Source organism: Choristoneura fumiferana, chromosome 10 (assembly GCF_025370935.1).
Source record: "Choristoneura fumiferana chromosome 10, NRCan_CFum_1, whole genome shotgun sequence".
Classification (NCBI taxonomy): Eukaryota; Metazoa; Arthropoda; class Insecta; order Lepidoptera; family Tortricidae; genus Choristoneura; species Choristoneura fumiferana.
In genome coordinates this window covers 14171884-14235137 of record NC_133481.1, presented here as the reverse complement: position 1 = coordinate 14235137, position 63254 = coordinate 14171884, and the positions used below count along the sequence as shown (strand labels likewise).

Genomic DNA, 63254 nt, shown 5'->3' with positions numbered 1-63254 from the left:
GCAGAGTGCGCCCGTCCTGGTTTGTTTTTAAAATTTGCAAACCATTTCTTAACCACTTTCAGGTACGCGATTGATCATAATAATGTTAGTTGGTCCGATGGCAACACAGTAAGTAAACCTGGTAGTGAAATCCTGGTGGTCCAGCCAAGATCGTCTCCGTAAGGCGAAATTCTTCAACCGTTAACCGCACCCACTTGCCATTTTTGATACCTTCGGATAGTTATTGGATAACAATGCATACTAAGGGGCTGTTTCACCATCCATGATTAGTGTAAGTGGCGGTTAGGTGTGATGCCGTCTCTATTTGTTTTGTTCGAATAGACGGAGACGGCATCACATTAACCGTCGGTTAACGCTAATCAATGGATGGTGAAACAGCCCCTAATTGTAGTGCAAGTAGGTAACAATGTTCCTATACGTTATGCAGAAAAATACCGCTAGTATTAATACGAGTACCATCCATCCATCCATCCCAGCCTATATACGTCCCACTGCTGGGCACAGGCCTCCTCTCAGAACAAGAGGGCCCAGTGCGGATCGGGAACTTCACACGCACCATTGAATTGCTTCGCAGGTTTGTACAGGTTTCCTCACAATGTTTTCCTTCACCGCAAAGCTCGTGGTAAATTTCAAATGTAATTCCGTACATGAATTTAGAAAAACACAAAGGTGCGAGCCGGGGTTTGAACCCACGACCCTCTGTTTGAGAGCGATAGGTCAAACCACTAGGCCACCACGGCTTCTATTCGGGAGTATTAATACCACCATCATAAATTTCCATACCGGGGGCCGCACATGAAAATATTTTTTGAGTAAACTCCAAATAGTTATCACCGATATTTCAGCCATCTGCTCAAAAGGTTGACGCCACTTTATATCGCCGATTTACAATCTCTCCCTTAACAGCGATACTAAATTTAACTGCCACTTCGGTATTATTGACGCCATCTGCGAGAATACCATAACCCTCATTTTATATCCACGTCGGTTTATCGCGGAATCATGAACACCCCACTTGTTTATATTAACTCAGCACGGCTGTAAAAATAAAGTCGGCGAGAGTTGTTCAGTAAATTTATCACTTTCATTACGCCCTCTCCTTCGGGACTGAATGTTTCAATTAAAGCCACGAGCAAATCGTAACACACGGGCGCGGGTATTGGCAAATTATTAATTAATTAATTCTTGTTTACTTAGATATATTACCGATTATCTCATATATATACATACATAGCTAATGTATGTCATTAGGTCTTTCATCTTAATTTCAATTTAGTGTAGTTACAATTTAACCCTACTGAATGATGATAATAAAATAATGCAGGAATTTATTATCCCTTATTGATATAAATAAAATACATTAACCTTACCCGCAACTTCGCCCATGTGAGCTATTAAACCCGGCAATTAAATCGTAATTCCAGATTTTGCGAAATTCCCAAAATATTTTCACTGTGATTTTTATGTTACATGCACTAAATACAAATGTGATTTTTAAAAGTCTCAAAAAGTGGCTCCTAGATAATGTTTTGATAACAAATAAAAGAAAAACATTTCATTTTTAATTTTATTTTTCACCGTTGCCAAGTTTTATGTCTTTGGACTTAGCTTTGGGTTTTTATATGCGTAAATCCCGATCACAGGGTATAAAAATAAGTTTTAAGCTTTTTGGCTGACTACATTTCATTGACTGTACTAATATTGTCAACCAAACTACACATAAGAGTTCCGTCCAGCGGAGAAGATTCCATTCGGGCCACCCGAATGTCACTACCAAATTATTGTATTCTCACCGAACTTACATAATTAATGCCTAATTTCATCTCAATCAGATACCAGAGAGAGAGAGAAATTCTAGAAAATACTTACATGCATAAATACGTGTGAAGTTATTATTTTTTTAAATAGGCCATGTGCTAGAGATCCAGCTATCTGCATACCCAATGTCATCCGAATCCATACAACAGTAACAGACACACACACGCAAGCAGACTAACTTTACGCATTTATAATATAAGTAGCATGAAATTAACTCCACGTGAAGAGCTCATGTTTGTCGAAGGAAATAATTGAATCACATTTAATTAACCAAATTACTGTTGAGTCATAGGTATTCTGCTGTAAATTGTGAAACGGCTTCCATATGAAATTACTTTGTTATTGTGGAACGTATACGTTCACAGGTCGTGAATTTGACGAGCCATTTCCAACGGGAGTAGGAGCAGTCAAACGGATCGACAATGTCGCACACGGGAGAAACGTAAAAGATTTTATTCACGACATTTGATTGCTGTGTACGACGAGATATTTCTATTTATCTTACGTCATGTTTCACGCTCTCGCATGGCCATAAATTTGTACATTATACTAAATTGATATATTTGCAAAACATGATAATGCAAAACGTGAAATTCGCATGATGTTTTGAGAAAATCGTTCACCACACAAATATTGTGGGTATTTTGCGAATTTTAAGATCATGCAAAGGAAGGACATTATTGATGACAAGTATGGCAAAACCGGTGTAGACTTATTGCGAGGAATTATTACTTACAACACTTGCAATCCAATACCTAACTCGTGCTTCCTCGACTCTTGACATTCTATGACGACAATGGCTTCTAACTTCTAACGAATGTACGAATTTACAAAATTCAGTACAGTGTGCACATTATAATGGCTGATAAACAGTCGCGTCACGTTTGAAACACGCGGTCGTATATAATTTTCTTCAGTCACATTCCATATTCTATGTAGTTAATAGTCGTATTGCTGCTCCAAATAATTGGAAGTCGGCTCGGGTGCATTTACGAGCTATCGATTTAACGTCAAACTTTTGGCACAGGTGCTATCGGGGGAGCCTAAAATTATCTTGACATTTTACTGGCCGTCTATTAATTAAAGGCTTGTAAGGATTTTATTCCTCCCCATTTAGTACAAGTGGTCGTGGATGGAATAGATTAGATTGTGATAAATCAGGCTGAGTTTGTTTCTCGGAATACTAATCGATGTTGCCAGTCGATAGAATTTCCTTCATTGTGATATCGAATGTTGTAAGACTTTTTTCTTTTGTACAGTCAAGTGCAAAAATAAGTATCTATTCGAACCACTCAAAAATGTTACTACAGCTTTATTGCTTCGGAATAAGAGTCTGTGGTTCATATTTTTGAAACATTGAATAAGTAGGTACATACACTTGACTGTAAGTGTTTAGATACATTGAAAAACCATGAAATGTCGAAGACTTTTTTTTTTCGAGGATATTTCTGAGCACAATTTATTTCTTGGCTCTACAAGCGAAAATTTACGTCGTTCAATTAGGAAAGTGACTTAAGTTTGTGTAAAAATATTTTTCGACGCGGCGCTAATATTATAAGCTAGGATACCCATACTCAACCTTTTTTTGTACTTATGAGCTACAAATTGTGTTGCAGCAATGATACAGGAGACCGGTATCATTGAATGTCAACAGTATTAAATACATAAATAGATTATTAGTTTCATAGAAGCTAAAATGTAGAAAATCAATATAATTTAATTTCTGTACAAGGTGGGCCACGCATAGAAGCTTGGCAGGCTGCATGCGGTCCGCGGCCGAAGGTTGATGTAGCTGGGCTAGGGTTATTGTTAGACTAATGTGTGATATCATAATCCACTTCAGACACCATTTTAATAAATGACAACTTAAGACATCGAGAAACAACGAAGTGCAAAAAACTGAAGTTGAATTCGCCCAATTTCCGTTTCTTATCTTCAAATAAGATTAACATTAATCGACTCTGTGTTACGTTTTTTACTCTATTAAGTACCTACATGTTGGCTGACAAACAGAAATATGGATCTACATACAAAGGAACTCTAACTTATGCCTGTGAAATATTAATAGTGGCAAAGCTTATTAACTTACTCGTGTTGTTAGCTTATCTATTAGATTCCAAAGAGAGACTGGTGCTGGTATTTTTGGCCTAAATAAAGATATTGTCCGCTACCCCCAAGTCGTATCTGCTACAAAACCTGAGGCCGCACATAATTCCCTAACCTACTTGGAATTAAAACTGCCTTCACCAATTTTTCTGTTAAATGGCAATGAATGATTACAGAAAAAGATGGCGAATGCGATTGCGAGCGGCCGCGCGTTATACAATAGGTACCGCTTTTGACGTCGACTTCATAGCCCAAGAATAAAATTTAGTTAAATCGTTTATTGAATCAGGCATTACTTTGCGAAAGTCCATATCAATGAACTAAAACAATAACTTTGCTCACGCGACCTATAAAAATAAAATCTATAGCCTATTCGTAAAAGATATGGCCGTAATGTTGAGGCGAATAAAACGCATCTTTTCAACCTCCTCAAATTCCTGGCATCTTTTCAAGTTTATCTCTCTGTCTAGTCGTTTTCTCATGACTGAGGATCGTGGACATCAACCGGTGATCTATAGGTACTTGGAATGCATCATTTGTGTCCATCGGCTTCTGTCCATCGCGGCTTTGACGATGGACCTAAACCTCGGGAAGCCTGGAGTCCCTTATTTTATCGGTACATCTGGTAAGAGATCTACCTCGGGTTGATTCACAATTCGTATTCCCAACTAAGATAAATTTCATTCATAACCCCTTCGAGATTATAGTCAACTTGTTTAAGTTAAAGTCAAATAAAACTGCAATTTTGATATGACGACACTGCTGTAGTGCACTTTATTAGTTTACATCAATATCGAGAGCCTTAGCACTCGCATAACAATAAATTAAAAACAATATCTCCTCCATAGCTACGTCTTATAAATTGTGTATATATCACATAGTGTAATTTATTCCTGATTTACTGGTGACTTACGTTTTGAAGCTTTTTAAATCTATGTAACTATGAAACGATTTTTATATTTAATTCATTAACATTGTTAAAATCGAAATATTTTTTGTAAACCTTATTAGACCCGTTACCGCCAACCGAATGGTTACACAATGGAGTTACTTAATTCCTTTCAAACTTTATTGGTAAGTTAGTTACAGCAAAAGTCAATAAAGTCTCAGTTGTTGCCATTGTACATCACAATTAAGTTTAGTTTTCAGACCAAATAATTTTTGAACATTTCTCAAAAAATGTGTGGGGTACATATTGCAGGTTTTACATTGTGTGACCATTTGCAAAACATTCAGCCAAGAAACCTGAATGAACCTGAACCTAATAAACAACTAAAATATCCTATTTCACTTCGTCATCATCATCAACATATCAGCCATGTGACGTCTACTCTTGGACATAGGCCTTTCCATATTTCACTTTTATGGAAACTTTTTTTTTGTTACTATAGACCAAATAAAAATTGGTAATGAGTGAAACAGCAAACTATTTGAGAAATGTTCATTTTCATCCCACTAGACGTGAACCGTAATAGTGTACATGAAGTATCCAATCCACACTGGGTCTGCGCCGGATCTAGAGAACAACCATTATTTTGAAAGAACTGTGCCCAGTGGGAGGTAAATATATGCTGAACATAAGTTATTATTAATTTGGTACACATTCAGATACAACAAAGTTGGAGATTTCTTATCCACTTTTGCAATCACTAAGTAATTTCTGCCACGTATTATTAATAGAATTTTCTCTTCAACCTATTGATCTAATCAATAGAACTAAACTAAACGTCTACGTGTTAAATAGAGAATTCCTTTTACTTAACCCAAATGATATGAGAAACTTCGTAATACATGTATTGTCTTTTTATTATTACGTTAAACCTTACATCTTAATTATAGCTTATTGTAAACGGGGTTTGCTAAAATAATCTTTTGTTTGTAAATTTATACTGAAACGAGAACACGCAGAATATAAAGAAAAATAAGGCTCCCGAATTGAACCTATTTTTTTATTCCGTGATTCGTGCCATTTAATATACGCGAAGACTAGTCATTTCATTACTATACTATACACGACATATTTTTTTTCTACCTATTCTCGAATCAGTGATTTCAAATGATTTACAATCATTGAGTACATATGGAAAATCAACGACTCAAAATTATACCTACGCTCAAGCGAAAAAATCCGAAAGCAAAACTGTCCATTGTGGATATCGTCAAAAATGGAATCTAGTCTCAATGTAAAATAGGTAACTGATATGGGCCGTAAAAAAAGGACCATTTCTATTTATGTAGAATCCGAAAAGTTCCTATTTGTAAATTGTCAATTCGATAAACTTTGATTCGTGTAACTTTGATCCGAACACAAAATATGTCAAATTTATGTCAACGATTTTCCATTTGTACTGGATCTTTCAAATAATTTTACGAATTTGGTATCCAGCGCCAACTATGTAGGTACTTAAAAAAACTAACAGGAAACCAGTAAAAACTTAAAAATTCGGAAACTTAAATTCCAATGTTGTAACCAATAGTGGTGGATTGAAATAAATGATCTTATTACTTATTCGCTTTACTGTATTGATGTTACTTTTGACGATATAAAATACTGCTCAGCGGACTCATAAAACTTGCATCAATTTATAAAATAATCACTATCTCAAGATTAAACAGTTTGTTTAAAAATTCAGTGGATCCCTTCACATATTGGCTTAGTAGGCAACGAGGAAGCTGATCGGCTAGCCGCGTCTGCTGTTAGTGAGGAACAGAGATCGTGATTGCTCCTGAATTTTCTGAGGTAATTTTGCGTTATAAGAACAAATGTCATGACCTCTGGAAAGAGCATTTCGACAGCCGGTCTCAGTTCAAGGGTATTTGGTTATAGGACAATGCAGTCTGAGCCTCCTCATGTACCTTGGTTTGATTCTGTTAGTCTCTCCAGAGCAAAAGTTATTTGTGCGCATAGACTTCGATCTGGTCATGTTCCTTAAATAAGTTTGCGCATTTAATGAGAAAGGCAGAGTCTCCAAATTGTGTTGAGTGCGATGTGGTTGAAGATGTTTTCCACCTATTAATGGAGTGTGTAAGGACTCGAGCCAAGAGGAATATGTTTTACTCAATTTGGAATGTCAATGTCTTAAATGTTGGTATTTCCAAGCCATATTGTCGGAGCCTTGGTCGCAGGCTGCTAGATTTGTATACGGATTTTTAGATAAGTAAGTAGACATATTTGTGGTTGACATTGGTTCCGAGTTCTGTGTAAAAGAATCCGTGCGCAGGTTTGCCACCTGTGGCAGGGGATCGGTTGGTATGGTTTGGAGGACATAGCAGTCCTCTTGGCACGAGTTGTTACTCATTTAAATCTTATAGCTGTTGTGGTGTTTTTATAGTTAAGGCCTTTGGGAACTGACATGTTCATTATCGTTTGATCAAAGTTCCATAATAAATAAAGATTAAAAAAAAAAAAAAAAAAAAAAGATTAAACAGTACGTTAGTCAATTTATTGAATCAGGCGTTACTTTGCGGAGGTCCATATCAATGAACTAAATAATTTCCTTGCTCACCCGCGACCTTACAATAGCTAAGCTTATGCAAAATATGCGTGTTCATGCAGTTCCTCCACCTCCACAATGTAAGAACACACACAAATCACACAAACCCATCTATCACCACCACCACACTACACTGACGCGTTTCGAACTCAAACAGAGCTCATCTTCAGAGTGACACAACCGTACACCATGCTACCCCCAGCATACATGTACATGTGTACGGTTGTGTCACTCTGAAGATGAGCTCTGTTTGAGTTCAAAACGCGTCAGTGTAGTGTGGTGGTGGTGATAGATGGGTTTGTGTGATTTGTGTGTGTTCTTACAGTGTGGAGGTGGAGGAACTGCATGAACACGCATATTTTGCATAAGCTTAGCTATTGTAAGGTCGCGGGTGAGCAAGGAAATTATTTTAGTTCATTAGTACGTTAGTCGTTCATGTTAATGAAAATAAGTTGCTGGTTTTACTGTGAAATTATAAGCTGGTTTTCATTGGAAATGTGTATTATCAACATTGTTTTTCGATATCTCATCAATCAAATACAAATCTATCTCCGTGTCATTATTATTTGCTTTCTTTTGAAAAAAATTGAGTGGTTTTGAAGATAATTTAATCAATTAATATTTTTAAAAGATTAATAACATGTATTGTAGCTACGAAAGCTGATTAATCAATCAATCATGTTTTAGCTTTGAATTTAACACCAGCTGCGGCAAAATGCCTTTAAAATAATTGGAGCTTTAAAATAACAATACAAATTAATGAAAATCCAAGTGACTGGAAGAACAAAAAAAACCAATTTTCAATTCATAATTTACAACCTATCAAGAATTACAAGCTTAAGTAGAGCGTACGGTTTTTACTATAACATATAAATCTTATCTATGTTACCTATTATTCAGTCACATTTATCTTAAACAAGCACTTGTAGTACACGAAATGTGAACACTTTGCACAGAACGTACCTTTGGTACAATAGCAAAACAAAACAATAGTAGTTTGTAACAAACTAATCTACCGTTAGTTGTATAGTCAATAATGAATGGTTATGAAAGAAACTGCATAGGCAAACGTAATTGAGATCAGTTTGCTCACTAATAAATATAAAGTTAAGCAATAATTTAGGCGTTAAGTGTTAAAACTACACAATCGGTTCCTTACACGCTAAGTGTGCCTACTTATATCGATCCAAAACAACGAGTATATGTCGCACGTCCACTTTCCTCGGAGAGCGAATGCGTTCGCAAAATCACATGGTATCTTCCCGATATATTGAACTACTCAGTGTTCGTACAATTCACTTGAGTCCCAAATTCCACCTTTTAGTCTTATATAACAAGAAATTTTACTTATACATGACAAATTGGTAAAAAATGCCTACATTTTGTTTTCGACATCTACATTCTCATAAGGCTTCTTCTTAATAAACTCCTACGTTGATCTGAAATAGACGAAACTGAAATTATTAAATAAATCACATTACACGCAAGAACCAATTCAGTTTATCCCCACAATAATATCGGGAGGAAAACTATTACAAATTGTTATGAAGGCTCAATGTTATTCTATGAAAATGGAGAGTATTTATTTCCAAATATTACTTGAAATATAAGTACTGTAAGTAAACTGTCGCAATTTTATATGTCTACATATTTTTATCTCAGAGAACATGCAAAAAGGAATGATATATATAATGTTTCCAATTCAAATTTGGCAAGCACTCACACAGTAATTTCTGTTGCAATAGTTAATGAAAAGTTCCTTTAATTTAGAACGATACATGTGAGGTATGTAAAAGACTCAGACTCAGAGATATTTCTTCATTGAAACTTTGAAGATAAATAAAAATACAATTAACTAAAGAGAACAGATTATGTATGTAAAATCTCAACATTTAAAAGTTCTCCAAATACGATCATATCCGTTCAATTTATTTTATTTTAACGTAGGTACAAATTGGTTAAAGAATGATTTCTTACATATTATTCAGTGCTTATACTACACCACGTGTATGGGACATCCGTCTTTAGCGTTTGCGACGTGGTCCATCGGCGGCGGTATCACGACATACGTGTCGCGACTGGTCGAAGGCAAGCAGTCATCATCGAACAACGGAGGCGGCGGAATCACGTCGTCATCCACTTCTTCCTCAATCACTTCTTGCCGCTTGCTTTTCCCAGGCATATAATTCATCACACACGTCACCGCGATCAGGAACAGAAAGAATATGAACACTATGTCGAACATGATTAGGAAATTTAGCATTACAAGTTGCATCACGTTAGTCCGGGACACCCAGGTCGCATTCTGCGCGTTCTCTTAAAGGGGAATCATGGTTTATGTTCACAAAAAAATATTTTGCATCTTTAAGCATCTTTTCAACATTGTTTTATTGAGTTCTCAACGCCACGCTTGGTGTAACTGGGGCCGTTTCTGAAACAAAAGGAGTCTTGTGAAAAATTTGAAAGCAGCGCCGTATTTTGTGGGGACAAACTCAAAGCCGAGTAAGAAAAATGTCAAAGTAACAAAATTAAATATTAGCTTCAAATGTCCCGTAATTCAGTAAAAAAAATGTGCAAAATGTTTCTCCCTTGAGAGTTAATTATCCATTAAAATGATTTGCATGGCTGGAACCTTGCCCTGTGTACTTTTTGTGAAAAATATTATATTGGCATACAGGTTTTTCCTTGTGGTTTATAATAACGGATAAATTGGTTTGGAACTCATTCTTTTTTGCTCGAGGCCCAAATAATTTATTGCTCAACCCTTCATTGAGATAGGTATTTTCGTGTTTTTCTGCCCAATATATGGCAATAAAATAAACGATTGACGATATGTCAAGCGTTTTAGCGGAAAATACTCTTCGCATCCCGCACTTTACTACCTGGTGAAATCCTGTAGGAAATAGGTGGGTTTATTTTTAATGCAATAATAACCCAGACAAAACACAGACTCTCGGCATATTTTGTTGTTTAAGCTTTTGTTTAAATCAATATAGATAAAATTATATAGATTGTCTTTATGTTAAATCAAGGATTTTCTTTTAATTTTCGACATTCTTTTAAGCTTATATACCCTGATTTCGATTAATATTAAATGATGATATGGCGATATTATAAGAGAAAGAAACGTTCGACAAAGGCAGGCCTTCTAGTGAAATTTTAAAAATTGGTGTACACAAACTAACTCTCCGTAGGTAGGTATACGAGACAACAACACTGAAATGAGGTTGATTGTGCACATCTAACTCCAGCTTTAAACAGGCAATTTCACAAACAATAAGTTATACAACGCATTGCGCAGCTACGAGCGAAATCAAACGAAAAATATAATATTTCTCTGTTCAAGCGAAACAATTTCTTGTAAGGAGCCATTTTGTTGGAATCTGCAATTGTTCGGCTTGCTAATATCCGTCGCGAGCGTTTGATTAAAACAATTGCGCCACCGAATCGTGCCAAACTCGTTTTTTTTGCCTTTCGCATTTATCCCTATCAATTCTTTACTGAAACTTGTTAAAAATAATGTACGTGCAATAGTAAAAACTCAACTTGGAAAACATTCCATCTTCGGTAATATAAAATTCGCAAGGACAAACAAAATAAGGAACAATTTAGAAGATCTTCATTTTTTCTGCGAATAATAAATGGTTTGTGGCTCTGGGGAACGAAATTGTACATATCATGATATGCGTGATGTATCTTGACTAGGATACAATACGTAAAACTTTACACAAAATCAAGAATTTGTTCCATTTCACGATGCAGATAATTTTGAGAAACTTCTACTTCTATCCCCTTGAATAATATTGAGTTGCGCGAATGATGCCCCCAGACGAATGCCTGATCTGGTTAGTTTGATAATGAAGTACTTAGGTGTTAATTATTACTCGTATTATTATTACTTACGATGCTATCGTCATCACCATCTCAAGCTTATAGACATATTTTACGTACTACTGCTGGGCACAGATCATCTCTCAAAAAAAAAGAAGGGCTTAGGTTGTGGCTCTCATGCGGGCCCAGAGGGAATCTTAACTTCAAACACAGCATGAAATTGATTCACAGCTATATAGGTTGCCTAATAGTGTTTTCTTTTACAGAAAAGCTCGTAAAACTGAGCTCATGGAAAAACTCCAGAGATGCAAACCTGGGATTGAACCCACGATCCTCTGCGTACCACACTACGCTAGATGCCACAATTTTTATGGCTACCTCCCTTTTTTTACAGCGCTGTACGATTAAACAAATGTAGGATGGTCTTACGTCAACATCAATTTGCTTCCACAGCACACAAGGACAGGACACGCACACAATGCCTCCGTAATTTCACGGCTTAACGATACCAAATAACTTGAGTCACGTAACGGAATATCGATTACGAAAAAAGGAGCGCCTTAAGGGGCTAATATGGCTATTTACGTAATAAATATTTACGCAAAATTGGCCTAAATTCGGGTATTCCGGTTCTGGCGAGTCACCGGACTCGTCCATACATGGCGTGATAAATCGCCCGTCGACGGCTCCGGATCGGTTCAGTCATTAACTAGGTTTGTGTAGTTGCCCTACACGGGTAGGGGCTTAAAGCTTTCAATCTAATATAAGTTTTGGGTCTGTTGTGAACGTTTATTAAATTACTAGCAGGTACAGCTTAAGAATAGTTAGACAAAACTCATTTAGGAATAAATATGTTATCGTGTATATAGTTCCTTCTACAATCGACATAAGCGCCAATGAGCATAAGCGTTTTTCGTATTTTCAAACATTTTATTAGATTATACTGTCCTCTTGAAGCAAAAAAAAAAACACCTTTGAGTTCTTTATACCATTGTATAGCTTAAAACATTTTGCATCGGATGGTGTAAATAATTCAAGTGTTTTTTTAGATATCGTCTTTTGACTTAAGACTGCAGTTAGGTAGGTACTTATCAATCGCCGTATTTAATTATGTTTAAATCGATTCGTTCGAATCGTTTATTTGCTAGAATACAGTATAAATGGTGTTACAGTCTTCTTGTCCATTGTATCCAACCTGCATGCAGGCGTGCAAATTATTAACACATTAAATTTTACAATTATAATAATTATCGTTAAAATATATTATTCGTTTATACAGGTCTAATGTCCACTAATAGTCGTTCACAAATGAAATACCCATGCCATAAACACATTAAGTCAAATAAAATTACCTAAAATAAACATCACCCGTTATCTGCCAAATATTCTTTTACACTGTAAAAACATTTATGTTGTAGCCAATCGATTAATTTAGATTTGAATCTTTGCTTGCTCTGTAGTTTAATATCTTCAGGCAAGCTATTATAGAGGACTATACTCATATTGTAACAGTTTTTCCTATAGATGGAGGTGTGGCAAGGAGGCTGACATAAAAGGCTCCTGTATTGAGCCCTTACGTGCCGAGAACTCGCTTCTGTACGTCGAGTGAAGTAACACGTATTGTCTCTGACAAAAGACATGCTTCTTTTGTATACATGCATGGGAGCGGAAGTATATTAAACTTTTTAAATAATGGTTTGCAGCTATCCAGAGTCCCTGCATTATCGAGAGCGCGAATACACTTTTTCTGAATTTAAAAGCTCTTTCAACCTCAACGGAATTTCCCCACAGCAATAATCCATAGCTTAGAACAGAGGAGACATAACCATGGTATGCTGTGATAGCTGCTTCTGGCGTTATTGTTTGTTTCAGCTTTCTTAAGGCAAACACAAATCTAGCCAATTTCTTGCAGACCTGGTTAACGTGATGCTTCCAATTCAAATTTTTGTCGATGTTGAAGCCTAAGAAGGACACAAAATCAACCGTTTCTATGCTTGAAAGGTTGTATCTAATTTGCATGGGTAGTGGCTTTGCATTATACGGACCAAATTGCATAGCTTTAGTCTTAGTCAGGTTAACTTTCAGATTATTGTTATTTAGCCAGTTGATGGCGTCCGATAGTGTACTATTTACGTTTTTTTCAAATACCGAGATGTTTTTGTGGTCACCTTTAATTATAAGAGTAGAGTCGTCAGCGAAAAGGATGCAGTCATGATTCAAAGCATTGGGAAATCGTTAATTGCAATTAGAAATAGTAGTGGTCCGAGAATGCTACCTTGAGGTATTCCAATCTTGTTTGGCAGAAAACTAGATCTAATTGTTTCTTTAGTAATGGCATTCTTGTGTTTCTTGGTGACTCTTTCGATTTCTATGCACTGCATTCTACCAACCAAGTAATTTTGTACCCAGTCGTATGCTTTACCTCGTATCCCATATAACTCCATTTTTTTTAAAAGAATATCATGGTCAACGCGGTCAAATGCTTTGCTCATATCCAAAAAACCAAAATAAATAAATAGTCCTCTCCGCAAAAACCTATTTTTCATATTTCTATGATTCGTTCTCTGTATTCTGGTTGGAAAGAGAAAGACGCTAATATTTTTAAAATTTCGCTACGATTATTACCTAATTAATTTATTACAATATTTTTTTAAGATGTGCTTATTCTAAAAGGGCATAACTCCAAAACTACCACAAAATAAATCCATTACTTTTGTCTAGTCTCTATTGCAGCAGCAGATGGTAGGACCTTGTGCAAGGTCCGCTCGGATTGCTACCACCATCTTGCTCGCTAATCCTGCCGTGAAGCAGCAGTGCTTGCACTGTTGTGTTTCGGCGTGGAGATTAAGACAGCCGGTGAAATTACTGGCACTTGAGGTATCCCATCTTAGGCCTCTAGGTTGGCAACGCATCTGCAATACCCCTGGTGTTGCAGATGTTTATGGGCGGCGGTCATCTCTTACCATCAGGAGATCCACTTGCTCGTTTGCCATCCAGTCGAATAAAAAAAAATAAAAAAAATATTAACAAAAAGATCACGGAAATCTGACGTAGAAGTTGTCAAAATTATGAGAGCTCCTTTTTCTGGTGGAAAAGGCAAAGGAATCATATCTATTCTGTGGTAGTGTTGGAAAATTCAACTATATTTTTTATTCTTTTATATTTTTTAAAATATGGAGAAATAAATGATAGGTAATAAATATTTTCCCATGTTGAGGAGGCAAAACTCTTTCGATTCCTGTAGTAATTCATATTTGTTCAAAAATTCAATTTACTTAATTACAGACCGAGGTGAAAAAGTAAATATTATTGCTTTAAGCCATAAAATTACATATAGACGCATTCGCGTTTTTAGCTCGCATGGCATTTCTACTCCTCTTTTAGTTCTTAGTTGCGATGCGAACGTTTATTAAATTACTGACAGGTACAGCTTAAGAATACTTAGATATACTCATTTGCGAGATGTTTATCTACCTATGTGCTCACAGGCGTTGTTAATTAGCCCTTAGTGTAAACAATTTAGCGCAAACACGACGGAACGAGAGGTTCGTAGATACCAGTCGTTGGTAATTACTTAGTCCGTATTACAAACCATGGATTAAACATTTGTGCTTCAGGATTCTTGTCTAGACTAGTTAGTAAATGAAAATCTGGCACAACATGGAGGTTTAACGCACTTTTGATGGATTTTATTGTGGAAAAAAACATTTATTATGTGATTCCCGGGTTACGCCCCGGGATAAAAGGCCTTTTAATAATGTATCGTAAAAATGTTTTTCCATCAGAGAGCTTTCACAATTTTTTAATACAAATGCCTGTGACCGCGTGTTATATACTTATCGTTTTACTAGTTATTTATATGTTATCATCATAATCAGCCGGATGACGTCCACTGCTAGCTTAACAAAGGCCTCCCCCTAGAACGCCACGATTCTACAACTAAAACAATTCGCCACTTGCATCCACACCAGTTGCTAGCAATTCTCACAATGTCATCAGTCCACCTAGTGTGAGGTCTGCCAACGCTTTATCTTCCGGTTCGCAGTCGCCACTCGAAAACTTTTCAACCCCAACGGTTGTATCTGTTTTTCGAGCAATGTGACCCTTCAACTTGCATATTTTTACAGCTATGTCGGTATTTACATATATGTATAAGATTTTAATTACAATTAGTTTCAAAATATTTTTTACAGCTAGAATATTTGGCTGTGAACCTCTAAATATAATTATATTGATAGCTGTTGCCCACGACTTTGTTTGCCCAGAATTCATTTATCGCGCACTCGCTGAAATAAAAACCAACCTAACCTTTCCAGGGTTTCACACTAGCTCCACACCAAATTACGATCTTCACCGCCTTCGGTAACCTCACCAACTTAAAAAAAAGCTGACAAACTCGCGACGTTTTCATTTCAAAGTTCAAAGTTTCAAAATTGCCTGAACCGATTCTAATGCATAATATCTAAGAACCAGCGCAAGAAAACTCGCTTTCACGTAAAAAATCGCATCAAAATCGAAGACGTTGCCACAGACAGCCAGGCATTTAGTGTCAAACTTATAATACCCCTTTTTTGCGTCGGAGGTCAAAAAACAAAGAGCAACATAATTTATTATTACCCAATAATGCAGCTTTAGGCTTACTGGTACAGCAACAACCCACTAACTCGTGAACGTTGTAAGTATCAATTTTTGTGCGATATTGTTGGAGCGGAAATAACAGAGGAATCGTTCCTTATACACAGCGCCTTTTCTCCGCCCCGATAAGAGCGTGCGGGTGTTTCGCCAATCGAGAGATAAGGGCATTAGGTATTACATATTTTATTGTTATTATTATATAGAGTAGTCGAGAGATAAATTATTTCTTCAACTTGGCTGGACATTATCAAAATCAAATCTAGCTCTCACATACAAGTTAGGTACCTACTCGTATATGACATGTGCCTCGAGAATACATTGGGAAATTTCGCCGCGTATGCTAACCTTTGTGGCTAGTGTACGGGCAAGCATGCGTCTGGAATCAACTATAAAAACCCGGGTTCGATCCTCAGCATTTTTTTTGGATATGGATATTTCTAGGTTCTGAGAGGTTCATAACAGGCATGATCTATCTCGCCCGTATTACATTGCTCTTTCTCTTGAAATGCCGATCTATTACTATGAGCATTCAATGTCTATATGGAATTAACATGTCTCAGGTTCAAGAAACGAGACGGTGTAAAATGTTGTGAGAGGCTATTAAGTGCTGGCAACACTGACGTTAAACTAACAGATGTTTATTCAACTTGATTGATTGCTATTTGTTGCAAATTTTCTATAAAGAAAGAATATTTTTTGATAGTTGTTTATAACATACAAGCATACAAGTAATATTTGTTTATCCAAAAAATCTGCCACGTACTTTGACAACTTACTGTAGGTAAGTAGATCCAGTAGTTTCGGAACAAATTGACTGTTCCATGCAGATAGATGGACACACGAGTCACGAAGGTTTTATTTTTACAAGCTTTTATTTAGTTTCACCTGTCCCGTTGTCTGTCTGTAGTCTAATCTTGCAAGTTAAATTCGACCAATTTCCAGTAGGTAGTCGAACTGACTTGAAATTTGGCATTGCGTGCCAATACAATAATCTGGTAGTGACATTCTGGTAGTCCGGCCAGGATCGTCTCCGCAGAACGGAACTCCTCAACGGTTAATGGCATCGACTTGAAATTTGATACAGAAATGTAGTTTGGATGACAATGAAAGTACAGTCAACAAAAAGTACAGTCAGCAAAAAAGCTTAAATGTAATTTTAAAAATATTTCTTTTGAGGTACGAAACCCTAAAAGGTTGAGTATGGCTGATCTAGCGGAAAAATAGTCACTTTTCATAAAGCGGCGAGTTAGCAGGTAAGGACAAGGAGAAGCGCAAGTTGATCTTCGGATACAACACCCACAATAATTGTATGTAATAATATATGTAAATGTACTGGACATTAGAAAATAAAATATTAGGCGGAGATGTCCGTGGTAGTATGTATAATAATAATAATAATAATAAGCCCCTTTATTCTGAATTGGGTGCAATTCAGTTTGCCTCTTGGCAAGGGTCTCCTCCAGCTTCTTGGCTCGAGGGTGGTGGTCATTTTCTCCCTCGGTGACGGGCCGTGGTGGGAGAGGTTTTATTGTTTTTTTTTTGTGTTACTATTGCCTGGTAGTGGTAGTATGTACACGGAACTGAATTCTCGAAGAAAATATTTACGGTGCATAAATAATATAATATTTAATAATTCACGCTAAAGAGGTGCACTTGGACGTCGAGTTGCGGTAAACAACCCACTACTAAAGTACAATTCAATAGAATCTGTCAATTTTCTATATATTTAAGACACCCTATCGTGGGCACACTTGATTATATATGTCCCTGTGTTTGCAATTATTATCTAAAAGGAATCAAAAAAGAATAATAGTCACATCACAAAGCCTTAGGCAGCCCGGTGTTTATATTATTAGGCTGAAAGTGTCTACAGGATTGTCAGATTCTATTGAATTGGAGTTTACCTTTATCTATACCTCACTCTCGTATTAAAATTTAGCGTCAACGGGACGGCAAGATACGAAGTAGAAATTTTTCACTTCGTAGTATAGGGAATTTGACATACATAATATTTAATAGTACCTACTCTAGGCTACGTCATACTGGCAGTATTCGCAGCGCGGAAGCAGGCAATTACTTATTTAAGTTAACAAGAGTGGCTGTAACAAACAAGTATGCCGACAAACACCGATGTTTACTCTTTCATTACAAATAGCTGTTACCCGCGACGCCGTCCGCGCAAAATTCGTTTATCTCCGTAATTTTCCGGGATAAAACCTATCCTATATGTCCTTTTACGAGATTTAAACTATCTGTGTACCGAATTTAATCTAAATCAGTTCAGTGGTTTAGACGTAATGACGTAACAAACAAACAAACGAACCAACAAACAAACAAACAGACTTTCAAACTTTCACATTTATAACATAAGTGGGAAAATATCAGATCGTGGTCGTAACAATTGGTTTGAAGATGATTTAAGGGTATCTACTTGTATTAGATTATAATAAGTTCCTAGTAAGTTTCTAAGTTTAACGAAGCCTACTGGTTTGACTTGACCTATATAATCTCTGATGAGGTCCTGGGTTCGGATTCATAGCTTTGTGTTTTTCGGAATTTATGTGCAAAAAAATATCTATGTTACATTTGTTACACTAACTTTGTATCTTTTAATTTCCTTAAAATTATAGCGCAATGAAACCTGATTCTGCGAGGAGGCCTGTGCCCACAGTGGGACATAATATGAATAATAATAATATGAAAGGTGAAACAATAAATTGAGGAATGTGCCAATAGTACTCAAACCTAGAGACTACATGTAGTCTCTAGGACGCGTGACGGGTTAAGGACCTGGAGAAACGAAAAATTTCATGGGCTTTTCGCACAGCGAGTTTATTCGCTCGTGTGTCGAGCGAGAATATGCTTATCTTACTCTTCCGTCATATCTGGCACAGCTAAAAATCTCACCTGTTACTTTTAAATCTCACTTGAGCGACATTTGCAACACGCACATCCCTATATTGTAAAATCCATTTAGCACTCAAATTGTAATCATGTATATGTATATCATACAAGGTATACGATAAAGCGGTCTATTCAGCAGTTTCCATTAAGTTAACCATCCCTGTGGAGATTCTCGCGCGACCGCTAATGCTCGCGCTGTCGGGAATGAGATAGACAATAGACTACGCGTGTGTGACTATTCCACAATCATAATGGGTTTTGAATGGAATCTATTAAACAGGGACAAGAGTGAAAGCATTATTGAAATTAAATTTAAAACATATTTAAGAATTTGCAGAGGCAAATTTAACGATGTCCTTCTAGTGTTGAGCGAAAATGTTCATTGAAAATTCATAAATGAAGGCATAAGTAGTAGATATTTCTGCTGTAGTGGAGAGATCTGCAGACGCACACAAATGGCCAAAGCTGCAAAGAGCAAGATGACTAGAATTTGGCCAGACAGAAGCATCTCTAATACCACAAAGATAAAAATTGGCTCTTTGTGCAATCTCTGGTCTTCTCGATCTTTCTGTATGGCTCTGAATCGTGGTCTATTCATGCGGTTGACCGGAAAAGATCCAAGCTTTTGAGATGTGGTGTTGGAGGAGAATGTTACGCATACCGTGAACAGCAAAAAGAACCAACACATCCATTCTCGACCAGCTGAATGTCAGAACCAGATTGTCCACGACCTGCTACCAGCGAATACTCGGCTATTTTCGCGATATCGCTCGAAGGGAGTCAGACCACCTCGAGAAACTGGTAGTGCTAGGAAAAATAGAGGAGAAAAGGTCCAGAGGACGGTCGCCAACCCGACCCGATGGTCGGATCAAATTAAGACGATCACAGGGCTCACTTTGCCTGCAGCTATGAAACAGGCCGAGGACAGAGTGGTGTGGAAGCCGATCGTCAACGTCTCCGTAAAGGCTTATCAAGACGGGCATGATCTTCAGGAATGAAGAACACAACAAAGAAGAAGTACCTACCTATTTCAGAACCTAGACTAGAGATTGACTACCTGTTGTTTTTTCTGTTTTTTTTAGTAAACCAAACCTTATGTACTAGTTTGTTAAATAAAAAAATATTTACCTTGTGTTTTAGACAAATTGATTCTGTGCGAGGTTAATAACCAGCTGTTTAGTCTCCCTGACCTAAAAAAAAATCGTCTTGGCGGGGGCACTACCGTGCCGCCAGATAACGAGTACCTTTTGAAATAATGGGACTCTGAACACTTTTTAACACAATTGGAATCACAATCGTTTTCACCTTTCACCGCTTCATTTTTGTCACACGGTTTAAGACGAGGGTAGATAGAGATGGTGAATGCGATCGCAAACGTCACCGCGTTATACAATACGGCCTCAAATATTTAAACCACAAAGCTACGTTCAGACGCGGCGGGAATCGCGCGGTTTTAAGCGCACCGTTTCTTTTCAGTGCGCTTGAGAAAGAGACGGTGCGCTAAAACCGCGCGATTCCCGCCGTGTCTGAACTGAACGGAGCCTAAGAGTTCTTAAAATAACCCTCCTTCCAGCAGTCGGGTATTAATGGAACAAAATTTTGCATTAACGATGGCGTTAGAGCACGTAATAAATTAGGTACATAATGTTTTTAGTCTTTTACGTGTACTTACCCATAGAACAGTAAAATGTCTACTCCAGACTAGTGAGTTGCATGGCACATGCTCAATCGGAAGGGACAATTTCGAGCTGAGTGAGCGAAAAAAGTGCCGGAACGATTTCATTCATATCGGTTTTCCAAATAAAAGGGATACTTTGATGTCGTGTGACAAAAATGTTTCCGAGGTTTCAACATTTATTTTGTTGCGGATTGAGTTTCCGGGTAAAACGATTGTCTTGTTAATTAAGTTTTTAATTGGAATTTTGACGTCTACTATTATTCGATCCATGCTTGACTTGCTTTATTATTTGACTTGCTTGGTAAATGATAACTATGTAAAATATATTTTTGTTATTTTTTTATTTATTTATGTAAAACTCAAATACTTACCTACAAGACAGAATGATGATATTCTTTTATTTTTATTTTTCAGGAGTTACTAAAGTTCCTGAAATGGCGTAAACTTAGGTTTTCCTGAAGTGGTTTGCGTTCAAGAGCTTTCAGAACTGCCAGCTTAAGAGCTTTGCATTTTCCCATCAAACTTATTCAAAACTTAGACGTTCTGCGTTCATATTTATCAGGATCTTTGGCATAGATCTATATATACATACATGCACATGACATTTAATATCGTATTAACTCAAAATGATTCTGTATTACATAGGTAATGAGTTCTATGTAGAGGTTAGATTAAAAATATTATTCAATACAGTTTTATTTTGACTTAATACGGTATTGAATGTCATGTGTAGCATAGTGCTGGAGAGTTTGGTGCTTTGCAATAAAGTTATATAAATAAAAACAGGCCAAGAGCGTGTCGGACACGCCCGAAATAGGGTTCCGTAGCCATTACGAAAAAATTAAGTAATATTTTTCTAAGGATTTCGTATTTTGTACGGAATATTCCAAGTTTAGGTATATTTTATACCTTAGGCTGCTATTTACTCTTTAACTACTAATAATTCTCAAGAAAACTTAACCGTTATACTTTTCCTTGTAAGTTTGATATACTTACTACCATCCTGAATTTTTTCAAATTTTTCCACCCACCGGTTTAGATTTTAGAGGGGGGGGGATAGGGGGACGCTCGATTTTAATGAAAATTTGCACTTGAATATTTTGCAAACTAATCACTGAATTGAAAAATCGTTTTCGCAACCCCGTAACGGACTTAAGAGACCTATCCAACGATACCACACACTACAAGATTGGATGAGAAAATAAAAATCACCCCCACTTTACGTCTATGGTACTCTAAAAAAATTTTTTTTGATTTTTTTTATTGTGCCATTTTGTCGGCATAGTTTACATATATATTCGTGCAAAATTACAGCTTTCTAGCACTGATAGTCCCTGAGCAAAGCCGCGGACGGACAGACAGATAGACAGACAGACAGACATGGCGAAACTATAAGGGTTCCGTTTTTGCCATTTTGGCTACGGAACTCTAAAAAGGAATTGAACAAATATATGTTCGCGCATTAATTTTAATTTTTTTTTATTTTTTTTTATTCTACTGGATGGCAAACGAGCAAGAGGGTCTCCTGATGATAAGAGATCACCACCGCCCATAGACACCTGCAACACCAGGGGGATTGCAGATGCGTTGCCAACCTAGAGGCCTAAGATGGGATACCTCAAGTGCCAGTAATTTCACCGGCTGCAATTATTGTACCTATTTGGTTATTTATTTTTAGTTGTGTATTTATAACTGTCAAGAGAAGATTTGTAAGAAAGAATATGACTAAAAAATTGTATGCAAGAGTCAGAGAAAATGGGTGTAAAAGTCGAATTAAGAAATCTATATACAAAAACCGAGTGAGTGAGACAGAAGATGCTTGCGGGGTAGATTAAGTTCTTGAATTAGTAGAGGTGCTTAATAAATACAATTAAAGCAAAAAAAAAACAAATTCTTGTAAACAAAATATTCTTTTTTTTTAAATAGCTTCAACCAGTTTTTACTAGTGTGGTACGAGATTGGTGTCTTGTGTTTTTTTTTATTCGACTGGATGGCAAACGAGCAAGTGGGTCTCCTGATGGTAAGACCACCGCACATAAACATCTGCAAGGATTAGCGAGCAAGATGGTGGTAGCAATCCGGGCGGACCTTGCACAAGGTCCTACCACTTGCAAAAGTGTGTGGTGAAAGTATTTGCTTATTTTATAGGACTGTTTCTTTAATAAAATTAAATGTTCACGAAATTATTTGGAAATGAAATCCAAGTAAGCCTAACTTATTTTCTTCATAATTCAATTGTAATAGAAAACAGAAATTTGAACTTAATTTGCAAGGAATCGCGTCAAAGTTTATCGATGATATAAACTGAATAATATTATTGCTTTTACTTACTTATAGATTAAGTAAATTCGATATTATTATCTCATAGATTTATGCAAATAACTTTCGGGCAGAATGTTGATATAATTAAGAGTCGCGGTGCTCCACAAATTTGTTAGGTTCGGAATTAAAACTTCAGAAGTGAAATTAAGTTGAATTTCGTCTTTGAAATGTTATTGTACTTTAAACTTTAGCATTTGCTAAAGGTTTTATCTATGACTTAAATTATTATTTTTATTATAATATGACTTGACTACCTACCTACTCGATAGATATTTTTTTTCAGTATTTATAATAGTAGTCGCTCTGCGAGGTGTAGATCTGGCGAGTTTTTCAAAATAACGGATTTTTTTCATTCCCAACCACTATGGCTTCGCCATTTCCAAACACTGGATTGACAAAAACTACAATAGCCGGGCAGATACACGAAAGCATTTTACAAAAATCTGCTATTCATTTGTCGGCGAAACATTAGGTTTCCATTGTCTTAACTACCTACTACTTCAACTGTTGATAATTTAAATACGGTAAACCTTGTCCCTGTCGATAAAGTAAGCGGTCTATATACTGCCACGTTGTCTTCTACCTCTATTAGCATTAGCTTCATGAACGTAAATATGTCCCGCCCTCGCTAAAAGGGTAAAACGCAGTACCTAGGTATAAAATTACCCAGTGTGTGCACAGTGGACATTCTAGCAAATAAACATTTAAAATGTTGACTTGACGAAAACAAGGGGGTGCTATTCGTCACTGTAAGCTGATGTTTCATAAAAGTTGGGAAAATATGACCCCGACACGGTGACATGGATGAAACCGTGAAACGTATACAGAAAGTTCACTTTTAAATGTTTATTCATATTAATATAATAAATACTTACCTAATATTAATGTACTACCAAACACCTTGCTACGAAGTATGTAAATTTTAGAATAATTACTCATTAGTATTTATATTATACAGAGCAAGAAATCACGAAGGCAGTCGGCCCTTATCTTTCATGTTTATTAAAGAGGTAAAAATGTACCGAAAATATATCGTATAAAGGTTTGGGCAGAGATAATAATTATGTTTATTCAAAACTCTGTTACCTACTAATAATTATTTGCTGCATTCGGTCCTTTCACGGCCATTCAAACATCAAATCAGTTAACATACCAATCTGTACTTAAAAGACCGACCAAGAGCGCGTCAGACTCGCCCAAAATAAGGTTCCGTTCGATTTTAATGAACATTTGCATTTTAAAATTGAATATTTCGCTAACAGATAACTGAATAATAGAAAAATCGTCTTAGCAACCCCACAATGGTTTTAAATCCAATGATACCCCACACTTTAGGGTAAGTCGAGAACAAACTAATTAACTATGTGACTGTTTGTTGCCTTAATAAATTTAAAAAAAAACACCCCTACTTTACGTCTATGGGAGGAACCCTAAAAAAAATATTTAGTTTTTTTTTAGTCCACCACTTTGTCGGCGTGACTAATATGTATATTCATACCAAATTACAGATTTCTATTACTAACAGTCTCTGAGCTTAGCCGCGGACAGATGACAGACGGACAGACATGGTAAACTATAAGGGTTCCTAGTTGACTACGGAACCCTAAAAAGTAACGTTGCTAACTGAAGCAATCAAACTTGAAATTTGGCACTTGGAGATCACCGAGATACACTAAGAATAAATTTTCCGAAATTCCCACGGGAACGGGATTGAGATAGCTAGCCAATTTAGATACGAGTATTAATTCGTATTTGAGACACTCACAGCAAGCTGTTTTATGGACATAGTGTAATTTTGTACCAACATAAAAATAATTTAAGGCGATCGTTGCACTAAAATTTTTCGTTTTCCCTTTTGAAGTATAAAGGTACGACACCCTAAAAATTCTGTAATATTTGGCCGTATACTTCTCCTATATCCTACTAGACATAAACGCGTTGTCTAAATTCATAAAGTACCTACATGGTATGTATCATACATATGAATTTACAAAGTACCGTTATTTTCATACGAAGTGAAATATTTCTAGCCATCAGCCAAATAAGTGGTCTACCAATTTTTAAACCAGTTCCTATCAAATGAATATGTCGCTAAAGTCGAACTTTCAAGTTAACAGACACGTCTATTTGGCATTATTGTTTTATGGCATGCAAACGATTATCAGCTTTAGGGTGGTAGACCACATATTTGGCTGAGGGTACAGCGAAACACCGGGCGTGTACTGCACGGCAGCCTGGTGGCGACATCGCGATACTGTTGCTGCTCCATTTCATTTAACCGATAGCGATAGAACCAACTTACGACCTATTTAATCCTGTAAGCACTTGGGAACTATTTATACTTACAACGGGTGTCATCCATAAGAATGGCGAACCGTTTTATCGAAAAAATATAACTAATTTTTTTTTTAATTTTCTCGAGCAGCAATGTAATTTATTTCTACGATTTATTTGTAATTTATTTGACGTTTCAGAGAGGCAGCAAATGTTAGTGTCAGTTGTTTATTTGTTACTGATAAATTGTGTGCCGAATTAAGTTGTATGAAAAGAATTTTTTTTTGAACCGGAATAATTTTAGCAGGTTGGGTTATTAATGTAACAGATTTTGACTTCGTGGATGGCACTCGGTATACCTTACTTTAGGTTGGTATGTATTTTCAACGAATATAATTCACTTTGATCACAATACTCAGCCATTAGCGTGCATTTTTCATGGGGCGGTCATAAATTTAAGAATCGATAGCCAGGTCATTGCTCTAAGGCAATTTCCAAGAAAATTCACTGCATAAACGTTGCTCGGTACTGTTTGGTCACGCCAACCTGCATTGAAACAACTTTTTTATTTTTATTTGACTGGATGGCAATCGAGCAAGTGGGTCTCCTGATGGTAAGAGGTCACCGCCGCCCATAGACACCTGCAACACCAGGGGGATTGCAGATGCGTTGCCAACCTAGAGGCCTAAGATGGGTTACCTCAAGTGCCAGTAATTTCACCGGCTGTCTTACTCTCCACACCACCACACACACACTATGACATTATAAGTATAAATTTACATGCACATTTTTTTATCTGATGAGTAAAAAGAACGAATCACTTGTAGTATGCTTGCTAGTCAGTGTATGTGGGATTAGTCCTACTATCCCACTAATATTGTAAATGCGTAAGTTTGTTTGTTTGTTACTTCATCACGCTTAAACCACTGAACTGATTTAGATGAATCGGTATACAGATAGTTTGAGTCCCGGAGAAGGACATAGGATAGTTTTTATCCCGGAAAATTGTATAGTTCCTGCGGGATAGCGATAAACGAATTCTACGCAGACGGAGTCAGGGATAACAGGCTAGTAATCAATAAATCGATTGGTTGAGTATTAATATTGAGATTTATTATCTTCTTTGTCAAATGTTTATATATTATGTTATTTGAAACTCTAAAATTTTACCTAAATAAATCAATAAAAATATGCACAATACTATCTTGTCACGAAATCTGTATAAACTAACACCAAAAATACCGAAAGAAAGCCAAAGATAAGTGGCAAAGCCAGAGTTACAGATAGAAGGGAAAGTAAACATATGAAATTGAATTCAGTCCGCACCCATGTGTTAGAAAAGCCGCTTGTACATATAGGCGGGTTCACACTCATTTCTGTGGAATAAGTTACTTATCCGGCCGCGGTCTTAACATTGAGGTGGCTCAATACCTTTTGTTTGTGGCTTTGTGGTCAATCTGCCAGACACAGATAAGCTGTTAGTGAATATTAGCCTTAGGTGCTTATTGGCAGACGGCAAGAATATTTACACAAAAGAAATAGTGGCATAAGAAATATCTAATACAATGGAACAGCTCTTAACAGAAAGTTGTTTGGTGATTGATACGGCTGGGGCGAAATTATTTTATAATTATTCATTCAAGTACCCAGGACTTTTGATTTCAATACGGAACTTTACATCAAAAGTAAGATTCTAGTTGGATAGATATTTTATAAGATAGGTTAGTAACTTCACTACATTTAGGAGAAACTTAAACAAGAATGTTTTTTTATTTATTCGATATTTCAGTAAGTTTTAGTGGCTGGTAACCATGGCTTTCAACCAATGTGCTTGGGTTTGAGGCTGGACACGCACCTTTGATTTTTTTATTACTATTTCGAATGAGGATTTGTAAGCGGACTACTTAAATACGAGTATACTCGTGGTTTATTCAACAAAAGGAATCTCGGCAAACACGCCACATTGTGAATCATTAGGGGACCATATTTTACTTTTGAAGAGCCAAGAGATTTTATACATTACTTATATGGATGAGATTCCATTAATTTTTAAGATGGTCTTTTAGGTAGGATAAATATATGGGACCGAGCATTTATTAGCTTATAGCGTGCTGATACGTAAGGCATCGTATTCGACCCAATATGCATGTGAAAGGTAGTAGACTTGCGTAAATAACAACTTCCACTAGATCATCAGATCAGATATTGATGTTCACGTAGTGGAATATGAGCGAAAAAGCATTGTAAAAAATCAAGAGTTACCGATAAGATTGGACTATTTTAACTCATGACTGCGCTCGTGTTTGTAAACCAGTAAGTCTGGTAGATGAAATTCAATGTGATATTACTAAATTCCATGAGAATTATCGTTCGCGGTTGAGATTTCGGGATTTTAAGGATATTGAAACAAAGCGCTTGTGTTATTGTAGAGATCCAGCTATCTACTACCAAAATTAATTAAAATCCTTCCAACTGTTTTATAAGGTATTCATGATAAGTACCTAGGTATAAGTAGGATTTTGTAGTTAGAGCACAACGTTTTGACAGGAATTGAACATTGAAATCGCATCTTCCGCAAGGGCTATACATGTAGCTGTCACTTGAAATAAAAGACTGCTTAATGGATTCAGTTCGACCTGTGACCCTACTTATGGAGCCCCTTCTGCAACTTGCTCGACTAAAATCTCCTTTTCTTACAAACTTTTCAACCGATCTTGGGTTTTGTTAAAACTTTTACTTTTTTCAAAGTAATGCTCAACTTTAACGGGTAGTTTAATAATTCTGGCCTTACCTTTCATATTGTTGTCTTGACAATGGGACATTAATAGGACTCGCGACTATGAAAACTTCTACGAAACATACTACGAATATTCGTAAGCTAAATAATTGAGCTGCTTTACTCGCAGTTTTGTGTCAAAAATATTTGATTTTTGAATTCCATAGTACCTACCTCAGAAAGGTAAAAGAACTAGTAAGTATTTATAGGATCACTTTGGCAGACTGCTGTCACTTCGACATGACCCGTTTTATCGGGAACGTGTGGATAATTTTTAGGGATATTTTCTCTAAAGTAGAGATGTTTTTTTTCTCGTCTTTCCAAAATCAAATCAAAGGGATTCGATTACAAATTATAAGCAGGTTATCTTTACAGTAACTTGGTGCAACCCACGGTAAAATTTTATTCGTTGTAACTTTTAACTACATATAGAGTTTTGTGTGATTCTGTTTTTTTTTCTGTTTTATTCCACGTGACTTTTAATTGCAACTTTATATGCAATATTCCTCGATTATCGGCTGGCATCTAGCAAAACAGATTCAATTAACTTGCGTTAACCCGCATCTAAATTCATGTCTTGTTCTCGAGACAGCAATCCAGCAGGGCTACTACGAAACTCAAAACTCGAAGTTCGTGTGGTGCGGTCCCTCTGACACTTATACTATTTAATACGAGAGCGAGAGGGACGGTACGATACGAACTTCGAGTTGCGAGTTCCGTAATAGCCCTGCTGGATCCGATTAGGCACGCAAATCGCTATCATTGTTATCCAAAGCAAATGATATATTATAAAAAGTAGTAGAACAAAAGTAGCTCAGTTATGCGACTAGAATAGGTTAGCTTGAAAAGATCCCTTTTAGGGATAAGTTTGCCTTTGTACTCTTTTGTTTTGTTGTTTTCTTTTTCTATTATTTTGTGTTTTATGTACAATAAAGTATTTACATACATACATAGAATCGAACCCTGGATTTAAAGCCCCACGGTCAGAGTATTCTACTGATTATTACGAATTAAAAAGTTTTTGTTGTTATTCTTTTAGCTAAAACGGTAAGTATAATAGTTTTGGATGATATTTTGGTAGCTTTGGAAGCTGGGGAATAATGCTAATGCATTATTTTTGTTACCTTTTATTCCAATATTCCCACGATATCGGGATATTAATAAAAAGGGTGTAGTAAATGTATTGGACTCAAGCATGACATTACGCGACCTTACGATAGCTACGTCTATGCAACGAATGTGTGTTCATACAGCTCCTCCACCTCCACACTGTAAGAACATACACAAAACTCAACAATCACCACACTCGCTGACACGTTTCTAACTCAATCAGAGTCCATCCCCAGAGCAACTGCGTTATCTCGCCAACTATTACTTAAACCCCAGAGGTTTCCAATAGTGGTCAAGTTTGTAAAACCTATTACGTAAAACTGTATCTAAATAATTAATTTAAAAAAAAAAACAACGTTAACCATGCTACCAAATGTCAGACTAACATAGACGTGTTGCATAAAAGCCAAACCCTATCATATGTAGTTTCATACGCTTTGTAAACCCTACTGTAACTTATAATTAAGATGTAAACTTAATACTGATTTGTCGCATATTTGTACGGAACCCTCTGCGCGTGGCCCGACACGCACTTGGCATGTTTAATACGTTATTCTGACGATAGAAATAAGATACGTAATAAAGACCATGTTTGCATAACATAGCTAGGTTAATCTATATGCGTAATAGGAAATGTCCTTACTAATTCTACGAGCCAGGATGAGCTCTTGAGTAATTTTAGAGCCCTGCGAGAACTATAACAGACTAAAACATAAGCTTTAACGGTGGTGTGGTATGCCTTGTTAGACCAAGGGAGAGTAAGGGTGCCAACCTGTTCTTTTAGAAGAAGTAGAGTAGTTATATCTAATGTCAAACAAGGTAAAATAAGATTATCGTCCTTTTAAATAAGAGGTAAGTATTTATTGATATTTTTATTGATTTACCTACTAGCTTTTGCCCGTGGCTTCGCCCGCGTCGAATTCGGTTATCGCGCGCTTTTCCCTCGGAAACAGTGCATTTTTTCGGAACAAAAAGTAGCCTATGTCACTCTCGGGCCCATAAACTATATCTATGCCAAAAATCACGTCGATCCGTCGCTTCGTTTCGACGTGAAAGACGGACAAACATACAAACACACACACTCTCGCATTTATAATAATATTAGTATGGATATTATCAACTAGCTGTTGGTCGCGAATCTATCCGCGGAGAATTCGTTTATCGCTATTTATTTTATTTATATAGGTAAAGATTTAAGCTATAACTGACTAGTAGAGATCCCTTAAAGGGATCAGTCCGCCTTTGTACAAAAATCTCAAAGTTTGTCAATTGTGTCTTGTTTATTTTCTTTTGTACAATAAAGGGTTTACATACATAAATAATTACATAACAATATAGGTACTATAGCTATGGCATCTTGCTTAAGAGGCCATAGATAAAACCACTGCGCAATCACGGCTTTTTAAGTTATAATATAGGTAGGTATAGGTAAGTGATGGATAAATCATCAATGAGTTTATATTACTAACATAATGTTATCAAAGATAGTGTAGCTCTTTAGTGTAAGATTTTTTTTAAATGACTTAGTATTTTGAAGACTTCTCTACAAACAAATAATGTTTACCTTTTAGATATTTCAATTTCTTAAAAGCAACTTTAGTTGCACGAATATTTCTTCTAATGTCAACCAAAATGATAATGTGCGATACAACAGGGACACATTTAACTCAATATACTGACACGAGGGCAAAGCAAGCGTATTCGAGCGCTATCATCCACCACCCTTGGGATCCAAGTCAAGAGTTTAATGGATAATACTGGCTCCATTGTCTTCCCACACCGTTATTAATATTAAAACAACAGGCACGGCTCAGCTTAGATAAATTTTAATATCAGCTAAATACGCGTTCCACATTGTATTGTCCAAAACGTGCAAATAGAAGGAAATTTTACAAACAATTAACCCCCGAAGCGACTTGGCCTATTTTCTGATGTTCTTTTACCACGTTGATTAACTTGGCCGGGTAAGAGCTCTTACGATTATTAAATTTGATGTGATTGATCCTTTGACCGCGTTTAATTGAATTGAAAACATTATCCGTGAATGGAGATTCAGTGAAAGAAATCTGCGAAAGACGGATGAAAAATGCGTGTCTATACTTAATTCGCGTCCCATATAATCAGCGATGCAAGAACAGCGCTTCTGATTGAACTGTGGTTCCAGAAGTCATCAATGAACGCGTTGGTATTGGATGTGATGAAACAGATAATTATATGGATAAATGCAAATGTTGAAGTTTGGGATTGATTTGACATCGTACCTACAATGTGTAAAACTGCTGATTAGAAACGCGAGTATTATAAATTAAAAATACGATTTAATGGTACTAAAAAACGACACGAATATCCTCGAGGTTGACGTGGAAAATCCTTAAAACGTAAGATTTGCCTTGTATTCTCAACTAAACATAAATCAATAGCAAACTGAATACGTAGCCTGATCGCGATAAGCAGATTTCCAATATATTTCATTTCCCCACTTAACAAGCATTCATTTATTATTTATCGATGTGAGTTCTTGAAGACTGATGATACTGTAAGCAACAAGACAGCTAAAATACACAACATGTGTTTGGCTCATGTAGGCCAAGTATCCATAATAAAGTATACTTTGGAATGTTAAATTTAGTTTTTTTTATACAATTAAAAATATTTTCCTCAACATTCCTTTTTACATCTAATTCGGATCCAAGACGATACTATATAAATCCAAGCCTCATCATGTCCAAGTAAGTATTCAGCCTTTACAAACGCGGCACAAACGGCCAAATGCTTGCAAATTTGATGCTACAGCTTTTAATTCTTCTCGCAACCTGCCCTTATAATAAATTATTCTGCAATTCCTTTAAAGCGGTATGATAAAATGAGGGCGAAATAGATATTTTTCCTTCATTTTACCATAATGTTTCCTCACGGGCAATCTTTTAACAAAAGAGGCCACCCGTAACGGCCTTCGTAATGATTATAAGTGGTCATATTCCCCCCCTGACTTGAGTGACTAGCGAGTGCCGGTAATGTGTCGCTGACCTTTTCAGATGAGGGTGATATCACCTCCATCATTTATGTTGTATGATATAACGATCTAATTATGTATATGCTTGCCCTAATGATGTTACCATATTTTTATGTGGACTGAGGGTGTGTGTGATGTTGGAATTGGGCAAGAGAAACTAGGAGGAGGAAAATCTGGGGAAATTATATGTAATCTAGTAACACATGACAAAGAAGCGGAGAATGAAGATTAGATTAGATGCCGACGTGCTGACCATTGCTTTCGTAGCTGACTTCATTAGTTGGTATTAGATTAAAACCCAGATATTTACAATGTTCTGCAACCACTCAAAGGATTGATTAAAAATGAGTGGTAGCATATTTTAAACGTAGCAGTGAGCGTTCCAAAAAAAACCTAGTGGATTTTTTCACCATATTTTTAATAAAAAATGACAATGACGAAGTTGATATTTGTGCTATTTCATCATCATCTCAGCCGTAGGACGTCCACTGTTGGACATAGGCCTCCCCCACAGACCTCCAGTTGCTTCGGTTGGCAGCGGCCTGCATCTACCGTGAACCCGCAGCTTTAACCAGGTCATCTGTCCATCTTATTGGTGGACGTCCTACGCTGCGCTTGCTGATCCGCGGTCTCCACTTGAGAACTTTTCGGCCCCAACGGCCATCCGCTCTCCGTGCTATATGGCCCGCCCATTGCCACTTCAACGAGCTAATTCACTTGGCTATGTCGATGACCCTTGTTCTTCTACGTATCTCCTCAGTACGTATTCTACGTATCTGCTATTTAGTAAGTAGATAAATTTCAAGTTGTGTAATCACTTCACAATTACCAATCACGTTATCAATGATTACTAGATTAAATTAAAATTTACTTTTCAATATATTTTTTTTAATCTAATTGGTTATTTTAGCGCCCAAACCAGCTCCTTTCAATGTGCCTACATTCTTAAAAAGTAAAAAAAAATATACTTATGATATCCGTGACTAACATAAAAATAAATCATTAAACACACAAAATTATGATTGGTTTTTGAAGTATTTTTGAATTTTTTATTTCAGCTCTAAATTTTGTTACTTTTACGGTCATCCCGTAAAACCCATATCGAAAACACTAGTCTAATCTAGACTAGTCTTAAGTGACTAAATAAAAAACACATAGCATTTGAGAAATTTGTGTCTGTACTTCTGTCCAGTGGTGATGTAGTGGTATAGCACGCACTACGGAATGCTGAGGACCTGGGCTCGATTCCCAGCGCTGGTCTCTTTTTCTGGTTTTTCTGTGCATCTATGTTTCAGTTTGTATTTTCGACACAAAATTATGTAAACTTCCCCTCGCGAAAATTTAACCTGCACCCTTAGCTTCAACTTAAGGTCATTGACCACTCGGTTAACCGGTCTCTAATTTCACCGTACACCATCTTACTAATATTATTTTAATCAAACACATAATTAAACATGTAAAGCCTCTACAAAAACTATTCAAACTTCATTCAACTTAACTTTTCCCATTTACGAAAAACTGTCTTTGGAAAAAAAAAACAACTCACTTTACCTTTTTTTAAACTGAATGCATAAACACTGTCATATTCCACATAAACACTTCGCGAAGTTTTGCTGCTTTAGCGACGCGGTGAGTGAGTGTGCGCCGACCGGCGTCGGGCGGCAGACTGCCCCTTCGCCCGCCCCAGCACCCTTCACAACACGCTACCACTATAGCTGTGTCGTCATTTTGGTCTCAAAAACATAAATGAAACTCCTTTTTAATATGCGCGACGTATCCAAGCCTAGCTAGAAGAAAGAGGAAGCGTTCAACAAGTTGCCAACTAATTTATTTAGGCTTCACTTTAAAGAGGTCTATTATCAATAAACTACGACATTTTCCTTCGTTTCTCCGCTATCACACGTTACGTCTTACTTTGTGGTAATGGGTTGGGAGTTTAAGTTACCTACTAAATATGTACCACAGACTTTTCAAAAGGTAAGAGCGGAAAAATCATCCTACTAGTAATCTGTTTGCTTCCCTTCCGTCATCACAACACTCTTCTGTCATCAAAAGTTAAAAGAACAGCACATAATTGGAACTAAACATGACTACGCAGGAACGTGGGATATTATACCTATTTTTAGACAGATTTCACGAACATATTCCATTACGTAACATAATGAGTAAATAGGATATGTATATGTTTATTTCTATACATAGGAAAAGCCGAACTACTTAAATGAAACGAAGAGCACAATTCCGACTCAGAATTTTAGCATTCAGCCCTATTTTCAACCTACGCACCGTCTACAGATCTCTTCTTACAACGAGAAGGCTAAGGTATAAGTTACCGCATGAGCCCAGTGCGAGTCGAAAATATAACGCAAGATTCCTTCACTGGACACATTTGAAATTTTCACGCATTCAAAAAACTTCATGGTCCCCAAGTTCTAGAATTTGATCAAATGGCCCTTTGTTTCAGAGGTGGAAATATTGTGTTATTGGGTTTTCCTTAAATACTCGTAAATAATATAAAAAAAAGATAAGAAGTCGCGTAAAATTGAAAAAAATGACATTATTATTTTGACATTCTTACTAATTCATTTTGGCATGACTTCTACCTGAGGGATGTAAATTTGTTTACTCTGAAACTAAATAAAATCATTAACCATGTCACGTAGTTTCAGCGCAGAGTAACCAGATTTTTAAATTTGTTTCTTAAATACGTCGCCGGCTTTGAGTATTTATCTAGAATTCTAGATAAATACTCAAAGGTCGCCGGTGATCAAAAGTAATTGCTTTAGTTAATTGATATGGTCCTCCGCAAAGTAACGCCGTTTAACAATTAGTTTTATCAACAAGACGCTTAATCTTAAAGACGGTTATTTACTACGGCACTAACGAGAAAATCTACACAAAAGACCATTCCCCGACTATAATTTAATTCCACGGATACATTTTTCCGCCTCCTGGAACGACGGATAAAACCGTCCTTAATTTTTTCCTGATTCATTTATTCCTATCCGTAGAATTCCAATGAATGTAATATTTTATTAATAGTAATAAATTAAGTGAAATAAATGGCATTTTCGGGCACATAACAAAACAGCCGCGGGCAAAGCCTAGTGTAACGTCCGTTGAGGAAACTTCGTTTTCCTCCACTGACGAAATATTAAACTCTGGCTTCCAAGCCATTTTTTTGCAAAGCACAGCCAGTTATTTGCAAAGCTCTAATTCTTAAGAGTCAAATTTATTAGATTTCTTCGTAGAATAGGGAGAGGTTTTGAAATGTTTACAAAATGTTATTCTATCGTGATTTAATCGAACGTGTGTTTATGTAAATACTAAACGAGAGCAACAGACATTTTCTGGGGACGCTTTTGCGATCTATCAGTCACAAGAATTTTGTTATTATACAGGGTGATTCGGGAGATGTGAGCAGGATCAAGCTTACTGGATTCAAATAGTTAAAGATCCTATCTACCAGTATTAGTGAGTAACGTTTTTGTTGAATATGAAGAGTATTAAATGATTTATTGAATCAGGCGTTACTTTGCGGAGGTCCAATCAATGAACTAAAAGAATTACTTTGCTCACCCGCGACCTTATGATAGCTAAGTTTATGCAATCTAATTGTTTTGGTTCAAAGAGAATTAAATTATTTACTAATGAAAAGTGAATGAAAAGTGTGGAAGTTTTACTTAGATATAGTTGTGATCGATCCTATCAATTAGTGAGGGTGTGGGATTGGTTCTGCTCACGTCTTCCGAATCACCTAGTATAATATGAGAATACGATTATATATTATTCCTATTATTACAATTACTTTACTGAATTTCTATGAAATACTAAGTAAAATAAAAAAAACCGGCCAAGAGCATGTCGGACACGCCCAAAATAGGGTTCCGTAGTCATTACGAAAAAATTAAGTAATATTTCTCTAAGGATTTCGTATTTTATAAGGAATTTTCCAAGTTTAGTTATATTTTATACCTTAGGCTGCTATTTACTCATAAACTACTAATAATTCTCAAGAAAACTTAGCCGTTATAGTTTTCCTTGAAAGTTGGATATACTTACTACAATCCTGATTTTTTTCAATTTTTTCCACCCACCGGTTTAGATTGGGATTAGAGGGGTGAGGCCCGATTTTAATGAAAATTTGCACTTTCAAGTTGAACATTTCGCAAACAAATCACTGAATCGAAAAATCGTCTTAGCAAACCTCCAATGGTTTTAAAAGACCTATCCAACGATTCCCCACATGGGATGGGTTGGATGAGAAAAAAATCACCCCCACTTTACGTCTATGGGAGGTACCCTAAAAAATTTTTTTTTTTTAATTTTAAATCGTACTATTTTGTCAGCATAGTTTACTTATACATATATCCTTGAAAAATTACAGCTTTCTAGCATTGAATAAAATAAATAAAATAAAATAAAATTGATAGTCCCTGAGCAAAGCCGCGGGCGGACAGACAGACAGACATGGCGAAACTATAAGGGTTCCGTTTTTGCCATTTTGGCTCCGGAACCCTAAAAAAAGACATAAGCCAAGTGTGATAGCCCAGTTGGTTGTATGTATAGCTACCTTTTCTTTCTCAACACTTTTAAGTTTTTCGGGTTTTATGTCCGAGGTTTCATTTGAAATTTATCATGTTTATGACGTTAAGGAAAAACATGCCGAAAAAACATAACCCTCCTTCGGGCAGTCGGGTAAAAAGCTGTGTACACCTATGAAGCAGTTTAATATGTATTTAAGTATGTATTTATCTATATAAGTATGTTTATCCGTTGCCTAGTGTCCATAGTACAAGCTTTGATTAGTTTGGGACTAGGTCAATTGGTGTCAAGTGTCCCATGATATTTATTTATTTATTTAATGATGCGTGTGAAGTTCCTAGTCTGCCCCGGGATCACGTGGGAATTACAGCACAAGCTCTCTCATTCTGAGAAGAGGTCTGTGCCTAACAATTGGACGTATATGCCAGAGGTGATGACATACAAATGCTTTTGATTTTGAATACCAACTTAATATTTTCAATGCTTTTGTAAACCATTATTGCATTACAAATGTAATCATCAACATAAAATACACAATACCCAAAAGTGCCTTTTCAACCTGTACGGCACTCGACATGAAATAGCTCCCTTAAATAAAACACACTTCGTTTGTTTGATTCCAGGCTGTCAAAAGCGTTATCCATCACTCGTACCCAAAGCTTCATTACCGTACGGCCTGGCCGGCTGGGCCTACCACGATAGAATTTGTCGACAGAAAGCAAATATTATCTCCTTCTAACCTATATGCGTGAAAGGGATGAATACTTAGCAGTGACGAGCGGGAAAACGAGTAGAGTTTTGAAGTCGCGTGGGTGTGAACAATATCCGCTGCCATCGGCCGAGCAATTACTTCCGAGCTAGGGCGACTGAAAATACGCTTGTATGTGTTACTGTAAGCTTGCAAAAAAAACTAGTTTGAAAAAAAAGAGAAGAAAAAACTGTAAGTATTTGATTTGTTTTAGAGAGAGCCTATGTTTGCGCACCGTAGGTTAGGAAGGGTAGGATACAAATTTCGACGGGTATTCGTTTCAAATCGGAAAGTTTTTTCATAGACGAGTGAACTTTCCAGATATTTTCTACGCATCTTTCGATTTCTTTGTCGTGTCTATATTAGAAGAAGAGACTACGTGGCCCAAAATTTACAAAAAAAAATTGTAACTAGAAAACTATTACGTTTTAATGGTAAACCGAACTAGTAGTAAAGTATTTCTATTATGTGCCTATATCTTGAGACTTTCAGGTTCTTGAGAAAGTTTGAGATTGATCCAATCCTGGACTGTGATCAGTGAAATTAGATAAGATTTTAATCACCTATCACGAAATGAGTAATATAATAACCAATAAATCAACAATTATTATAGCAAACGGATTTCACGGTAGCTCACGTATCAGATACGCCCATTTTACACAGCCTCATTTCCGTTACAAAAATTACCTGTGCATTTTTTAATATAATGCTGATATGGGTTGAAGGCAAAGATCACTGACGGCAGTAAAAAGGTCATAAGCTGCTTAAGCACTGAAATATTACATGCCTTTGAGTGCATTATCTTAATTCACTCCCTCGGCTACGCATGTAAAGCAATTTTTCATGAGAGTAGTTGCCCATCATCTGAGCAGTAAAATAAGTAATGTATCTAAGATGAACCATTTGATTTGGCTGACACACAATAATAACTACGGAAACTTTTAAAAATATTTCTTGAAGATGAAATATTTTAAGGCATAATAAAACTGTCATGAAAATAGTTCGTTAGAACTCTAACTAAACAACATAATAATTGGAGAAACATGGCGTTGATTTTCAGTTAAACTTATTGACGACCCATGGCAATCAACAGTCTTAATCCAGCAGACAAATAAAGCAAATATTTGCTTGAAGCAACACAAGTTTGCAATCAAATAGAGTTGTTGGAAAATTGTTGTTGCCCGGAATTCTCTAGCTACAGTTGTGAACTACACCGTCGATTTTGAGAGTTTTAAACTATTTGTGAGATTGTGCTCATGCTAAAAGTTACTATTAACTAAGGCGAATAAATTTAGGGTTGACCCTTGACATGTCTAATTTGTTGAATCAGGCGTTACTTTGCGGAGGTCCGTATCAATGAACTAAAAGAAAGAAAGAAGTGTGGTGTGGTGGTCGTGATGGATGGGTTTGTGTGATTTGTGTGTTCTTTCTTACAGTGTGGAGGTGGAGAAACTGCATGAACACGCATATTTTGCATAAGCTTAACTATCATAAGGTCGCGGGTGACCAGGGAAAGTCTTTTAGTTCCTTGAAATGTCGACAAACTTTTAATCGAATTTCAGTTAATAGTCAACGTTTCCAATTTTTTCATTTCATCGAATATTCATTACGTCGAATGATTAAAATAAGTATTTTTAAATTACCGATTTTTAATTTCTGGAAATATTATTTAACAGATAGTTTATTTGGCATAACATCATCGCATATTTTATTATTTCATACTTTTTTGAATGAAATTTATTTATTTCTTTATTTTTGTTGGGGTCGTAGTTCTAACCTAACCTACTTTCCTGGTAGCGATTTATTTTTGTTGGAAACGTAGTTCTAGTCTAACCTAATTTACTGGTAGAGATTTATTTTTGTTGGAATCGCAGTTCTAACCTAACCTAACCTACTTTTCTTATAGCGATTTTTTTGAGGTCGCAGTTGTATAATAATACGTCGAAGAAATAAACAGCGATATTTAGTTGTTCTGTCTCGTAAATAGTTGATGAAATGTTTTTTAAGCAATTAATAATCCTTGTACTGTTGTTCTAATAATTGTTTTAATATGTAATGAACAGTCGATCAAGTGAAATGACTCCAAGAGAAAATATTACTATTGAATATTCTATGAATTTTTTTTCGCTGTTATGTTTGTAAGTATATTTATTTATAATAAAGATTACTTACAGCACAGATAACACTTGTACTATTACTTATTCTGTGACATATGACTTATTCTATGAATTGTTTTCGATGAAATGAAATTCGATAAATAGTTTGTCGACATTTCAAGGGGCACCTTAAATTTATACTGGCGGTAGTGGCGGTAGACCGATTAGTATTGAATTTAATATTTATTACGAGCATATTTAGTAGAGTTGGTAAAGTGAAATGCCGCTGTACAAATCATTTAGGCTGCCGCACATTGGATAGATTTCATAGAGCGTTAGGTTTCGTTCGCGGCTTACGCTCACGCTCGCTGTTTGTAATGAAAAATGTTGGAATAGTTTTCATTGGTACTTACTCGTATGTTCGACAGTTTCACATTATTTGTTTTTCAATATCGCCTAGACATGTATTTCATTATTCACTTAAGCCCTCTCTGCCTCGTCTGTGACATAGGTACTGATGGGTGTGTATTCTGTTACATAAAACTCTAAGCTTTATTATTGGAAGTCTGAAAATAAATAACGATAACGACTCTGAAGCATTAAAATTAACGATGACAATAATCTAATCATACATCTTTTAATACTAGGTACTATCTATTTTCATATCATTTTGAAATACGTGTTGTTTATCCGCATTATTCAATTTCATAATGACAATAATACAATACAATACAATAAATAAAATAAATAAATATCACGAGACAATTCACACCAATTCCAATGATTCACCAATGATTCTTATTGTACACCAGAAATAGTAAGCGATACAGAAAACAGGTACACAGAGAAAATTGCTAGGAGAAAATTGGCGGCCTTATCGATTAAGAGCGATCTCTTCCAGGCAACCTTTTAACAATCATAGATATTTAGGCAAAATCAGTATTTAAATATTTATTTATTTACGTTGCACCACCATCTTCGAGTTACCGGTTTATATACGATGTGTACCAAATTTGAATCTAATAGACCCACTAGTTTGGGAACGAATTGGTTGTGACAGATGTATAGACAGACAACGAAGTTATCTTATAAGGGTCTCTGTTTTCCTTTCGAGGTAGGTACCTACGGAACCTTTAAAATAATAAGAATGTTACGAGTATGTGAGTCGATATGGACCCTTTTATTGCTTGGTGATTTTTTTGCATATTTTCTGATAATTATTTATAAACTGTTTTATTTGTATTTAAACCAATACTTGTGTTAAGTTATTAGTATTCAGACGTCTGTATAAACATTTCAAACGGAGCCTTCACGTTTTACACAAATTGCTCTTAAAGCAAGCTTTCCTCTTGATAAACAAATTCCTAAAGAGTAAAATATGGACTTCTTTATTTACGAGAACGATGAAATACGTAATACGAAATTCTATTACTCAATATAACCTTTTTGTGGAGTAAAAATGAAAAATTGAAGTAAAATCCCGTCTATATTTTACAGAGCGAAGACAACATTCAGTGAGGCACTACGATTTATGGCGTCGTCAGAGTTCACGACATTTTACCTTGTATCTACCCTTGAAATGATATTTTGCTCTTTTTGTTTCACCTAAGGAAATGTAATATGTTTTTTTCTGTAGTAGGATATGTCATTTCAATTCCAAATTATTTCATTTATTTCACAAACAATACAGTTATTGTGTTTGAAATTTACATAATTTACGTACAATTAAAATTAAATACCTGATAGAATTATAATCATTTTTCTAGTCACCAGTACCTAAACAACTTCATAACATTTATACATATCAATAAAAGTAAAATATTCAGTAAAATATATATTATTATTCCAAATTATGTATTTGGCTTAGAAACCGTTGTAGAAGTGGAAAAAAATATTCAAATGTCTTCCCGCCATCTGATTGATTATTCGAGAATCACCAAGTGGTACCTAAATAACAGCTAAATAAATTTTCTTGATACCTACTTTTATTCCACGGGCGAAATTCATATTTGCTGCTTATCAAACTTCAACGATGTAATTAGGTGGATAAATTGGATTTTTTATCCTTAGCTATTTCAAATCAAATCAAAAATCAAAACAGCTTTATTTCATTCCACACAATCAATGGTTAGGGTGACAAATAGAGAGGCCTCCCGTAGGCGTTTTGCACCTGTGTTACGAGGACTCGCTCTTCCTTTAGTGGAAAAATAAAATAAAATTGCGTAGACTAAAAAGAAATAACTAGTCATACTATACGTAGCATCCGAGCGTGCGATTCGTAGAGTCATGATCAATTATATTTCCAATTAATTTTAATTTTAAAACGCTCATTAAAATCAATTAGTTAATTTTAATTTAATCTTCCTTCTTTCCCGGAAGATGGCCGGAGACGAAATATATACATCGGTATGCACATAAAATTATATAACTTGACACACAGCTCTTTATTTCTTCTCTATCATCAGTAATTTGGTGCCGTCACAACTTTCCACCAGGTTGCCTAAATTTTTCACGTGACACAATGTGGAAAAAATTGTGTACAGTCAAACTGAATCGCGTACCATAACAGTCGTACCTTTGTGCTACTGATGTCATATTGACATTCCATACGTCTGCCAAAATAATCGTAGCGAAATTGATACTAAACCGTTGGTAGATTCTTGTGCTTGTTATATAGTCTAAATTGTCTAAAGATATTTAGAGTTTACCTAAATGGATTACTCGCCGTAGTTCCTTCAATTCCTTTCTGTTCATATTGAAAATTGTCCTCATTGTACTGCCAAATGAAGTACTGCGAATAAGCCATTTGAATATACCAAAAATTTATGTTAAGTATCCGTAAAGAAAAAAGGCATTATACAATAGTATTGTATAAGGTAAAGGATGAAGATTTAAAGATAAACGAACCTACATATATTTTTATTAGATTATTCATGGCTATAAGCGCCTTCAGTAAGCGCGATGGTACAATAATAACTCTTTTCAAGGGGATCTTCCTATTATTCAATGACGGCACCCAACTGGAGGGCATGCCATGTGTGCGTATTTGACGCAGGGACACCGTTCCCTCGCCTACATTAATTAGCAGATATTTTCTTTCCACGAAGCGCTTTGAAAACCAAATGAAACAAAATATGATACACCCAAACGTAATTTGAATGACAAAATGTCATACATCCAAAGCGTAATTTGAATGAAGAACGATGCAGAATACGTTAAAATGAAGGGCTATTATGTTGTTTTGGTTGTGGTAAGCTTATTTAGTACCGTACCTAACTATGGGAGAAATGAAATTCATTTTCTACGGTTTCTTACCCCAAGGGCCAAGGGTGACTAACAGAACCCTAATATTGTCGCTACGCTTTCCGTCTGTCTATCACAGGGATGATCTTAAAGCTGTAATAGATAATAGCTGAATTTTTTCGCTTGAATATTTCGAGGGAACGTTTTTTTTACAACTTTGTGGATCTCCCATTTTTATGTCACGCTAAAACCGTAAGATTATTGAAATGTACCTACACTTTTTTCCATGTAATTAACTTACCTTGTCTTAATCTGATGCACTCGAGTTTTTCTAAGGCTTGTTTTTTTTTCTAATCTGATCGGCTACCCTCAACGCACGCCCCATGTATTAAGGGTTCATATACCGTATGATGGGGTATGATGGGGGTACATTACAGGGTGCAATGATTCATCCTATATGGTTTTCTGAGGCGCTTGAGTAAAACGCCAAATCCCCTCTTGGGCTCCCCTACTATAAATACGCTTTTCATTCCCCTCTTTTACCCAAGAAAATATCACTAAGCATCACGAGGGCGACTGAAAAAGGGCAGACTTATAAACAGGGCAAAGAGTCCATTTAATGAACGCTGTCTTTGTCAGCACTTGTTGCGTGTCCTTGTATTCCAGACCCCTATCCGAGTATTGTACTTTTTACAAGAAAACTTGGGGTGATTTTATTTTACTTCACGTTTTACGGAGTTTGGTTAAGTAGGCTGAGTTTTACAATTTACATGCGGAGTTTTAAACTAAGAGAATTCCATGTTTTATTTTACGAAAAAAACTTAGTAGCAGTACTTAGGCATTAAATTTAATTTACTTCCATGTATTTATTTTATTACCTATACTTCAAATTAATCGAATCCCAAGATCTCTTACTTATTTATAATTGTGCTTACATACTCACAAAAAAAGCAACGGTCTAACATGAAATATGCCTCGGCTTACTAAATAAATATAAATAAATAAATATTAATACTGAATATTGTAAAATTAATTTATTGAATCAGGCGTTACTTTGCGGAGGTCCATATCAATGAACTAAAACAATTTTGCTCACCCGCGACCTTATGATAGCTACGTTTATGCAAGATACGCGTGTTCATACAGTTCCTCCACCTTCACACTGTAAGAACACACAAACCCATCTATCACCACCACCACTCTATGTACACTGACGCGTTTCGAACTCAACCAGAGCTCCTCTTTAGAGCAACACAACCGTTCACCATGCTACCAGATATATAACAATACATACACCCATATTTATGGGTATTTAAATATTATATATCTGAAATGCATGAACACGCATATCTTGCATAAACGTGGCTATGTATCATGAGGTCGCGGGTGAGCAAAGATTGTCTGGAAAATTAGTTGGTAGCAGTGATAGTACTGAAGAGTAAGGTAGTGGTAGCAAGAAAGATGGTCTATAACCAGACTATATATGCTTCTCTTATTGCTCCTCGCTCTTGTCATAACGCTCCCGCAACGTTGCCCTCACCAGTTACATGGCTCTATTCACTCTGGAACTTTGAACTATCCTGTGGTTTGCTCTTAAATAGATACTGACAAAAGAGGCACTGACCACGGCTAGTAGGTAATCTATATCTACTTCGCCTTCATCATCATCATCCCAGCCTATATACGTCCCACTGCTGGGCACAGGCCTCCTTTCAGAACAAGAGGGCTTGGGCCGTAGTTCCCACGCGGGCCCAGTGCGGATTGGGAACTTCACACGCACCATTGAATTGCTTCGCAGGTTTGTGCAGGTTTCCTCACGATGTTTTTCCTTCACCGCAAAGCTCGTGGAACTGCTTACCAATATGAAACACCAATTATTATTTTTTCAGTTTAATTAGGTAGGTACTTGCTAAGAAGTGTATTGATCAAACGTAGCTACTTAATCGGATATTAGCTAGATAATATACGTAATGTTATTGAAGTCCGATATCGACCATATTCGTGAAAGCTTCGGTAGGCACCTTCTAATGATATTGAGTCATCTTGTTGCTAACTCCCTTTTTTAGGGTTCCGGAGCCAAAATGGCAAAAACGGAATTTTCGCCATGTCTGTCTGTCCGTCCGTCCGTCCGAATGGTACAATAAAAAATAGGTCTCTTAAAGCCATTAGGGGTTTGCTAAGACGATTTTTAGATTCAGTGATTTGTTTGCGAAATGTTCAACTTGAAAGTGAAAATTTTCATGAAAATCGAGCGTCCCCCCCCCCTCTAAAATCTAAACTGTGGGTGGAAAAATTTGAAAAGATTCAGGATGGTAGTAAGTATATCAAACTTTCAAGGAAAACAATAACGGCTAAGTACCCTATTATTTGTATAACGGAACCTTATTTTGGGCGTGTCCGACACGCTCTTGGCCGGTTTTTTATTACAAAAACTTGTTTCTTTTAAAGTACCGACGGAACCTTAAAATTCGTCAAGAAATTTTCTTTCCGCAGTGTGTCTGTCCCAATCATGATTATACTGCCATTTCCAAAGATATTCCAGGACAGTAAAAACCGCTTGAATGATTGCTTTGCGTCTAGCAAAACGTCAAAACGATGGACCCACAAAGGCGCTGTGAATTATTATACCCAACACATATTAAATCTGACTGAGGCCTGAGTTAAATTAATTATTGTTCGCGAAAGCCGTTTGTGTCATATGAATGTATTGTTGTAGTGTTTGATGATACCTACTTGTACAGGGTCACTGGTATGAGATTACTTTGGAACAATGAGAGCTATGTAATTATAATCAATGGTCACTGAATTACGGTTCCAAAACCAAGAAACTAAGCAGTATACTCAGATTTAGAGCTTGTGACGTAACGTTAATTGTTTAAGCGCGATACAATGAATGTGTACAAAAGAAAAGCAAAATTGACGAAGCCTTGTATTGTGAATACTATTTCTGTAAACACTTTGACGAAGCACACATTGTACAGTCGAGTTCATAAACTTGTGAGCAAAATGTTGATCAAAAATATCGAAACACGACTCTATTGTTAACGGCGTAGAGTCGTGTTCAGATATTTCTGATCAAATTTTCGCTCACAAGTTTAAGAACTCGACTGTATACGTTATGTCAATCCAATTTATGGAAAGTGTAAACAAACCGATTTCATCAAAATTCTTGTATAAACACCCACTGGATCGAATGAATAACACATCCATTATTCTATCTATAATTCTATCTATATCTATAACTCATGTCTTTTAACTAGACGTCTATATCACTTTCGTCACCAAAATTCACTTGATTTCAATATTTAATTTTCATCTGAAAAATCTTCGTCAAAATCTGACGTTATTTCTTGAATGAAACTCGTGTATAACCTGTAGTAGCATAGTCTAGCGTAGAGATGGTGGAAAATTTGACATTTTAAAAATCTATTAAGTAATACTCGATTGAATAAGCGATTATTATTTATTTACCTTAAAATTACAAATAGTTACTGATTTTATAATTGAATAAACAGTCTTTGGAATTAAATCAAGTATTGTAAATAATAAAATAGACAAAAACATTTTGATCAATTCATTTAAAAAAACAAACGATAAATAAACAAACCTATTCATTTTATCTTTTCTAAAGATATCCACATGGATTTGGTTTTCGTTCCTTGCTTACACTTAGCATTGAATTGGTTTCATGGCATAGTACTTACTAATGTGTTTTCAGTGACTATTGTCTATCTGTACCTATGGGATTGGTCTGTAACTCGTCGAATAAGCAATGCACTATCTGATTTGAAGCTTAAATTAAAAACCAAATTCATGAAATACTTTTCGGTTGTTAATTATTAAATAATAATAATAATACGTACGTAATAATACGTAGTTGCAGAAGTCGTTCATGAATTGCCCGAAAATGAATTCGAAGTATTAATTGTATACTTCAATATAAGGCAAGGCCGTAGTTATACCATATTTCTTGGCTTATCTTAGAACATTTTCGAACATTGAACCTTTTTTAGGCCCGATGAAAAACGTGACCAGCAACTTTTCATAGCACATTAAAACGATCGTTCATACGTGGCATCTCTCAATATTCGATAGCCCTAGTTACGCGGCGCCGTATAAAGTTCAGCCTTTAGCAAAAGTAGGTTACGTATCTATTTTAAGTATGTCGAACACCAAAAATGATTGGCACGCGAAACATATACAGCGGTACTCGGGGAACAGTTCTAATTAAAATTGTTACGTAGATTTTATGTGTGTCTTAAGTGAAGGGGTGGAAACGTGTCTGGCTGTTGATTGACGTTTATTCGCAACAATAAGATAGTCCTGTCGTATATCTGATACTGTAACGCGGAGATACCCCATTTTCCGTTACCGAATTTGTTGTCACGTCGCTCGGCATTTGTTTATTGTGATTCTTTTCGTATTGGGCGAAACAAGAAGGATTCTGTTTGTACCCTCTTTAAGTTAAGACGGGTATTGACGTACAAAATAAAAACCGGCCAAGACCGTGTCGGACACGCCCAAAATAGGGTTCCGTAGTCATTACGAAAAAATTAAGTAATATTTTACTAAGGATTTCGTATTTTATACGGAATCTTCCAAGTTTACATATATTTTATACCTTAGGCTGCAATTTAAGAGTAAAACTACTAATAATTCTCAAGCAAACCCCCACTTTACGTCTATGTGAGGTACCCTAAAAAATTTTTTTTGTTAATTTTTATTGTACTATTTTGTCGGCATAGTTTACATATATATCCGTGCAAAATTACAGCTTTCTAGCATAGATAGTCCCTGAACAAAGCCGCGGACGGACGGACAGACAGACAGACAGACATGGCGAAACTATAAGGGTTCCGTTTTTGCCATTTTGGCTCCGGAACCTTAAAAATGGGTGTTCGAAAGTCACACTCAGAGTGGTATTCTTATTTTTTTACCGTTCTGAAAAACGGAACTTATGAATTTAACATGTCTGTTTGGTGACTTAGCTTTTACGAATGCCAGACAATACTAGTTAGGCTCTTAAACAAATAAATATTCTCTCCATGTAGTTTTTCGTTCACCGTTACAATTTACTACTGAGACTGTAAAAGGTTAGTGAAATTAATCACCAATATAAACGTTTCTAGAGTGTTTAATTCAACACAGGACTCGTACATTAAGTTCTAGTACTCTCAGAGGAATTTCAAAGAGATACTCGTAGTGCTAGAATTAGTACCCACAAGGGGTGAATTTCAGGAGGATCATTACTATTGGGTCAAAATATTGCTATCTTCTAAGACTTTGTTGTTCTTCTGTAAAGTTAAGGGAGGACAATAAATTTTGTGTTATTTTGACCGCCATCGCAAAAAGAGGGGTGTTAAGGTGCGGTCACACAGCTGCTCAAAAAATGGAGACGGTACAGAATCGCAGTGACGTGCCGTAGGTAAGCGTCACGATTTTATCGCATGCCCTCCGCACCGCCAAAGTCTAAGACACCGCTGCTTTAAATACGCAAACGGTGCGGAATCACAGTGACGTGCCGTAAACGTCACGACTTTTGGTGGAGAGCATGCGGTAAAGTCCTGTCAACGACACATGTCAACGTCAGCAGTGAAAAGGATTCTCTATGGAGTGGAAGGGCATTGCCTGATGACGAAGACCTATGCAAGAAAGGTTATCAGTGCTACAGCGGCCCCTTTTTGCCTTTTCAACTCCAACGACGGAAATATCCGTCAGTTGTATAACCTAAAAATTATATTCGGGTAATGGCCCAAAAGTGAAATTACCTCTTAACCCCAGACCAGCAACAAATCCGCACCACTCTGGCGTTGCTGTATAATATGGGTGATGGCTTTTATTTATAATAAGGTTATAAAAAACTGGCCAAGAGCGTGTCGGACACGCCCAAACTAGGGTTCCGTAGCCATTATGAAAAATTAAGTAATTTTTTTCTAAGGATTTCGTATTTTATACGGAATCTTCCAAGTTTAGGTATATTTTATACCTTAGGCTGCTATTTACTCTTAACCTACTAATAATATTTTCAAGCAAACTTAACCGTTATAGTTTTCCTTGTAAGTTTGATATACTTACTACCATCCAGATTTTTTTCAAATTTTTCCATTCAAAATCACCCCCACTTTACGTCTAAATATATTTTAATTTTTTTATTGTACCATTTTGTCGGCATAGTTTACATATATATCCGTGCAAAATTACAGCTTGCTAGCATTGATAGTCCCTGAGCAAAGCAGCGGATGGACAGACAGACAGACATGGCGAAACTATAAGGGTTCCGTTTTTGCCATTTTGGCTCCGGATCCCTAAAAAGACCTATGATCATAACGGACGAGCCTTTGTCGATGTGTACTGACCTCATAAAACCTGATTCACAAAATGTCTCATTACAAGCTTTTATTTAGTTTCACCTGTCCCGGTTGTCTGTCTGTCTGTCTGTAATCAAATCTTAATAATAATAAATAAATATCATGGGACACTTAACACCAATTGACCTAGTCCCAAACTAAGCAAAGCTTGTACTATGGACACTAGGCAACGGATAAACATACTTATATAGATAAATACATACCCATTTAATACATATTAAACATCCAAGACCCGAGAACAAACATTCGTATTATAAATATTTGCCCCGGCCGGGATTCGAACCCGGGACCTTAAGATTCGTAGTCAGGTTCTCTAACCACTTGGCCATCCGGTCGTCAAGGTCTTGCAAGTTAAATTTGACCAACTTCCAGTAGTCGGATTGACTTGGAATTTGGTATACGTATGTAAATTGCGTGACAATAGTAGTGACATCCTGGTAGTCCAGCCAGTATCGTCTCCACAGGATGGAACTCTTCAACGGTTAATGGCATCGACTTGAAATTTGGTATGCAAATGTAGTTTGGGTGACAATGCAAGTCAAGTCGACAAAAACTTCAGGCAGCAAAAAAAGCTTGTATAAAAAATGAGTTTTTTACCAAAAACTTATTTCTAAAATACCCTTAATTTCAAACACGTGGTAGTATCCAAACGGACAGATGGACGAACGGATAGTCGGACAACAAAGTACTTAATCCTACAAAAATTCCGTTTTACCGACTGACGTACGAAACCCTAAAAATACAGATATCAAAATCCACCAAGCAATAAATTATTTTCATACAACCCCAGGCCTCCACGAGCGTTATATAAAATCATTATTTCCAAATCCGACGCCGATAGCTCTTGAACTTAATTTCTACGGTAACCAACAATGTTCAGCAAATTGTTACAGAAGTGTCTCCTTCAATACTCGTTATTTTGAGAACTGCTTATATTAAGTTCAGTATCGCTCCCGTAGGACGTGCCTTTTGCTGGGTTCGGGAATTGGGTCAGCCCTTCGCCATTTAAGATGGGTATACATTATCTAACATGCACATTTCCCTGCAAATAAATTGACTATATCATAAGCAAGCTCGAGTAGTAGCTTAAGCAAGATAATGTTCGTTTGGACCGCTACCACAAACTTTGCGTTACTTACACCCTGTTTCACCATCCATTGATTAAATAAAACTAATTAATGGGTGGTGAAACAGCCCCTTAATCTACTAAATACTAAGTAGTAATTGATTAATTTTATATGTGTGTCTTCTGTGTTAGTGAATAAATGTCTTCTTTCTTTCTTTCTTTCAGTACCTGTAAGTAGGTAATACAAGTAGGTAGTATTAACTGGCGCCGTGAAAAGTGAAACCGTCGGGGAAATTACTGGAATGTTATGGCAGTAATTCAAACAAAAATAACTTGTAAAGAAATTCAGTGGTGTGTGTAAAGTTCCTAATCTGCACTGGCCGGATTGGGAAAGCACTGGAAGCGCGTGGGTAATACACCCCAAGCCCTTTCGTGTTGAGAGAAGGCTTGTGTCCAGTAGTGGGACGTATATAAGCCATGAAGTGGTGTAAAGGTATTTAATGGTAGTGTCATCATTCACATGAATTGACACAAGGAGGAGAATGAGTTCTGCAGTCTGTCTGTATCTCTTCACGCGATAAACTGCTATAAACCGCTGAAATTTAGATGAAATTTGTTACGGAGATGGTTTGAGACCCTAGGAAGGACATAGAATATTTTTATACAAGAAAATTGTATAGTTACTGCGGCATGTGATAAAAGCATTCTTCGCAAACGGTGTCGCAGGGAAAAACCGGTAGGCCTTACTCTCCTTTGGGCTAAAAACTGTAAGCTATTGACATTATAAATCACGTGTGAACCCGCCTTTAACTTCCAATTCATTACGCGCTTCTTTGAAAACAAATGCGTCACTTGCGAAGCAATCATCAATAATCTACAGGAGTAAGCGTTATCAGATATAAATAACCCCGGTTCAAAATACAGGCTCCCAATGTGCCAGATTTGTTGACATAATATACCTTTCAGTCAATTGACTAAGGGTCTATTACACCCCTCTCAGACAAGATGCGGCCTCTGCTTAATCGAACAGTATGAAAAGACACGGCGTTCGACATATTTTAACTGTCTAGAGCTTATTAGTGAGTGATAAAACACGTCCTAAGTAAGTTCCAAAACCTTGATATTTTACCAATACGGAATCCTTATTGCTTTCTAAGAGAGAAACATTCGTAATTGGTCCCGACATCACTTATCTTCATAGCAATATAACAAACATCTTGATGACAAGCTTTATTGTTGCCATGTTATTACGCCTACAGGTATTTCAAAGGTCAAGTGGTATTTCAGTCGGTTAAAAGGAGCTTCTAAATTCCCAAGACTTTTCGAGACTCGTGTACATATTTTATGCAGTACCAACCTTAATCCGTCTTTGTAGGGGAAATAGTTTTCTTTGTCGCCAGGGTTGTCGCGAGTTGGTATACTTGGGTACTTACAAGGCAACTGCTGTGTTGCTTACATCGGTGTATGTGTTTTGGATTTTTAAACGTAACGTAACGTAATTTAAAAAAGCGGCCAAGTGCGAGTTGAACTCGCCCATGAAGGGTTCCATATAAAAGTTCTTTGTTGATTGAATGAAAGGTAAATTGCGGTTTACGATTTATGACGTATTAAAAAAACTACTTACTAGATCTCGTTCAAACCAATTTTCGGTGGAAGTTTGCATGGTAATGTACATCATATGTTTTTTTTTTAGTTTTATCATTCTCTTATTTTAGGAGTTACAGGGGGTTTTTTAAATTTAATGTTTTATTTTATACTTTTACTCGTGACTCCCGCAGTGTTGACGGGACTCGCATGTTTGTTTGTCTACTACTATGCTATAAAAAAGTATACTTAGGTACTGCTTTTAAAACGGATAATGGTTTCTTCAAGTACCATAAAACTATTTTGATAAAGCATTTCTGGTCCTTTTTGGATATAGTAGTCAGGAATAGTAGTCAGTACCATAGACAATAGACTTTTACTTCAGCATTAAAAAGGGCACCTTGGTGATATATTACGTGCTATACGCGGAAAATTGCATGAAAAAGTTTCCGCATATACAACGGGAGTTCGAAGTTAAGTTTTATTTTAAGGTGTTTCTAACTGGCACGTTTTGACACTTTCAGCGTGGGATCCTTAATAAACTCGCCATAAATCGAGAGAAATATTTTCATTAAAATTTTGAAAGTATCATAATGCCTCGGGAACACAAAAAAGAGAAGTTGCAGTAGGAATACTGCAGATTTATCCGGGTACTTTCTAAGCCAGTTTTAAATAAACAGTTGGTACACAAAAAATACTAACGATTGAGTAGAATTGAAATTAAAATCACGCATAATTAAGTACGCATTACAAAAATCTTGAACGCGTTAGAATTAAGAATGGTCTCTTGCCAGTACTCGGTCACTTAGTTTTGTATTTCTAATTTTTGTCCACGTCAACGCGAAAGTATTAATGACTTTTTTTATGCCATAACTTAAACGATTTGCTCCGGATATCTTGCAAAGTAAATAAATGTTTAAACGAGATAATTGACACCAATTGATCTAATCGAAAATTAAGTAAAACTTGTTATTATTTGTACTATAAATGTGTTTATTGAAACTGATATTGAATCTTAAGTTTGCAGTAAGATTCTCAAATCTATCCAAATTCCTATTCCAAAAAATTAAGAAGTGACAAAACATTTCAAATTGATTTATTCTTATTTAAGATTTTTGTGTGTTTTATTAACAAGTCCGCCCAAAGTTAACATACCTTGTGCATTCAAAAACGAACATCATAACAACCTCAATAAATTACGGGATCAGCAATTTCCAAAGGATTTTCTCAGATGTTACTTCTGTGTCTTTATAAACTGTGATGCGTTGGTATGCGACGTTAATGAGAGGCATTCCTTGCAGCACGTGTTAGCGCCACTCCAGAAGCTGAGGCACGGAAAGTGACGATTCACTCGTACCAGTATGAAAGTTTAATTATGCCATTTTCATCCATACTAATATTAGAAACGCGAAAGTGTGTGTGTTTGTATGTTTGTCCGTCTTTCGCGTCGAAACGAAGCGACGGATCAACGTGATTTTTGGCATAGAGATAGATTATGGGCCAGAGAGTGACAAAGGCTTCTTTTTATCCCGGAAAAATGCATAGTTTCCGAACAGCGCGCGATAACCGAATTCCACGCGGGCGAAGCCGCGGGTAAAAACTAGTGTCTTATATATACCGACTTATCGATGTAAGATCCCATCGTTAAAATCATCATCATCATAATGAGCCGTAGGACGTCCACTGTTGTACATAGGCCTCCCTCATAGACCTCCAGTTATTTCGGTTGGAAGCGGTCTGCATTCATCGTAAACCTCGTGAAAAAGTGCTTGTTATAGCCTAAATTGAATAAAATTTTGACTTTGACTTTGAACCCGCAGCTTTAACCGCCTACGTACCGCTTATAATATTTAATAATTATCTCTATCGGAAACTGAATATTGTATAGTTACTTTCAGGTAAAACAATAGTATTTTGATATTTTACTTCATATCTGTTACTACCACTGTATCAGTTTCACCAATATTTGCAAATGAATCACTTCGACTTTGACTCTAATTTTTAATCATCATCCCAGCCTATATACGTCCCACTGCTGGGCACAGGCCTCCTCTCAGAACAAGAGGGCTTGGGCCATAGTTCCCACGCGGGCCCAGTGCGGATTGGGAACTTCGCACGCACCATTGAATCGCTTCGCAGGTTTGTGCAGGTTTCCTCACGATGTTTTCCTTCACCGAAAAGCTCGTGGTAAATTTCAAATGTAATTCCGCACATGAATTTCGAAAAACTCAGAGGTGCGAGCCGGGGTTCGAACCCACGACCCTCTGCTTGAGAGGCGATAGGTCAAACCACTAGGCCACCACGGCTTCTAATTTTTAATAGAATCAACTTAAACAAGATTTCTACAATTATTTCTTTTCTGTGACACTGCATTTACTTTTAACTAGGCAACCCTAAGGCGTAGAATTCCTTCTATGTTACCTTTTATTTAAGTTGTATTTCGATCAAAATAACAAAGAGGTGTAGAATTTTACGGAATTTAGATTATTTTTAAAAACGTAGACGTGGCTTAGTAACTAAAGAATAATAAAACTAACAATTCAGCACTTAAAATTATCCCAAAACATGGCACTTACCATGACTTATTTTATTGCAAATTAAATCTTTTCCTTGTTAATGCTTGGACTTGCTTTTGAAATGAAATTGCTTCGTTTCATAAAAGTTATAGGTAATTATGTGTAAGCACATTCAAGTTTAATTAGTAGAGTACCTAACATTTTAGACAAAGAATGGTTTCAGCACAATTATGTCGTTGAATCCCTTGTTTTCTGACAAGAGCGTTATAACATGCCGCGCTGAGAAAGAAATTGCACTGTAGTGTGCCACTATTATAATTACAGCTGTAGTTGGTAAAAGTATAAATTAAATGAGCATTAATGTAGAGTTTAACTTTGGGTATTTAGTGATAAAATCTTATTTTAGTTCTAATTAGAAGTATTAAACCATAAACATTACTTTATGATTTTGAATATTACTTAATTTAAAGATAAATATATATTATTAAGATAAATTTAATATGGGTTAAAAATATATGACAGAGTATTTTTATATTATTTATAAATTGAAATTAAATAACCTTTTGTTAAAAAATACAATTATAATAGTATGTTTTACTTTTTGCTAACCGACTTCAAAAAAAGGAGGAGTTTATCAATTCGGTTCTATTTTTTTTGAGTGTAGGTACAGTCAAACCATTTGATTCCTGACCCACCGTAGAACGCTCTCACAATAAGTTTTCTTTTTTCGGACGGACTGTGCTGTTAGCCTCAGACGGCATTTACAGCTTACCGGAGAGAGGGCGAGGAGCCAGACGGGCCGCTTAGCAGCGAGAAAAAAAAAAGTATAATGTCTTAAACTTTCGTGATTTTCACTCATACTACTACTACTACACTACTAGTACTTTCGGTACTATTTGTGATCAAGTGCGGGTAGTTCGAAGGACTCGCGCTGCTAGGCAGACTTGACACCCCACACTTCAATCTACTCGTGACCACGGCCACTGTAATGTTGCCGAAACGTCGAGGTAAATATTACTCGTGTGTTATGTTAGCGTGATAAGTCCTGTGCGTATTTTGACTAAAAAAATAAGTGTCATAACTCCCTTGTCAACCAATGCGATTGTCCCTACGACTTTTTCTACGAAAAGGTTTCACAGTGAGTCGCAATTCGGTTGGTTCGATAGTACCTACTATCATTTCATTATCATTCAATCATTTGCCATTATTTATAACAATTTAGAAGTCAATTCGAACTCTGGAAATGAGGTAGAATTTAACACATAGTATTTGAGATAAAAGCTTGTAAAAATAGAAATCTTAATTATTATTTAGCTAAATAAGCAGGTACCCGTGGATGATAAATTTATATGCAAGTTTATTAACAGGAGTTACTTGACTAAAGACCGATCCTAAATTATATTTTATTTATTTTTTTATACCAATTAAGTTACTTAAAGTACTTAAATAGGTACTTAATTATAAATCATATTGCAGTATTACGAAAGCTTCAACCATTCTAATGTCATATTTTGCTACTACATAAAATATTATGATTAAAATTTATTTCTGCCGTTTATTTGATATGAAAAGTAAACCAATTTCCATCTTAGTTTTGCTCCCCACCGTGAAAATAGCATGGACCTGACGAGGTAAAATAACCATCCGCTTCTTATTCAAATCTGAACCAACCAAATCAGATTCTAACTACTAACAAGCATACAGTTTATGTCAGTTTACGACACATAAATGTCACAGTATAGGTGCAGTCTATGTTGTACCTAAGCTGTGATTATATCGAAGTTGAAACCCAGAACATCGCAATTGCAATTTCCTGAACATGACAACTCACTATCGAACGATAAATAGGCAAGCGATAATAACAGCGAGAAACGTTAGTTGAACACATGATAAGCTTTAAGTGAATTGAACACCTTTCCACAAATAAGTACATATAGCAATTTGACATTAGTACAGCTGCTCTAGAAGTAGGTACCTACCTACTCTTATTTCTGTCACCTCTAATGAGTAGTTAATTTTCCTTTAATTTTTAGACATTATTATAATATAAATAGATTTATTTTTTATTGTGAGGCAATAACGCCTCTAATAGTAGATGGAGTTATCGCTCGGTTGCAACGAATTGCTGACATAATATTAGCAGGCGTTAAAGTTGCGCTTTAAATTATTTTCGTGGCATGTACTTTTTGATAGTTCAGTTATTAAATTACGAATACTAATAAATATTAACAAACAACGCACAATATTTAAGACTTTAGCGTGAATAATATTTGCACATTAATCAAAACATTCGCAAGTTTAATGACCGATATTAAAATTCATACCCCAATTAACGTTATTAGCGGCTACATCTAAATAAATATAGCTCTGAAGTCATAAAACACCTAAAGTATTTGTAATCGGCGCGTGTCGGTATTAATTAAGTAAATGGCGAGAGCAATTTGAATGCAATCTGTGCAAATCGGTACGTCGATGGCGGGGAGTTATGGCGCCAAAGATAGGGATCAAACATGGCGGCTGGTTGACCGCCGACCGCGGGTGACCCCTACTTCGTTCATGCTATGCGGTGACGTCAGGGTTGGTCAGGGAAAGGGTGAATTCATTAATTAATCGATGTCGATGTATTTGAAAACAAAAGCATTTACAGTTACATAATAACGACATTTCTCTCGTTAAGTGAGGCATTCCTACATTTATTATGAAATAAGGAACAAGGTCAGATTTTGAGAAATCTTCGCAGGATCGGAAGCTTAACAGTGAGGCTAAGCGGTTGACTTAAACTAGTAAGTAGTAGTCGTAGTAGTAGTAGTAGTAGTAGTAGTAGTAGTCCATGCATGTACTGAAAAGAGGAAGAAAACAAGATACCTAATAAGCAGGCCATTTTGATTGTCGCCATTCATTCAAACATATTCATTCATAACATCAGAAATCTAGCAAATACATTGCCAACTCAGCAGGCTAGAACGTTATCTAGGTTTGTCAAACGTTATCTAGGTTATTTTTAAGTACAGCGACACCTATCGTCCAAAACACATACTAGTAGTTTCAATATTCATAGTACTTAAAGCAATTTTATGTAACAATTTTTAAAGTTACTGTATAGACATCCCTTACCACAATAAACTCGATAATAAGAATGGTTTATTAGCTGATAAAATAGATACACATACGGAAACACCATAATCATTTCAACCGTAGAACGTCCACTGTTGGACATAGGCCTCTCCCACAGAACTTCAAAAATGCCCCACTGCTGGGCACAATCTATTTAATAGTTTCATCGTAAAATTTATCGATATTTCCTCAGCCCTACTCCCCCCCGACGTGACTTATGGGCGCGCTCTCGTCGCGTGGCCTGTAATACCTAGTATGGATTAGAAATTACAAATTGTAACATAAACAACTGTTAACTACGCATTACTTATTCGTAATAGTTATTCTGTTCCAGTTAATATTTCACACCTTGCTAACTGTAACTTAGAAATGGGAATCATTTTAATGCGATCCTGTCTTTTCGCCGGAAACTTTTCCTAACAGAGTCGTTTCCCAACAGTTTCATATGGACGAACGATTTTTTTTCTAAAACTATAATTTATTCAGGATACTCGCTTTTGCCCGCGGCTCCGCCCGCGTGGTATTCGGTTATCGCTGGCTGTTCCTTTAGGAACTGTGCATTTTTCCGGGGTAAAAAGTAGCCTATGTCAGTCTCGGGCCCATAAACTATCTCTATGCCAAAAATCACGTCGATCCGTCGCTCCGTTACGGCGTGAAAGGCGGACAAACACACAAACACACTTTCGCATTTATAATATTAGTATTAGTATGGATTAGGTATATTTCAAGACTCGTATAGGTTAGGTTAGGTTAGTTTTATAACAACCCTGAAATACTTACAGTTTCAATAAAATTATGTAGTATCGTTCATCCATATGGAACAGTTGGAAAATTAATAATTTGAGAAAAATATTTTTGTCGGAAAATTAGAGAATCGATTTTAATAGGATAATTGGACGTACCTATTGGTTTTTAAACATTACGGAGAAATTCAAAGTGCTTAAAACTTAAGGAAATGGGGGACTAGAGACAGTAATCTTATTTTATTTACAGCGCAACTGCTCAAGCTTCTTCTATATTGCAAGTGAATTCCTGTGCCGAGCAGTGGGACGAATCTGAGCCTATACCTAGCTATATACCTAGCTTTTGCAGGCAATATTTAACTTGCAACAATGTATTCGTTAAAAAGCTATAATAAGTACCCGTAAATCCATAGAAAGGCGCATAAATTGACGAAGTGAATAAAGAACAATTACCAACTCCGTACTCTGTGTCTTTTTAATGTCATGACATAACCTTTTCAACATTAATTCTGTTTTTCAAACTTTGTGAGGGTTTAACACACCCACTCTGGATTTGTTCTGTAACATGGTTCATTTCTCAGACAAATAGAGGTTTTAGGCTAGAGATAAAAGCTGTAGTGGCCTAGAGGTTTGGCCTTTGGCCTCTAAAGCAGAGGATCGTGGGTTCAAACACAGGCTCCCACCTCTGACTTTTTCGAAATTTGTGCGAAATTACATTTGAGATATACCAAGAAGAAAACATCGTGAGGAAACCCGCAAAAACCTGCGAAGCAGTTCTCAATAGTTTGTGTGAAATTCCCAACCTGAACTGGGCGCCCGCCGCGTGAGAACTACGGCCCAAGCCTTCTCATTCTGAGAGGAGGCCTGTGCCTAACAGTGGGATGTATATGAGCTGAGATAGTGAAGATAAGACTACACGTCCTACCTATATAAAAAAAACATAACCCTCCTTAGGCAGTCGGATAAAAAGTAACGTGACAACGTGCGCGTGTTGCAGCAGCCGCCGAGTCGCGTTGCTCCGAAGAGGAAGGGCTATGGATTAGCCCGAAACATGTCGGGCTAAACTCGATTTAAGACGGGAGTTATCCGGTTCAATATATTTAATATGAGACTATTATTTATTCTGTGCTAGGGATAAGTTCAACTCACTCCTATTCTTATTTCAATCTATAATTGAAGGCCAATATAAGTCCAAGCCATGTTGTACGTGGAAAGAGGGGGTGAGGGCCCAATTCTTTCTCTATGCACCGGGGCCCTTGTCCACCAAGCTACGCCACTGATATTTCCTACGTTAGTATAGTCAGCTGCAAAGAAATTGTGATCCCACTGCGGTACATACACGTATTGGGGTCATCTTTCTCTACAGATGACTGTGTACGTTTTAAAACTCGGTCGTTGAAACAAACAGCCAGCGAAGATGTTAACAATATTTAATACGGGCAATAATGTTATATCACTGATAACGCCGACCCGCTTCCGAGTCATTCAAACCCCAATTAGTCCAACGCAATACAGCTTACGCGCGTCTGAGCTACGCACATATATTTACACAGAGGTTTTTGTTAATTGGGTCGAACGTTTATAATATCACCGATTAGCCGCCCCAGCGAAGTTTCCACAATACAAGTAAAATCGTCCATGTAGCTATTAGACTGCGGGGCTACCAAGTAAGTACGATGTGATGGATTATTGAAGACTCGCAATGTATAGTTACTTGGACGATTTCAATTCGTACCGTGAAAACCCAGCTTAATGGCAAGGTCATAAAGCCCATCCTAACGATGCGCTTATACGACCAAAGTGCGATCACTTTACAGCATTATTAGGAACCATGGAGGCGGGAAAACACTGATCGGGTAATAAGGTAGCAATAAAAACGTTTAAACTGTTACCATTGATAATTGTAGTGGGAGCCTGTACTCGTATAGCCTAGTGGTTTGACCTATGGCCTCTCAAGCCTGAGGGTCGTGGGCTCGAGCCCGAACTCGCACCTTAAGGTTTTCGGAATTTATGTGCAAAATTATTACTGCTTACAAGAAACGCGCGTCGTCTGAGCCTAAAAATTACGCTAATAATTACGTTTATATTGACGACGTTGCTTTTGCTCATAAATGTGAATGAATGAATGATGAACGGAAAAAATAAACTTTTGATGGACAAAACGATCAAGAAATTCAAGCATTGTAGCACACTGCAGAGTTTATCTTATTTAGAGCAATTTGAAGCACCGTTAAATCGCAAAATCACTTGAATACGAGTATAAAATGCGCGCATAGGCACTACATAACATTAGCGGGACCGTAGACCTTTGCTTATGTTCAGCAGGCCGAAACATTCCCGGGTCCTGTCAGGGCAATAAACCTCCATAATTACGAAATAACTCCGTACCTGTACTAGCAGAGGGACTATTTATTTAATCACTTTGACGGGGAAATAATGGAGAAGCCTGCCGGTTGCCCTGCCATCAAAATTGTTCGAAGGCAATCTATCGCATATCGTGTTGGCCGTGATGAAATCCCTGTACGCTCGTGTTGTACATTAAATAATTTCCTTATTTACTGCTTGAACCTGTCCTTCATGACATGCGGCAAGCATCTGTCTTATATGTCTTGTGTGTGCCAGTAGTTTGGGTATATACTTCGGTTATTTCTCAGCTAGAACAAGGTGTTCTTATCTATTTTATCGTCATCGTCAGCCATTTAGCAAATTTTCGTTGCGCAACCAACGATTGACAAATCATCAGTCGAAGAACAGATGTTAGGAGAGAAAAGTATTCGAGTGGCATCTACGAAGCGGAAGACGAAGCACGAAGCGTTGGCTGACCTCCCATTAGGCGGACTGACGATATCGCGAGAATTGGAGCAACCGGTGGATGCATATGGCAAGTTGTCATTGTTCTAAGGCGGAGGCCTTTGTTCAACAGTGGATGTCTGAACTGATGATGATTGAATTGGTTTAAAATCAATGTTCGGTATTTATTATTCACCCTAGCTGTTTCCCGCGATTCCGTTCGCGTAGAATCCTTTTATCGTTATCCCGCGGGAAATGTGCATTTTTCTGGAATAAAAACTATCTTATGTCCTTTCTCAGGACTCAAACTATCTGTATGCTGAATTTCATCTAAATTGGTTCTGCGGTTTAGACGTGATGAGGTAACAAACAAACAAACAGACTTACAAACTTCCACATTTTTCATAATATTAGTAGAATTCTGAATTATAATTGTGGAGCTAGTGAACGCTAAACTAACTAAATTAATTGGAAAGCTTAAGCCTCTATAGATACCTTTAACTGCGACATTATATTTCGAAACTACTAAATATCGATAGTTAAGTTTGTTGTTAACTACGGCCATTGCAACATAACAAACATTAATAATTAATGTATACCAGTAATATAACGTGATAGAGTTCAATAATTACCACGTTGATATATTTATACTTTTCAATCGATGATTTGGTCATTTAAATTTATATAAAAGTTATTAATTTCTCATAATTATTAATAGTATTGTCTGTGTGTACGACGACTGATCATGACAAGAGTGTTATAAAATTGATTTTAATTTATATTCCAATATTTAAACTTTTAACTAGCCTTTACCTGCGGCCTTACTTGTATGAACCATTAAACATACAGCTGAATTCAAATTTCCGATATTATCTATGTAATATATACCACACAATATGTACAATAATTAACAAATAGAAATATAACACTGGATATTCATAAATACCTACAAATTTGTTCGGATCCCTCAGTGCGCGAGTCCGACTCGCACTTGGCCGGTTGTTTTGTAACTGATGGACTAATGAGATTTTTAGGACACAATTTTTTAGGGCCTATTGCTCACTCTCGTTTCACATTCATACGTACGTACCTACCAGTCATTTGTATTGCTCGTCATCGAACATTGAATGGCAAGTAGCGCACTCTTGCAGAGATAATTGCGTTTTTGTAGTCCCCCTTTAATTAAGAAACTTACAATACTTACCGACGTTCCATTGCCTCTTTTTGCTCTGCAATTAAAAGTAAAGTAATGTAAGTTGGTAAGTTTTTCTGGCAGGTGCTTATTACAATTTCAGAGACGAGCACTCACGGTAACATTAATGCAACCAGTTTTAGAATTTCATTAAATACCTTATTTGGTATTGTTTAGTTCTGTTGGGCATCTTAAAGAAATGTTCGTTCCACAATATACTCGAATACCTACTCGAATCGGATACCAGGGTGGGACTTTTTCACAATTGCGCTATGATTTTTTTGGCGTGAGGGATTTGTTTATTGACAATTAAGATAGATAAAGCATTAAAAAAAACTATACCTAGACTTAAAAAACTTAAATAAAATAAAAATAAGACCTAAAACTAAAACAAATTACTTAAAGAGTACCCCTTAGGCAAGGTCCCAAAGATGCTGGCGGCGTTTCCGCTTTAATACTAAGCTAATTCTTTGTCCGAGGAAGCTGCCAGCTCGGTCACTTGTGACGTCTACTAACCTTTTCAAAATTTCTTTAAAAAGTTTTAAAGCGCTAGGACCCCACGGACCAAGGGTCTCGACACCAAATGGGACAAAGTCATATTCGGTGCCTAAACTCCTGTATTTGGATAATTTTGCCTTTTCAGCCGCTTCGGATGCTGCACCGAAGGTAGTTGGGCATGTCGATATGACACCAGTAGCATAAAGGTTCCACACTGATACGGAATTTCAGTTTCTTTGGCTGTATATAGCAAAGGCATCCTCTTCTCCTAGCGTCTCCTTCAAGAGCATGCTCTTGCCACTCGATTTCATACACGTTCAAGTCGTTCTGTCATTTCCTTTTCCGCACATTCCTACTTAAGTAGATATGGTGTGTTCCCACTAGTTCCATTGACAGTACTATTATATGTAGAACTCTATTATAGTACTGTCAATGAAACTAGAGTGGGAACACACCAAGTAGATGACCATCCCACAGAATCCATGATCAGCTGATATTTTATACCTTAGGCTGCTATTTAAGAGTAAAACTACTAATAATTCTCAAGCAAACTTAGCCGTTATAGTTTTCCTTGAAAGTTTGATATACTTACTACCATCCTGAATTTTTTCAAATTTTTCCACCCACCGGTTGAGATTTTAGAGGGGGGGAGGGTACTTCACTTTAAAGTTGAATATTTCGCAAACACATCACTGAACCGAAAAATCGTCTTAGCAAACCCCTAATTTTTTTAAAGACCTATCCAACGATACCCCACACTGTAGGGTTAGATCAGAAAATAAAAATCACC

The 63254-nt window shown here is 36.5% G+C and overlaps 1 long non-coding RNA gene across 1 annotated transcript; it reads right to left on the bottom strand.

Moving 5' to 3' along the window:
* Positions 1 to 7657: 7657 nt before the first annotated feature.
* Positions 7658 to 33613, bottom strand: LOC141431632 (uncharacterized). Its single transcript, XR_012451738.1, has 3 exons — positions 33513 to 33613; positions 9396 to 9849; positions 7658 to 8857 (listed from the first exon to the last, which is right to left on the bottom strand). It is a non-coding gene; the product is annotated as an uncharacterized lncRNA (long non-coding RNA).
* Between the last annotated feature and the right edge of the window lie 29641 nt (positions 33614 to 63254).